The 72,089-nt window shown below is 40.4% G+C and overlaps 2 protein-coding genes, 1 long non-coding RNA gene and 4 other non-coding genes across 7 annotated transcripts; 2 read left to right on the top strand and 5 right to left on the bottom strand.

The window, feature by feature from the left end:
* Positions 1–9,198: 9,198 nt before the first annotated feature.
* On the top strand, positions 9,199–10,924 carry LOC104442943. Its single transcript, XM_039311050.1, has 2 exons — positions 9,199–9,682; positions 9,895–10,924. Exons 1-2 carry the CDS (start codon positions 9,244–9,246, stop codon positions 10,413–10,415), a joined length of 960 nt encoding a protein of 319 aa, XP_039166984.1. The 5' UTR covers positions 9,199–9,243; the 3' UTR covers positions 10,416–10,924.
* Positions 10,925–12,767: 1,843 nt separating this feature from the next.
* LOC120293053 lies at positions 12,768–12,858 on the bottom strand. Its single transcript, XR_005550712.1, has one exon. It is a non-coding gene; the product is annotated as a small nucleolar RNA snoR109 (small nucleolar RNA).
* A 9,969-nt stretch (positions 12,859–22,827) lies between these two features.
* Positions 22,828–22,924, bottom strand: LOC120293054. Its single transcript, XR_005550713.1, has one exon. It is a non-coding gene; the product is annotated as a small nucleolar RNA snoR109 (small nucleolar RNA).
* A 27,563-nt stretch (positions 22,925–50,487) lies between these two features.
* Positions 50,488–50,584, bottom strand: LOC120293055. The gene has a single exon (XR_005550714.1). It is a non-coding gene; the product is annotated as a small nucleolar RNA snoR109 (small nucleolar RNA).
* Positions 50,585–56,492: 5,908 nt separating this feature from the next.
* Positions 56,493–56,584, bottom strand: LOC120293052. The gene has a single exon (XR_005550711.1). It is a non-coding gene; the product is annotated as a small nucleolar RNA snoR109 (small nucleolar RNA).
* Positions 56,585–58,873: 2,289 nt separating this feature from the next.
* On the bottom strand, positions 58,874–61,817 carry LOC104429609 (mitochondrial pyruvate carrier 4). Its single transcript, XM_010042462.3, has 5 exons — positions 61,507–61,817; positions 60,524–60,622; positions 60,335–60,387; positions 59,970–60,043; positions 58,874–59,301 (listed from the first exon to the last, which is right to left on the bottom strand). The coding sequence occupies exons 1-5, from the start codon at positions 61,559–61,561 to the stop codon at positions 59,256–59,258; spliced, it is 327 nt and encodes a 108-aa protein (XP_010040764.1). The 5' UTR covers positions 61,562–61,817; the 3' UTR covers positions 58,874–59,255.
* A 1,731-nt stretch (positions 61,818–63,548) lies between these two features.
* On the top strand, positions 63,549–64,136 carry LOC120292423. The gene is made up of 2 exons (XR_005550217.1): positions 63,549–63,685; positions 63,773–64,136. It is a non-coding gene; the product is annotated as an uncharacterized LOC120292423 (long non-coding RNA).
* The last annotated feature ends 7,953 nt before the right edge of the window (positions 64,137–72,089 follow it).

Here is a 72,089-nt window from a genome sequence, read left to right as displayed (position 1 = left end):
GAGCACTAGACCGGCCCCTTGATTGACTTAAACTTGGGTGATGGGATCGAGGGCTTCACCTCGTGGGCCCAAGCCTAAGCACCCAAGACATAGGCCTTGCCTCTATAGACCCAAGCTATGGCATTGGGGAATTGAGCATGGGCATGGAGTTCTTGGGCTTGGTTTTGCCATGGTGCACGTATTGAGTTCCATGGCTATCCATGCACAGGCCACTAGCTTCCGAATTTCTATTTATGAAAATCAAATGAAATTTTTCCTAACCAAACAACTAGAATTTTTTTCAATTCATTTTCAGATATTAACCAAACATAAAAAAAATATTATCATTTTCGCCCAAAAAAAATGACTTTTCGAAAAATATTAATCATAAATATAACATTTTCCCCTAAACAAATGAAGCCTTATTAAATTGATTTCACTGGGAAACTCACAAAGAAGGTTTTTGTTCAGCCAAACAAGATGGCATAACCAAGTAGATCATGCGAAGGCGGAGATTGTTAGGGCTAGAGCCATCACCTAGAGGGAGGTGAATAGGTGAATATGTGGATTTTTTTTTTATATATTTAAATATCGAAACTAATATTGCAGCATGACAACGTTTGTTGACAAAGCGTGCAATGTTTAGATCTTACGAGTGTTCAGTATTCTATCTCAAGAAATAAAAAGGAGTTTAAGGGATAGAAAAAAACACACAACATTTATAGTGGTTCGACTTATGATAAGCTTACATCCTCTCTCTCGTGCTAACAATCTATCAACTAGATTCCACTAAATGAATAAATCAAAGTTTACAAGAACCGGGTATTCACTACTCAAATACATATGAACAATTCTTCTAAACTCACACTTTCAACTTCTAAAAGATTATAGAAATTATGCTCATGAAGACAATCGTGTAAGAATGAAGCTCTCTTTTAACTTTGGAATTTTGGACTTCAAAAACTCTTAAATCCCTTCGACATCATGATGTCCTTTAATACTCCTCAATGTCCAAGCTAACCATTAGACAGAAATTCTGAAAATCATTCATCCAATCAACCCATTGGACCTTAATGTTGTTGGAAGATATTATTGCTTCAAGATTGCCAAGAATAAAGTCTCCGTTTTGATTCTACCGCCCATACAACAGACCAGTTTTCCATAAGTTGAGTCCTTCGTTTGGAAAGAATATTCCATCCCCAATTGATTGATTATTCCAAGACTTTGAGAGATTGTATTCGACATGCTTTCCTTTTGGACAATCAATATATATTGCAAGGAATCCATGCTAGTCTACTAGCCATTGCACGAGAGTTCAATGTCTAACCAATATCCTTATTCCATTAATTATGATTATTAAGGATATGATCTTCACCATGACTTTAAATCTGCTGAATAACATCTTATCATACATCCCAGAATTTCCACTTGGAAAAACTTATAATCAGAAACAAAAGTCACCTAAAAAAGGTTTTGTCAATTTTCAAAATCATCTAGGAATGTTTTCACAATGGAGATGACCTTTGGAAAGAGCAAAATATGAATCATATGGGAGGCAAGTGGAGCTTCGCATGCTGCTTTCACTTCAGCGAGCTTATGTTATATAGTTATGCATCAACAAAAGCTTTCGACTCTTGACATGTAAACTCCATGGCATCGTACATCAGCTCATCAATCAGGACTACGGCAGATTATCTCGTAAGACGCCATTTACTTGACAATAATCTGTGTAAAAACGAGAAAAGTAAAGAGACAAACCGCAAGCGGATGCGTACAGAGAGCAATCAAAGATCTGCACTGCCGCAGTTAATTCTCAATGGATGTTACAAATAGAAATGGATCATTAATTATTTGGGAAGGGAAAAAGGAGGGATCCACCGGTCTGCCAAAATGCTAAATTTTATGAATGCATAGTGCGATGAGAACGAGAGACATACGGTAGACCTCAAAACCACACAAACAAAAACAAGTTCATCAAAGTGGAGATGATCTTGCAAAAAACAAGGCAAGAAAGCAGTATTCTCCCAATCACCAGCCCTCTCAACAAATTTTTTGTCATCATTCTTTAGCGGTCGCTGGTTCAGCATCCGAGAAGTAGTCATGCCTGAAAACACAGTAAATAAGAAGCTCACGAGAAGTTCATAATCTCATTTGGCGGGCCTGAACCACAAAGCAGCTGGACTGAATGCCGAGCACTCATGCAATTCCATGATCATTATTTTAAGGGATAAGTACAATAGAAGTCCTAAAACTTATAACGAAAATGCAATTGAGTCATAAAACTTGTAAAAAGTACAATTAAGTTATAAAACTCATCAAATTGCTTTAATCGAGTCTAAAATTAACACCATCTAAGTTTTTAACATAAAATGCTGACGTGGCATTTAAAATTAAATTTTATTTTCCATGTGACTTTTTTAAAATTATTTTTTTAGTCAAATTAGATTTAAAAATTAGAAAAATAAAAGCTAAAAATTATTTTGAAAAAATAAAAATAAAAAAACAAAAAAAATGGCAAGCTTCCTTCGCTACGCCCATCACCGAAGGGGCTAGCGAGGGTCGTTGGCCCTGGGCAGGGGTGGTTGTCCCTCACCCAAGGCCTGTGATGACTCGCCCGGGGTGGGCGATGGTCACCGGTACCTCGCAAGGGCCGACGTGCCCAGATCTGGGCACCCTCATCCGAGCTTGGCCCACCCCGGCCTAGGGCCGGCCACCGTCGTCGGCCCCTTCAACGATGGGTGGCGGCGAAGGAAGCCTACTGTTTTTTTTTTTTTTTTGAATTGTTTTGTTTTTTAAATAAATTTTAGCTTTTCTTTTTCTAATTTTTGAATCTAATTTGAATAAAAATAATTTTAAAAAGCCACATGGAAAATAAAAATTAATTTTAAATGCCACGTTTGCACCACGTCAGCATTTTCTGTTAAAAATGTTGACGGTGTTAATTTTAGGACTCGATTAAACCAATTTGACAAGTTTTAGGACTTGATTGCACTTTTTATAGGTTTTAGGACTCAATTGCATTTTCGTTATAAGTTTTATGATTTCTATTACACTTATCCCTTACTTTAAATATGATTAACATAGGAACTAGACCACTAAGCTATTAAAGGTTTACTGATATGGCTCGGTTGTTTTTGCATCTTTTAATGACTGGCTATCTAAATTGAAGAACTCCTAAGTGATTCGAGTGAAGTATAGATAACAGAATATTACCTAGCTAGATACATATTGTAGAAAATTTATTCACATATACAACTAATCAATCAAGAAAAACGGATCCATATATGATTGTAAAACACCGAGATCAATAAATACAGCGGAATTAAAGCGTATCTGTTTGAGCCATCATTTCAGTTGAAGAAAACTAGATCACTCTGATAATATTGAAATATCTATTAACCCGATTATTTAAAATAGAAAATCAATTAATTAATGTAAGCCCATATTATAGGAAATTTCCAACATTCTCCCACTTGGGCTACATTAATTAACTTATTTTATTTTGAAAAAGATTTTATATTGAAAATGACACTATCGGGTTAATAACTAAAAACTTTGTTTTATGTGGCCACAACTTTTAAAAAATAATATTACAATAATTGCATCTCAATACCAATCCAATCCTATATAACCTCAGTATAAGACTATGGAGATCAATGTGTTAAGGAAATACCACAACACATGACCTTCCATAATTACATATAATAAGTATTATATTTTCATAGATCATGGGCCTAGTAGTGTAGTAAGAAATAGTGCCAACATGTGATCAAAATATACACTATTTCTTATCGGTCCTCAATGCAATTTCTCAATAACATGAAACTGCATTAGTGCAATTTCTAAACAACATGAAATTGTCTCAATGCGATTTCTAAACAACATGAAATTGCACAATTATGTCACAATCCAACATGAGATCTCATAATCAGTGACATCCAGTCATCTTTAAACTAAAAATTTGTTTAAAGATACTATTTTATACTTCCATTTCTCAGTCAACAGGAGAAATGATAACAATAGAATCAATAACAACAATCATTAAAAATAAATGCTTTAATAAACATTATAAAAGCATTATCAATCTGCATATAACTATAATATCTAGAAATACAAATTATATAACTCCCACTAACAAAAGAAATCAAAAGAATCCAAGACACTCATATTATTTACATGTTCTTTAAACAAAATGGGCTGTAAACCCTTTTGTTAGAGGATCAATCAACATGGACTCAGTTCTAATATTCATAATCACAATGTCTCCCTTTTTGACCAAGTCCTTAACAGTATAATATTTGATCCAATTAACATTTTAACCGTGGTATTGTTGTTTATAACAAAAGTAACTGTTTGTCACATATAATGCAATAAGATCAATTTTGGACAATAAGTATTTCAACAAAAATAATTAGTACATTATAAACTCCCCTTTGGGCAGAGTGTATAATGCACAATTATTTTTCACAGCATGAAGTTTATAAAGCACCAATAAGGAGAATTACATATAATTGTCAATGATCCATCCCCTTTGAGCAGACAAATCATTTAAATTATACATCTCCATGATATCAATATAAAGAGATGATAAAAGAGAATTACATATAATCTTCAAGGTTCAATCCCCTTTGGGCAGACAAATCCTTTAAATTATATATATCTCCATTATCTCAACATAGAGGGGAATTACACATAACTCTAAAAAATTTATCCCCTTTAGGCAGATAAACCTTTTGAGTCATACATCCCCATCATTCATCTCTAATATATCAATATAGAGGGGAATTACATATAACTTTCAAAAATTTATCCCCTTTAGGCAGATAAATCTTTTTGAGTCATACATCCCCATCTTTTAATTTTGAAATTTATCTTCATGCAATTTTCAAATTAATATACACAATAAACCCCTTTCGGTAGGTAATTGTATATGCTAATTTTTATCAATAGGAAACTCCAAAAAATATATATGTCCAAAATTTATCTAACAATATGAAGCACTTTATAATATGTGCTTCCCAAGATCATATTGCATTTATCAAACAACAATTTTTTTTTGCCATGATTTTTTTAATTATTATTTTAATATTTCGAACTCATGGCAAAACAGGAATGGATACGAATGGTTACTAGAATTAAAGGGAGCCAAAAATTTCGTAGCTATCAATAACCATTACATCAAAAAGTCATGAGGACAATCTTTATCTCACACTTCCTCACCGTCAACCCTTGGTTGGCATGTTTAAATTTGGCATCTTTTAAATTTGGGAAATTACGTAGTCATGCAATAACTCAATCTCCACCTATTTGACACAATCATATCATTTGAATTTAGAAATATCCTTCATGCATGTTAGCATAAAACCCACAAGAGATCAAGCAAAATCTCTATAAAAAGAACTTCTAAACCTCAATCATGTTAAGCCAGTCCACTCCGATGACTCGTGGTAAAACCACACAAGAAGACATGAAGGGTCTGTTTGGTTTGCCAGAATTTTCAGTAATATTGATTAATTCGTATTTTGACGCTACAGTCTTCCGTTAGTCACCGGTCCAAATCTGAAAAAGACTGTAACCTTGAACAAAGCCAACATTCAAATTTTCTATGGTCCTTTTGCTCTTCTACTTCATAAAATTCTCTAAAAGTGTTACGAGATTCACCAACCCTATTAATCAAACCGCATCTCCTTTTTTTTTTCTTTAGTGCAAATCACTTCTCTGCTTAATTGTACCCATCAAGTTAAAAGGGAGACAACTTCAAAATTCCTGAAATTATTATTAGAAGGATAGCATCTATTTGAAAACCCAAAAATTTCATAGCCTGGACTGACAATTCACAGCTTGTCCTGTGGGATTATGGGCTGGCGGACAAGCAAAAAAAGAGGTATAACCAGTATGTTGCAAATCCAGCGACATGACAAAAAACAAGCTCATCTCTCAAAGATGCTAAAGAGTTTCCAAAGATCAAATTTCAATACCATGTTATCAATTTTCAAAGCACTCCAAATTCAAAAATCCCGAAGATCAAATCTTTTAGGAAGGAAATTCTCGAAAAACCGAAGCGTACATACAATCAGCAACATCAAGATCACAAGGTCATGACACGACGAGGATCAAGCATTTTGAATTTGCATGATCCCGACCAGGAACAACCTCAAACCATGCGAATTACAACAAAAGAAGAAAAGAAAAGAAAAGAAAAGAAAACAGGATTCTTTTTCCCTCACACAAACTTCATGAGTCCGCAATTCATCCTACGGACCATCTTCCATGTATGCATCGAAACGAGACGGATGATCGAGCAACAACCATGGAAAGAACTACATGCAATGCGTTTGGACTAATCTACTAAGATGAATCTCATTGAAAAACCCAGAGATCAAATCAACAAAATCAGCCGAAACCCTAATCCGAACTCATGAAAGTACAAAGCACTCCAGTGAGGGCAAGATTCGAACGCACGTCAAGTCAGAAAGGCAGCTCCATCCAAAATACATCATCTCCATAAGTTGTCTTGACCATGTAATCAATGTAACTAAAATCGTAATCTTAAGATGCACATACAAAGGGACAAAACTCGCCAGGGACAGGTTCTTGTGAATAAGAGTTCTTGTATTTACCATCACATTACCCATATTACTAACTCATGTATTCATGAATCATCGACTATAAAAAATCGGAAACTTTTCCACAAACAAAAAACTCACTTGCTGGAAAAGAAAAAAAAAAACTTTTAAAAGAGCCGTTTTGATCAGGTATTGACTAATTGACTACAAGCAACAAATCACCTATGTTGGTCTCTGCACAAAATACAAGGACCCTCTTCAAAGAACTCTCATTCTGCAGGAACGATCATCCATAACAAGGAGACCAAAGCAATGCGGCATTGCGGCCAATCAACAGGTCAATCGAGTGCACTAAGAGCATAACCACCATCACTAATAGATTGTTTAACTTCATACCCGAAAAGCAAACCCCAAATGCTCATCCAAAGGGGAATAAACAATCAGCTACAATAATCTCCAAACCAACTGTTGCTACCGATAAATTGAAGAGAAAAACGAAGGTAAAACTAGAATGTAACTTGAAATTTTAGAACCTTTTATGTATAAACCCTAAAATTTCAAATTTAAAATTCTCACTCAATTCTCAATGAAATTATACAAATTATATATGGTTGGAAAGATCTCGACATGTAGAACAAAAGCCCTATGGTTTCAGATCAATCAAGCAAAAAATCCACACGAAAGATAATGCCCATATTTGGCTCAAAGAGGAAAATTTCGAATTTATCCATAAAAGATAAAATTTGGGTTCTACAATCATATATGACTTGCTCTGATACCACATGTAGAAAATTTATTCACATATACAACTAATCAATCAAGAAAATATATGATTGTAAAACACCGAGATCAATAAATACAGTGGAATTAAAGCGTATTTGTTTGAGCCATCGTTTCACTTGAAGAAAACTAGATCACTTTGATAAGCAGGATCTATCGGAATACCAGATCTTTCTCTCTATGACCTATTTCGATATAACAGCTTTCAATGGGATTAAAGCAACTGATAGGTATAACTTACCATTTTATAAGCTAGAGAGAAGACCTAGCAAACTCTAATCAATAGCGTGTCAACTGGACTCTTCCCATTATGGGCTTCAGTCAAACACAATTGCCTACACTTTGCTGCTCAACTAGGCCCGTTATCAATAGATGACAATACCCAATTCAATCAAATCACTTTAGGGTTCAATAAATATTAGAATATCCATTAACTCGATTATTTAAAATAGGAAATCAATTAATTAATGTATAGGAAATTTCCAACACATATGGGAGAGCTGAGAAGTAGAAGTAGAGCTGTGACGAGATGATGACAAACATCAACACAATTTTTTCCTCTAGCTGGCATATATAACATGAGTGTGAAAAGGACGGCTGTGCAGGATTCCAGATCAGTAAACATACGAGGTCTTCACACCACGTATCTAGTGATAGACGTGGAAAGGATCCCATTCAATGTATAGAAACCAAAGATTAGAAAGTTAATGGGTTCTTTTTGCTAATTAAAAAGCTAATGATTTGTTAATCTATTCCCATCTTCCAAATTGATAGGTGAAAAACGTTACCAGAAAATTTGGCATAGTCAAGGGTTCTACTCCTAAAAATGATAAGATAATCACAAAAGCTGACTTATATCTGAACTTTCCGACTTACTTCTATACTATAAAAAGTATAAACTCACCGAATTTTGCATCCTAATTGATAGAGGCCTGTCCCAGCCATAGCAACATTTACACTGAAGAGATTCCAATTTTGAAACGCCCTACTCAAGCTAACGAAGAGAGCTTCAATCATCTTAACCTTGATATTGCTATTTAGGTTTAGAGACTTATCTATGTATTACTTCCTATCCTAATACACAGCTTCATTTTGCCACTTGATGAAAAGAAGAAGATCCATCCAAAATCTCAGTCGCCAGTATTCTACAGCATACAGTCAGCATATCCAGCAAAAGCAACTCATTTTTTTTGTGGATGCTTCCAGGAGTAATCACTGTGCTGTAGCGTGACCAGATAATACCAGTGGCGGCCACCGCTGCACAAAATGCGGCATTTACATGAGACAAAAGCTACAATTATCAATGTGCGTCATAATGATAGCAGCAATTGGAAAACAACTTATTATCATTTCTCCTAGCGCTAGTCAAATCAGCTACTTTATCATTTCTCCTCAGTGAAAGCACGCGTAAAAACAAGCGCAAATGAACAGAGTCATCACAGACGAATGGGAGCTAAAGCAGAAACACGACAAAAGAATCATGGGCCTCTATAGAATCGCACACGGAAGGTTAAACACAACGGTTTTGTCGTTGAAGCTTGAAGCTTAGAAGCAGACATGGGTGGATTCAGCCTCCTTCCGCTTCTTCTCCCTGAGAGTCTCGTTCCGGTTCCAGAGGGGGACGAGCATCACCCGAATATTCGTTGATCGGAATCGTTGACCAGTGAGAGCACGCCACGAGTACGAGCTCGAGCTCATTGATTTACTGAAGGACATTTCTACCGAATATTCGTTGATAGAACGAATGTACGTGGACATGAACATGAGCACATGCGTCTGAATCTCACCTCAATCACGGCTACATACATCTCTTCATTTCTCATTCATAGAACCCTCGTTAATTTGTCTTTTCTTCTCCATTTAACCTAAAAGTGAAGCGACATCGGCAGCGAGGCCAATCTCATCTTCATTTCAAGATATGGCCAAGGTATTGCCCATCAAGTTCAAGAGGGTAGCCATGGCGTTCGACGAAGCGGCTCGGCTCTGCGAGAGCAGCGGGAGCGAGCATTCGGTGTCGTCGGAGAGCTTTCCCGATCTCTCTGATCTCGTGACGTCGTTCATGGAGAAGGAAGGAAGGGTTGAAGCCGAAGAGGACAATGATGATGAGAAGCTGAGCAAGGAGGAGTGTGAGGGCAACGACTTCGATGATTGCTGGTCCGATTCTGATGAGTCATCGACGAGGGAGACGTTGGAGGATATTTTCGTGAGGGATTACAATGGTGACGAAGTGAAGGTGAAGATTGGAGCTGAAGTTGAGCTCGCTTGCGAGTTCATCGGGAGGGGTCGAGTGAATATGTCGTCGCATGATTTTAAGCGACGATTGATGGCTCGTCTTCGCGACAGAGGCTTTGACGCCGGTTAGTATATTTCTTAAACAAATTAATTATGTTTTCTTGTACTTGATTTGATCAGCTCCATTGCTTTATCAATCAGAACTAGTTGAGTAATAATGTTGGAGTGGCTATACTCCATGGATCTAATGACCTTATTTTGAACTTCATTCAAAAATATATCCACCATAGGACATTGTTTAATGTTGGTGTCTAATTCCTAAATCGATGTACACCAGGTCTCTGCAAATCTAGATGGGAGAAGACCAGCCGATTACTGGCCGGAGATTACCAATACATCGACGTTAATGTGAATGATACTCGCTACATCGCTGAGGTCTCCTTAGCAGGACAATTTGAAATTGCTCGCCCGACAGATCGCATCACTTCATTGCTCAAAATATTTCCGGCTATATTTGTCGGTCGGCCCGAGGAGTTGAAGCAAGTGGTGAGGATAATGAGCACAGCGATAAGGCAGTCCTTAAAGAAGAGGGACTTGCTTGTGCCTCCATGGAGGAAGAATAGCTACATGCAAAACAAATGGTTCAGCTCCTACAAGCGAACCACTAACAGGGTTTCAGAAGCCAGCAGCATGGCCAAACCTCAGGACAGACAGATTACAAAACATCTCATCGGATTCAAGGTCTCTAGAGTAAAGGATTGTTTCTGCCGTGAGGATTTCGCGAGGAAGGCTAGGTCGAGAATGACTGGGAATTTAACCGCGGTCTTCGACGGCCACGATACCAGCTTGCATCTCTAGTTTGAGTCGCAGGATAAGTCAAGGCTTGCTTCGTCAGATGTTCGAAGTTTCTCTCCATTTATATAATTGTTTATAGGGTGAGATTTTTCGTCACTCCTTACTTCTCAAGATCTCCTCCGGATTAGAAGTGGAGCTTGATCGGGTTGCAGGAGGGTGGACCTTTGTTGTTTCAAGAACTTCAATTGGAATCCTAAGAAAAAGGAGTCGACACCCTATGTCTGTAATTTGAACCTTCGTGCCGATGGGTCGACCTGTTCTATTTCAAGAAGCCAATCTCGGACCCTTGAAGCATAGTGAGTCGACCTCGACAACGACGAGATCAACCTCTTCTGCTAAGGGCTCCATTTGGAGTTCTTGACGCAAAAACGAGTCGATCTTCTCAGAAACGCATCAGTCCCCACTTGAACGAGGGAGAGAGAGGAAGGAGAAGAGAGAGACATGTTTTTGTAAATGTATATATTCATCAGGATAGTCTGTGGCCATGCATAATGCAATGTACTGCTAAAAGAGAAGGGAAGGATATGTAAATTACATCAAATGCAGGATCTTGTTTGGGAATTTTAATCGGATTATTTTCCTTTTTCTGGTCATAATGTTAGTCCAATGACAAGTGGAGTATAGCTTCCGGTACTCCTTTTATACCTTGAATTTCATTTTCACTTTTTTCACCTTTTCCTTTTTACAAAAGAGTGAATCAGCTTCCCAAATTCCTAATCTTGGCAATTTCACTAACCCAGTATTTAAAAACACTTTTTAAAGATAAAATCTTTAAACTTTCATATGATTTCAGCAATTTAGTTCCCAAAAATAGCAGTAATAGGAGGCATTCGTCAACTCAATAACACTACCCTTGCATGAATTCACTGATTTGTATAGCTGAGATTCTTGTTTTCATCCACCTCTTCAGAAAAGAAAGTTTGGTGCAGAATTGAAACCACACAAAAATTAGTGCTTTTAAAGATAATTGGTCAAGCTCGACAACTTCGAAAAGAACGGAAAAAATAATAATAATTAGATTTCGAGTGATTATAGCCACCGATAGACACAAAACTGCTGGGAAATTTGAAGCAGCTCTGCTTGGAAGGTCACCTGCACAAGAATGCTAAATCGATGTAAGAAAAGGGCCTCTAAAAAAGGCTAAATCCTATACCCTTTTCCTCTTCTCTCCCTTCTCTAATCACACAGACAAAGATAGGCCAATCAAAGCCTCCCCTATCGTGAATTTTGGCCAGCCCCAGGTGTGGATGGGCTGAGCCGAATTTTGCATGTTGCAGGTTTAATTAATGATAGGCTTGATCAATTCAGGATTTATTCTAATTACACTCAAGGCCTTTAATTATTATGGGCCAATCCCAACTCAATTAACATTCAATTTCTCTGGTTTTTAGGGCTTAAGAATTTCGGCCTCCCTCCTTAGTGTAGGCCGAATATTGATTGATATGTCGGCCTGATCCACGTGGTCAATTCAAGTTTGTTTACTATCGCTGATCCAACGCAATGAATTAATTACACTATATGATGAATGCTACTAAGAACTATATTATGTTAATTTTGTTTAGGGGCTAAATATGGATCCCTAATTTTCTATGCAATTTATCACTAAATGAGTAGTCAAAATTTAGGTGTCAACACCTAGTTTTGACAATCACTTCTTAAAAGGAAAAAGGAAAAATAGATCTCTTGGACTTGGTCATTAAACTTTCATATGATCTCAGCAATTTAGTCCCTAACATAGCAAAAATAGGAGGCATTTGTCTACTAAATTAAATTATTCCTAGCATGCATTCACTAATTTAGATACAGAATTTTTTTTTTTTTTTTTTGTGGACAAGAGGAACCAGCTTACAGCCGGTAGCCACGTCGTAAACCCCCTAGTGACGCTAGTGCAGGACTCACCACCACCGCGTCACTCTTAATACACCTAGCATCTCTTGTCAGCCCCCCCGTGTTACAAGGGCTTCGAACCTCTCCCCTCCTACACAAAGGGTCACTGAAGCCTACCCAGCAGAGCCACTACGGCCGGTGGTTACAAATTCTTATTTTTGTCCGTCGCTTCATTGAAAAAAGTTCGGTCCAAAATTAAAACCGCTAAAAAATTAGTGTTTTTTAAGGGAATTGGGTCGACCTTGCAAAATAGAAAGAATGGAATAGATGGATTTCGAATGATTATAGCCACCGATCGGAAGGTGACCCGAACATAAATGCAAATTTGATGTAAGAGAAGGGCCTCTAAAAAAGGCTAAATCCTATGCCCTTTTCCTCTTCTCTCCCTTCTCTAAATACACAAACAAAAAGGAATTTTTTACAGAGAAAAAATTGAATATTGACGATAAAATTTCATGAAATTGAAAGAAATGTGAGAAGTTCGATAAGCAGAATTGTTGACAGAGATTGATGACAACTAGCAAGTTAACTTCTGAGGCGTTGGATTTGGCTTCAACCACTTTGGCAGATTCAAGATCGAGGGCACTAGTCGAATCGATCGCACGCTCTTATCTCGGTACAATGTGGCCTCGGATCTCAAATGGATCAGAGCAATCCACATTTGAAAGGAGTTTTTTTTTTTTTTTGGACGAAATAACTGATATATTAGATGAAAGGAGAAATACAACCAGCTAGAAGAGCATCACCGAGTACAATATTCGGGAATGGAGGGGAGGGAAAACGATCCAATTACTGGATAAGCCTTGGGCCCTATGGGCTTTGGCGGCCCAATCCGCAGCTAGGTTAGCCTCTCGACTAGCATGATTGAGCGATACATTAGGGCACTGGGAGAGGAGATCGTGGAGAGTGGCGAAAAGGTGTCGTTCTTCCCAGGGCTGCGGCCGCTTCTGTTGAAGGACCTCCAGCAGTATGAGGCAATCGGATTCAACCGCTACACGATGGAGGTGCAGTCCCTACTTGATGAGATGCTGAAGAGCCCTAATCATGGCGAAGATCTCTGCTTGGAACGCCGACTTCGCGGGTACAGTATTGGTAAACATATCGGTGAGTTCACCTTTACTATTTCGGTAAATACAAGCAATAGCTCCGTGACGATTGCCTGATACGAAAGCCCCATCTATGTTGCATTTGATTATGCCTGTATATGGTGGTTTCCATCGGTGATCCATGCTAACTTGTGATTTTGGAACCCTAGTTTTTGGGGATTGAAGACTGTTGAAGATTCTACACTGGGTTATTGCAATATCCACCGCCTGGATGGGATTCGGAACTTTCTGCCGGAAGATGGCATTGTTGCGATGGCACCAGATCTCCCACAACAGGTTAGCAATGACTTCAAAGGTCGGGGGGGAGTGAGGATGAGTGGCGCGAGTAGCCAACCGACATCCAATCTTTTACCGAGGTAAGAGAGACAGGTATTCTGATCTGGGCGTTTGACCATATGCTGCGAGTCCAGTTACAATAGAAAAATATATGTTCAACGGTTTCTGGGGTTTTGTGTGCACAAAGAGTGCACTAGGGATTGGGAGATAGATGTCTGATGTATAGGTTTTCTTTTGTTGCTATGGCATTTTTGCAGGCCAACCACGAAAGACTCGGATTTTAGGAGCCGTGTGTTCATATGCCGATTCTTTTCCACAATTGATGAGGAGGCCGATAAGAAGATGAGGCCATTACGGGTAAGTTTCGGTGTGTTGAAAGTAAGTAGTGATAGCAGCTCTTAACTGTAAAAGCTCCTGATGATGTGGCTGTCCATACTAATTGATCTCGAGTTGAGTGATGAATTGATAGGAGTGTTTTGGATAGCTTCACTAACCTAGTCATTGAAATAGTTTGAAATAATCTCCGGTTTCCAAGTTGCCGACGAAGAGTCTAAAATATCAGCTACTTTGATAGGTTCCCCTGCAGCTGCACAGCCTCCTAATTTACCAATAGATAGCCAATAGTCTCGTTTCGATGTTGATGTTGGATCCATCTTTCACCAGCCATCGAGTTTTAGGAAGGATAGCATCCCTACCCTTTAATATGCTTTTCCACCCCCAAGAAGGTCTAGAGCCTGAAGTGGCATTTTGAAAAGAAGAATGTTTAAAATATAGACCTTTAAACAACTGAGTCCAAAGTGCATGTGGTTGCTGAAGAAAACGCCACGCTTGTTTTCCGATCATCACAATATTAAAAGTAGTTAGATCTCTGAATCCCATTCCCCCATCCGTTTTCGATTGCTTTACCACTGACCATTTCATCCAGTGTATGCCCGACTCATGTTGCTGTTTACTCCACCAGAAACGTGATATCTTGCTTTCCATTAATCTGCAGAGAGACAAGGGAGCAGAAAAGGGACATCGCATATTGAGGTAAGGCCTGTATGACTGCCTTAAGTAAAATCTCCTTACCCCCTTTAGATAAAAACTTTTCCTTCCAACCAGTTAATTTTGCATTCGTTTTTGCCAAAATCCAGAGAACATCTCACGTTTTGAACGCCCCCAATCGAAGGGATGCCTGTGTACTTGCCGAATCTTCGCACCACAGTATTCGAAGTTCTCCTTGTAAAGTCTCCTGTAATGTTAAAGGACAATTCGGCTGAAAAAGATGGCGACTTATTCCCGTTAAGAAGTTGACCAAAGTGGCATGGCAAGATCGATGCAATAGATGAGTGAGATTTTGGCATTCGAGAGAGTGAAGCTTTGAGAAAGAACACCGCATCATCAGCAAAAAGTAAATGGGAAAGCTTAGGGCAGGTTCTGTTAAATTGGATCCCCTGTAAATGACCCATATTGATTGCTTGCTTGATAACTGTTGATAAAGCATTAGCCATTAATATAAAAATTTAGGGGGAGAGGGGGTCTCCTTGGCGGATTCCTCTAGTAGGTGTAAAATACGGTAGTTGTTCTCCATTGAAGCGAATACTATAGGAAACCGTTGTGATGCATGCCATAACCATCTTTACCCATTGATTTGTGAAGCCCAACTGTGTTAAATATGCTGCGAGGAAGTCCCACTCCACACGATCATAGGCTTTCTGCATGTCTGTCTTGAGAATAAGATTGAATTGTTTTGTTTTAGATCTAACTTTAAACGGTGGAGTACTTCCCGAACCATCATAATGTTATCTTGAATCATCGGCCACTAACAAAAGCCGCTTGTTCTGGATTAATCGACCGGGAGCCAACATTTCAATCTGTTTGCCATGACTTTTGCAATAATCTTGTATGCAAAGTTACAGAGACTAATAGGACAATACTGGTCAATGCTTTCAGGGCGATGAACTTTGGGGACCAAGGTTAGTATCGTTCGGTTTAAGTGAGGAGGCATATGACCAGATTGGAAAAAGTCTTGCATAGTCTTGACTATTTGTCTTTTGATGATGTTCCAGTGATGCCGGTAAAAGAGACCATTGAGGCCGTCTGGACCAGGGGCCTTTGAAGGACCCAATTGAAAGGTAGCATTGGAGACCTCCTCTTCTGTTACTGTACTCATAAGATGAGTATTCATTTGTGAAGTAACTATTGTTGGACATTTGTAGAGGAATGGAAGAAAATCCCTGGGACCCACAGAGTGGTAAAGTTGAATAAAAAAACCCAAAGGTCATTGTTTTAAGCCGATCGGGCTCTCTATGCCGCTTCCGGTCTTCATCCTTAAGTAAGCAAATTCTATTTCTCTGTCTCCTTTGCACAGTGCAAGCGTGAAAAAATTTTGAGTTCTTGTCTCCCCATGCTAACCAGTTAAGTCTTGAACGCAGCGCCCAGAATTGTTCTTCCTGATTCCAGAGTTGGTGAATTTCAGTACGGATTGTAGTGGCTAACTCTTTATCTCCACTTCGATAGGACTTTTGATTTGTAATGGTCTTAAGCTGTTGCTTTAGTTGCTGAATCTATTGCCTGGCATTACTGAAGCGAGAGCGACTCCAGCTAGTTAACTTGTGAGATACTGCTTGCAATTTAGAAGGTAAGGAAGAGTGGTTTCTCTCCCATACTGCCTGAACTATTTCAGTACATTCTGTATGTTGACTCCAGTAAGCTTCATAGTGAAATCTCTTTTGTGGCTTAACAGGCAGATAATGGGTATGCAACACAAGCGGGGAGTGATCCGAGCCAATCGATGGTAAAGCAAACACCGTGGTTGATGGATATAGAAAAGTCCAGTCCGAAGAACAGAAGGCGTGGTCGAGCTTCTCCTTCACTAACTCATCCCCATCCCGATTGTTAGACCAGATGAACTCACAACCTTTACTATCCAGCTCTATTAAAACACAATCATCAAGTAACCGCCGAAATGATGACATTCTCGTGATAATTAGCTGGTGTTCGTCCCATCTTCTCCTGGGGTATTGGAAGTCGTTGAAATCCCCGATACATAACTAGGGTAAGTTAGTGGATTCATGAATTATTCGGATTGTATTCCAGAAATCCTGCCTAGGAAGAAAGGAAGCAGGAGCATGAAGACAGGTAACTTGCATGGAGATTGATGTCTGAGTATCCAAAACTAACATATGTACATAATACGACCCGAAGAAAGAACCGTAATGTCAAACAAAGTCATTCCAAAATACCGCAAGACCTCCGTATAAGCCTTCAGATTCCTCAAAAAGGAGTGGGAGAAAGTAAAGCGACGCCGTAAGTGCCGCAATACCGAAGCTTTATTTTTCGTTTCCATTAAGAACATAAGGTCGGGCCTTTCGAGGCTATCAAAGCTCAGTAAGGCTTGAATTGTCGGGAGTGCCCAACCCCGACAATTCCAACTTAACATTTTCATTTTGACTGTGGGGGCTGTTTAGGGCCAGCCGCCAAAGCCCGAGAAGAGTGGTCATCAACCTCAATAACAAGGGTGTCTAGTAAAGTGGATTCATCCAACTCAGGTATAGGATTTGATCGGATCTCATAAGGGAGTATCGCTTAGGTTTCTTACTAGATCCGATTCCTAGCCGTGGTCTAGGAGATGTATGTTTTTTCGATGTATAAAGCCGAGGGATGAAGTTTGAGTACCCTTCAACTTTGCATCTGCAGGGGACCAAGTCAAGTGGTTCTGGGTTCATCACAGCGGTTGCGGGTGGGATAACAAATGGGAAGGGGTGGGGATCGCAGAGCGGAATCTGTTGGAGGTAAAGCTAAAAGAGGGGGGGTGGATAGTGGGAGGAGTTTCGTGTATGGTTTCTTCCATTGGTTCTCCATGTGATAGAGGATTGTAAAAGGCTTCCCAATAGGGGCCAGTGCTGTTTAAGCTCGCTCGTAACCAAGGGCCATACACCATGGATTCACGGCCCTCAAATTGAGATTCCTCATAAGGGAAGTCCTTACATGATGTTGCATAATGTCCTAATTTCCCACATGAGTAACAATAATGGGATAGTCGCTCATATCGAAAATCAAGCCAAAGGGGTTTTCCATCAATACTAATAAGCTTCCCTGATTTTAATGGTTGTTGCAGGTCAATCTCGACACGAATTCTCCCAGATGTATCATGTTTGACTTCCTTCACACTACCCAGTTGCTGTACTGCGCGGCTTAAAAGTTGTGGGGTGTTCCATTCCAAAGGTAAACCTATGACATGAACCCAGAATGAACAAGTGGAAAAATCATAACAATGTACCGGGGTATTTGGTTTCCAGGGTCGTAAATTAACTAGATGACCAGAGAACAGCCAGGGGGTTCCATCTAATGCTCTTCGTTTTTCTGTTTCAGTGCGAAATTTGATTATGTAGATGCCACCATCGCTTGAAGATATATCCACATGATCAACACGCCAAGCCTTCGTCATAGCAACTTGAAAAGCAGGTAAATTGATAGTGGGGTTAGTAAAAATATTACCAACCAGGATGAGGCGACACTCTTTAATGTTGTTGGTGGCTTGTATGTCTTCCCAGGCTTCCATTTCTTGTTCCGCACAAAGTCTTCCGAGTCGGTGACACAAAGAAGCGATACGGGATGAATCATCTTTATCATCCGTAGTCATGGCGTTGTTGGTAAGAGAGATGGAGATTAATGGAGAGAGAGAGAGAGAGAGAGAGGGGCAAACCCAACCTAGCAATGTGTCACATAGAAAGACTGGCCATGACAAGTTCGTGATTTTCGGAAATTAGAAAAGTTAAGACTAAATTGACATCATATAATAAATGTAAAATACGAGTCAGTTTCCCCTTTTTTTTCATTGCTGTTGATTTTCCTTCTCTTTCTTTGCCATGTCAATAGTCGTTACTATTTTTTTCAAGTCATTTTCCCCTTTTTTCATTGCTGTTGATTTTCGTGCTCTTTTTTTGCCATGTCAATAGTTGTTACTATTTTTTTCAAGTCATTTTCCCCTTTTTTCATTGCTGTTGATTTTCGTGCTCTTTTTTTGCCATGTCAATAGTTGTTACTATTTTTTTCAAAATGTTGGAGGGTAGTTTCTCAAAATAGAGGAGGGCAAGAGCGAGTTCGCTAAAATTCAAGTAAAATTCGAAATATATGTTTGTCCTGCTTAGAAATTAGATTAATGTAAGGTTGTGAAATATATAGAGATTTGACTTAAATTTACATTTGGAAAGCCATTTAGTACTATCCATCTTATGCATATCAAATAAGTGTCTACACAAATTTTATTTGTTTAATGTATCCATAACGTGAATTCTTAAAGTCAAACTGTATCTCAATTATATTTAAGGACTTGTCCTTTGGTTAAACATTCTGAAGACCATATAAATATCATCTAAAATATGAGATATAGTTCATCGGGTCAATTTTGACAGAAAATCGCTAATTTGAACGCCGGCCGTCCTATTAGGCACAGTCAACGCTGACAAGGATAAAAATCACAAACAATAAGCACTACCAAAGTTCGGATCTTATGTAATATTCTGCGTTCGTTTGTCTTTCCGCTTTTGAGATCCAGCTGTTTTTTTTTTCCACTAAATCGCATGCATGGACACAACTGGCGCGAGCGGGACGCGTCATGGCGGTTTAGACAGCAGGAGGAGGAACCTTTTCCTCGCTTTTGGGCTAAGAACTGGAAAGCTTTTGTGTCTCCAACCCACGAATGCACGTTCATTCCTCAGATGGTCCAAAATTTCTCTCCATTTATAAGATTTTTTATAGGGAGATTTCCATGGACAATCTCTCTACGTAGCAAGATCCGTCGACAACTACTTACTTTTCAAGATCTCCTCCGAACTCTCGGTCAGAAGTGGAGCTTGATCGTGTTGCAGGAGGGTGGAACTTTGTTGTTTCAAGAACTTCAATTGGAATCCTAAGCAAAAGGAGCCGACGCCCTATGTCTATAATTTGAACCTTTGAGCCGACGGGTCGACCCGTTCTATTTCAACAAGCAAATCTCGGACGCTTGAAACATAGAGGGTCGACCTCTACACCGACGGGATCGACTTCTTTTGCTAAGGGCTCCATTTGGACTTCTTAACATGAAAATGAGTCGATCTTCTCGGAAAAGAGATCCGTCCTCCACCTCAAACCAGGGAGAGGAAGTAGATGAAATAGGAGGAGCGAGTCGATGTACTTGTACATATACGTGTTGCTATACATAAGGTGGACTTCTGTTCAACTGAAGGCCAAGGGATGCTGAATCTTTTGCTGCAAGAAAAGGATAGAAATTGTAAATCAGATAAAGTGCAAGGTCCGATTAGAAATTTTAATCAGATTACTTTCGAGCACGACTTCTGGCACTTCTTCTGTGCCCCGAATTGCATTTTAACTTTTCTTTATCCCTTTTCCTTAACTTACTAAAGAATGAATGAACCCCCCTGAATTTTCAATAACCCAAAATTTAGATACACTTTAAAAAATTACAAGGAAAATAAAAAAGCAACACTTTTGGACTTGTTCTTTAGTTTCCCAAATAGCAGAAACAGGAGGTACCATCAACTAAACTAAACTATTTCTCATACGGATTCGCTAATTTAAATAGTTGAGATTCTTGTTTTTGTTTGTGCTGCCTAGCATTTCTAATCGGGAAAATTGTCTAGAAAGTCCAAAATTTATATTTTTTTACTGATACAGTCTTAGACATTTTGATTTTATCAATTGAGTCCTAAACATATTTATATTTTGTCAATTGAGTCCATTTAACCAATTTTTGTTGGAAATTGACAACATTGACGCCAGCCGGCTATCCTATGGGACACATTCAACATTGACATTGATATTTTAATAATATTTTAGTAATTTTATTGAATTTTTTTATTGTCTTTGGTTTTTTTTTCTTTACTTCTTTTTTTGTGGATTGAGGACTGGCAAGGGCTCACAATCCCCACCAAGACTCGGCTAGGTTATTAACCAAGCCCTTTTTCTATGCTTGAAAGCTATCTATGTACCTCTAAAGTATTATTCTAATATGTGAATGATACATTTCTTTCGACCAAGAAGATCCGAATGTGTATTTGACGGGATTAGATTTGGCTACAAAATAAAGGTGGAGTATTCATTTAGAAAAGATTTAGGAGTTAACTACCACCCATTGCGGTAGCGTCGTTGGCTTGAGCTTTGTGCCTCTTACGAAAGATGCCAAGTTCGACTCCCAGTGGCATTGCTTGGTGACTTAACTGCTGACGTGAGTGTAGTGGACTTAATTTTTTTTTTTTTATTAGTCCTACTCTATTCCTACACTACACTCACTCTTAAACTTTTGCCCTGCCTCTTGCAGGACGTGGGAGTCGAAACCTACTTCTAAAACTTACGAGTCTCCATCCCATCCCCTCCTGAGAAAGTGGGGATTTGAACCCTTCGCCTCCCCATTCCATGTTAGAAGAGTGGCCACTGGGGCGAATCCCAGTGGTTAATTGACATGATGCAAAAAGTATCTATCTAGCCATCTAGCTCCATTCTTATACAAGCAATCATGGATTTGGCGATTCCGTCAAAACACCCTAGTTCGATCGACTTGAAAGGGTAAAAATACCGTGATCTAGAAAAGCCAACCCTCCTCAGTCCAGCTTGCTCGAGCAAGATAATTTTTTGCACTACATATTTGATCATTTTCACTCACGAGCAAGTTAAGCGTCGAAGTCATTATTTAGATCAATCCATCATCGACCGTAAGAATCATGATAAACAGATATTGTGGGCCCCAAAAAAGGAACGTCGTTATTAGAAAACTACAAAGGAAAATTTGATTTCATCAATGCTTTCTTTAGATAGAAAATTATAGACATTGATCAAATCTAAAGAGTGCCTTTTGACTTGGTTGTTATACAACGAAGGAAGCTTCCCAGCCTGCCACCTCAAAATCCAACTATTTCTAGGAGGTAACTCGGGGAGCCAACGCGTCATTGGGCGCAGCTGACGAAATTGTTCTGGGTGGTTTGACGAAAATGTCCCTTTTTTTTTGGTGGTTATTAACTTATTCCTTCTCCTTATATAAACCATCTCCGCACGTTGCTAAATCCCCAAGTCCAACCATCTAACCGGAACAAAAAAGCTCTTTAATTCTGTACTTTGCGGTGATTCCACTTTGGCTACATTCGCTGCCATCGCAATGTCGAAATTAGTTCCTTTCCTTTGGATCATCGCCTTGTTGGTGTTCTCGTCCACGACGCATGATGCGGTCGTCGGCGCTAGAATGATCCGCTACGACAGCATGAGGAGGGGCGGCGCGTACTGCAGGGAGCCGCACTGTTTTCCTCTTCCGTCCAACCCCTACGATCGTGGTTGCAAGAAGTTCATGGGGTGCCGCGGAGGGCCATGAATTAAGCTCTTGGAAAAACCTTGCACGGGGTTTCGAGGACATGTGATCGATCCAGAGAGTTAACCATAATAGCGTATAAGAGTTGGTACGCGAAATAAGTAATTTGTTTATTTATCTTCATCATGTCAATGGATGGCCTTGTCTATGTTTCTTGTCCAATAGTAAATAAGAGTTGGCACGTGAAATTAGTAATTTGTATATTTATTTTTATCATATCGATTGATGGCCTTGTCTATGTTTCTCGATTTCAATTCAATCACTTTCTCTTTTTTTCTTTTTTGCAATAAAAAAAAAAAAAGATAGAGTTTGACTTTATTTCGGTCCAATATGCAAAATCCACAAGAAGGCGGGGTTCAATTGGCCTTTAGCTAAATTGGCGAGGGCGAGTCTCACCGGCCAGGCATAGGGATTCCTTGCCTGATGCTCGGCTTTTGCCGGCAGAGGAGTAAGGGGGAGGGTGGAAAGGAAAAAGAAAAAAATGAAAAAAAAGGTAGGAATCGTAAATTAGATCAAGTGCGGGGTCCGATTGGAAATTTTATCAGATATGACAAAAGTCGAGCACGGCTTCTGGTACTTCTCTTTCATACCCTGAATTTCTTTTTTTTTTTTTTTTTCTTCTTTCCATTAATTCACAAAAAGAAGGCATGAGCTTCCCAAGTCACATCGAAATTCCACGGAAGAGAAGGGCCTCCAAATTAGACCCCCAAAAATAAAAATTAGACCCAAAAAAAAAAAAAAAGGGGATCCTTTTTTTACAGGAAGAAATCGATCATTGATGATACAATTTCCACAAAATGGAAAGGAACATGAGAAGTTCGGTGAGCAGAAGTGTCGTCGGCGATTTGAACGGCGGCCGGCCAGTTAGGCAACTTCTGAGGCGTTGGATCTAGCTGCAGCCGCCTCGGCAGATGCGAGATCGAGGGCACCGGGTCGAATCGATCGCGCGCACGCCCTTATCTCGGATCTCAGATGGATCGGAGCGAGCAATCGGTATCCGAAAGGAGCAAAAACCTGAGAAGATAGGCAAAGAGTATAGAACAGAGAGAGAGAGAGAAAGAGAGAGAACATGAGAGATCGCACATCCGTGAACTCTAGCAATGGTTTTGAATTTTAAATGGTCGAGGAAGAAGAGATCGCAGCCGTTCATCTCACGCCGTTCGTTCCCGTCCTTGTCCCACGTCGGTCCGTCCCTGGCCCCATCTCGTAAATTATTATCAACTTTATGTTATTCTACTCCAAAAAAGTCAAAGACAGCACATGACCCGTTGAATGCTCCCAAAATAAGTTGAAGAACGAAGTAAAATCAACTAACTGTACACACAAAAGATAATAATAAATTAATCGCCGTGATTTCCATCTCCTGCCAATTTTTTGTCCAAACCCACCAAACCCGATTCGCACTTCGGACTCCAGCTTATCGAACAGAGTTGAGATTATAGATGATCGATTTTAGGAGGCTCCTAACGACAAATTTTAAAACTTATCATGTCAAAGTCAGATCCTAATTTTTGGAGTGAAAAGCAAACCAGTTATTCCTGTGTACGTTCCAAACCAATTTTGGAATTGACCTCGGAATCGACTCGCTGTTTTTCCCCTTTGCCATTTCATCTTTATCATTACATTGCTTTATATTATGCACTTTTTTTGGTGAAAGTTCTCAATCACTTCATTATTTTTAACGAGAGTTCTCCATCAAGAGATTTGTAAGGTTGGTTTTTAATGAGGTGCCGAAAATCGGGAACCGAACCATCAAGGCTTGTACCTATATCTTTTATGAAAGGAATTGAACTAGCTAAACCGACTTGATAGGTTATTTCGTCAAATGCCATTTACTTAATCAAAAATCTATGTCAAAGCCCCGAATAATAAAGAGAAAACAAATTCGAATGCATACACAGAACGGATGTCGCAAATGGAAATGGATCATTATCTATGTATTCGGTTAATTATTAGACAAAAGAGTTGCCTCAAAATAGAGGGAACGAGCTAGATTTAATGAATGCTGCTAAGTGCAGCGAGAATGAGGACATTCGGCGCTTTTGTTAAGGCAGACAGCTAGACAGAGTTGCATTCCTCCACACGGCAAGGCCTCTAGCTTTTGCCCGGACATGAGTGGTGGGTGAAGGTGGAGATCATAAAATGGCAAAGAATAATGATTAATGCTTAACTAAATAGGAATATAGAAAGCGCAAATTAAAAACGACGTGGTCAACTTTACCCATTAGAGACCTAAGCAAGCGAACGATAAAGACATGCTTATTTCTGCATGACAGCTAAGCTTAGGAAAACCTTGCTTTTGGGTATGGAATGGCCATATAAGGATAGAGCCAAGATTTATGCTCGCAGCATATTGGCTTTCAATTCAAAACAGGACATTTTTCACGGAAACTGCTCGGGCACCAATCGACCGTTCAATAGAAAATTCTTTCGATAGATGTAGGGTAATCCATCTCGGTTGGAGTTTCCCATTATGTTTGAGAAAACCATGGTTTGAATTTACTCAATGCACATGGAGAGGATGATCCCACGTGCGTACGACAGTATTTAAGCTGAAAATTTCGAACCTACATTAGAAGAAATTATTCCAAATGCATAGGTACACAAATTCGTGACTTTCAATCCTAACAGAAACTATCTTCTTTTTTAAGTGGGCAACACAAATGGCAATGATGTATTGCTTCACTTTTAGCATATAATGCAAAAGCACTCCATCAATGAGATTGGAGCTTTTTTCAAGGAATGTTTCTGTCTTGATTCTCCATTTATTTTACAAAAAATTTTACATTTTGAAAAATATTTTTCTCATCTTCTAGCATTTCGATTGCCTTAAAATATAGTCTACGAAGAATATTTTCATAGTCAGCAGAAAACCTATATTTAAATTCAGAAAAATAGGATTTCTTCTTTTTGAAATGAAAAATTATTATCTAAAATATAATTAGAGATTGGCACTCAAAACAGGAACCTCGACACTCATGGCCCAAGTTCTTGGTGGCTAGGCTTCAGTCCTAGAGACCAGCCTAGTTCCTTGGCAATCAAGCTTGGGTCCTTAAATGCCGTGCCCAAGATCTCTGTGCCCAACTCCTGCACCCAAATCATCAATGCTAGAGCCCAGGTCCATCAAGGTCGAGCCCTCGTCCCTAGAGGCTAGGCCAGGGACTCCGATGCCATTCCTAAAGCTCCAATCGCCATGCCCAAATAATCGGCTCCATCCTCCAATCACTGATGCTCGGGCCAAGTCTCTCAAGGCCATGCTGGAATCCCCAACACCTGTGCTTGGGTACCCAACTCCTGCACCCAAAAGTCACTAGCACCCCGGCCCAAAATTCACAAACGAAGGAAAGAGATATCGGTGGCGTTGCATTGCATAAGAAAGGAAAAAGGAAAAAATAAAGATAGAATGCGAAGAAGTTGTGGGAAGGAAACGATATTTATTTATTGTATCTAATGAGCCTCTTTCGCAATCTGATTGGTGCGTGGAGTCCACTGCCCACCAAAGTGAATCCACCTACCTCGGATTAAATGACGAGGCGTGGACTCATCCATCACTAGCGAGCAATCTGATTGGTCGTCCGTTGGACGACAGGTTGGTTGCTAAAGCAAGGCGGAATCTTGGTCCGTCCTTTTTCAGTTGACCCAATATATCCCAAATCACAAGTAAGGACTCCAAACATACGGTATTCTCAGGAAAGGACTCCAAACATTCGGTATTCTCAGGAAAGGACTCCAAACATTCGGTATTCCCAGGTAAGGACTCCAAAGCTTTCCATAAATACCCGCGCCCGCTTCCAAGCTCCAACCATCTGAAAACAAAATCTCTTTGACGGTTCGTTTGTGCTTTTTCGAACTTCGATTTTTTTTTTTTTGTGTTGTTTTTACTAATCCCCAAGAAATGTCGAATAAGGCATGGGCGGCTCTTTGGATCGTCTCCCTGTCGTGTGCTCGTTCACGACAAACGATACGGTCGTCGAGGCAAGGATGATCGGCTACCACAGCATAAGAAGGGGCAGGGCCTACTTATAAGGCACTCCGAGGACATGAAATTGAATTGAATTCTTGAAAAATCTCGAACGGCGCTCCGAGGACATGCTCTTTACCAACCATAAAAGTCAATACAAGTCGATACGTGAGATTATTCATCGTTTATTCTTTTGGCAAATTAATTTATGTCATTGTGATTGGTGGCCTTGTCTACTTTTCTTCTAGTGGATCCTTCTCTTGTTTATCCGAGGTTTCTATATCTCTTGTTTATCCGAGGTTTCTCTCTTTTGGGAGTATGACGGTACGTGATTTTTTGTTAAATTCGCCTTTTAGTCCTAATCATTTCGCACAACTCATGTCTTCAAAACCGACAAGGGTGGCCCTTGCGAGCCGAGGTGCTGACATCCCTTGCTTTAGGGCAGTGACCTCCATCAACCATCAAAAGGCCTAGCTAAATTCGACTTAGGAAAAAAGTGGAAAATGAGATTGATCAAGATCATATGTTGCCCTTAGTGATGAGCACAATCTGGATTGGGCCAATCTAGTGCCTAATCTAGAGACTAACCCATATAGTGTTGGTTCCCAAGGACCGAGGACAAACCCTATTAAACCTAAGACTGAGAACCATACCGATTTTATGGGTCCGATTCAGTTCTAAGGTCAATCTAGGACTTACCAATTATTTTTCTGTTTCATTTTTTTTTTCACTAAAAGGACAAACATATTATTTCAAATGACATATCCATCAACAATGCGACATTAAGTTTGGTATACCAATACATATCAAACATAAAAATAAATAAATAAATAAAGTAACAATAGAAATTTAGAATTGCTAAAAGCAACAAATCATAAAAATGAACATGTGAGGCGAGTGAACATAGGTGAGCAACAACATAAGTGACAAGGTGAGCAAAGAGAGGCGAGAAGCGAGGCGAGCAAGCAAGCAAGGCCAAAGCAGTTAAGGGGGTTTCTTTTTTCATGTTAAATTAGGATTGTGTTTCTTTCTACTTTCTAACTTACACAACAAATTAAATTGTGAAAAGAACATAGGAGTGTTGTCGCTGGATTGATTAAGGAGAAACCAACTATAAACTCTTAGGATCGAGAACAAACCCGCATAGTTAGGGTCCAAGAATCCTAGAATCAAGAACCACTCAGACCTCCCTAGGAATTGGAACCTAACCAAGGTCGGCCATAATTGACCTTAAACCAATGGTCACCCCTAATTGCTTATATTGCCACAAGAAAAGGGTAGGATTTGTAAATTAGATCAAGTTTGGCTATTTTAATCAGATTATTTCCCTTTTCCCGGTCGTAGTCTTAGTCCAATGACATGTCGAGCATGGCTTCTGGCACTTCCTCTATACCCTGAAGAATTCTATTCTCTCTATTTTCGCCTTTTTCCTTAATTTACAAAAGAACGAATGAGCTGCCCAATTCCTAATCTTGGCAATTTTACTTCAGTATTGAAAATCACATTTTAAAGATGAAATCTTTGAACTTTCATATGATTTCAGCAATTTAGTTCCCAAAATAGCAGTAAGAGGAGGCATTCGTTAACTAAAATTAACACTACTCCTCCCATGAATTCACTGATTTAGATAGCTGAGATTCTTGCTCTTGTCCATCCATCAAAATTAGTGCTTTTCAAGAGAATAGGGTGGAGCACGACAACATTGAAAAGAACGAAAAAGGAAAAATTTCAGATTTGGGGTGATGATTATAGCCACCGATAGACACAAAACTGCTGCGGAATTTGAAGCAGCTCTGCTTGGAAGGTGATCCGCACAAGAATGCAAACTCGATGAAAGAGAAGGGACTCTAAAAAAGGCTAAGGGTGCGTTTGGGAAAGCTTTTAGGAAAAGTCTTTAGGAAAATGCAAAAAACCTTGAGTGAAAGGTGTTTTTCAAAATGCAAACTGTGTTTGGTAAATTGTAGTTTGAAAGCTTTTTGTGAAGTACCTTTGAGTAAAATGCTGTTTGGGAGAATTACATTTACAAATGGTTTTTGTGATGAAAAAATAAAAAAAATAAAAAAATTGACCGGCAAGCGGCCGCCGGTGATCGAAATTTGTTGCCGACAGTCGACATCCAACTTAGGCAGCCCCGGAGACGACTAGGGAGGGCCGCCCGGGGTCGAGCGACTCCCCAATACCACCGGCAAAGGCCACCGGAGGTCACACAACGCCGCCGCGACCTCCGACGACAACGCCAACCCTCGAAGACCATCGGCAAAGGCCACCTGAGGTCACACGACGCCGTCGCGACCTATGGTGACCTTGGATCTAGGGCGCCAAGGTCGCGCGACGCCACCTCGACCTCCGGCGACCCCGCCGCAACCTAGATCTAGGGCATCGAGGTCGTGGGAGGACCTCGCCAACGACTGCTCGCGGGCGGTGGTACCAAGGTGCGGTGGCGTCGAGCTCTGGTGAAAGGGGAAAACCAGCGTCACAGCAGAGCGTGGGGTCGGCGACCGAGCGGAGGACGGTGGGCAAAGGCGAGCTGCTGAGGCGGAGGTCCTGCAAATGGCGAGTGGAAGCATCGACCGGCGCGATGGAGTCAGGTGCTGGGTCGTGGGCTGCTGGGCGGCAACAGCGTTGGGCAGAGGCGAGCTCAGATTTGCATATGTCGGGGCACTCAAGTAGCGAGATTGGGACATCAGCAGTTGAGCGGTGAGGGCCTCAAGTGCTGGGTCGTGAGCTGCTGAGTGACGATGGCGTCAGGCGGAGGTGAGCAGCAGTCAGCGGTGACGCGGTCGTCAAGCGAGATCGGCGCGGCGAGCTTCGCGATCTGCAGCAGGGGCTTCGGTTCGAAAGGGGCAACGGTCCGCTCGAGTTCATATTTGGTGGAGGCACATCAACAGTGGCAGGCGGGCCGGCGGAACGGCAGTGGAGCATAGAGGGCTCGCGGGTCACCGCCGCGGGTGGTGCTGGCGTAGTCGAGGGCTGCCGGCACAGTGGCCGGTGCGGGCAAGGTTGTATCCGCGAAGAAGATGAACAGTACCCACTCGCAGAAGAAGAAGACGACGATGAGAGGGCAAAACCGGAAAAATGAAAAAATCAACAAGGATAATTTGGGAAGAATTTTTTTTTTCTCCCCTCAGCTTAGCATTTTCGGCATGCTAAAAGCCCAAGGCAGCCCCCAACCTACCTTTGGCTTTCAGCCTTCACAAGGCAGACTTTCAGCCAAGTGTCTTTACAAAACATTTTTCCAAACACCCATTTTTAGCCCAAAGGACTTTGGAGGCCTAAAGTGGCTTGGAAATGCTAAATCCAAACGCACCCTAAATCCTATGCCCTTTTCCTCTTCTCCCCCTTCTCTAATTACATAGACAAAGATAGGCCAATTAAAGCCTCCACTCTTGTGAATTTCAGCCAGCCCAAGGTGTGGATGGGCTGGGTCGAATTTTGCATGTTACAGGTAGAAGTGGCAAAATGGGCCTTAAACCCATATATGACCCATTTAAATCATAAATGGGTTATATATGGGTCACTTATTTTTTGAAGAAACTAGTTAAATGAGTTTAACAATTAAAGGCTTAAGATATGTGGGTCTTAAGTGAATCTTAAATGGGTTGGATTTAGAACCCATTTTCAACCCAAACCACACAATCTCTCTCTTCCCTCTTTAACTTTGCAAAAAAAAAAAATATATATATATATATATATTTATAAAAATCGAAATTATAATTATTTTTTAATTTAACTTTCTTTTCTTTTTTTTTTTTCTTTTTTTTTTTTTTTCTTTCTTCTTCCTTCTTCGGTGGCCGGCACAACGATGGCCTCGACCACCCGGCGAGCCTCGAGCTCAAGCTCGTTGAATCTGGGCGAGGCCCAAGCTTTGCCGATCGGGCGAGACTCGAGCCTCGCCGATTTGGTGAGCCTCAAGCTTGCCGACATCGAGCAAGCTCGAGCTTGTCGGATCTAGCGAGGCTCGAGCTTGTCGGATCTAGCAAGGCTCGAGCCTCGCCGATCTAGCAAGCCTTGAGCTCGTTGGTGTCGGCGAGCCGGGCAAGCTCGAGGATCGCCCGTGGCCGATCATTGTGGTCGGCACTGGCCAAAGAAGAGGAAGAAGAAAATGAAAAAAAGAAAATGAAAAATTATATTCTTAAAAAATAAAAATAATATTTTCTAAAAATAATTATTTTAAAAATTATAAAAATTGTCCATAAATTTGTGTTGTATAAAACCATGTTAGCAATACCATTTTTAATATAAAGATATATATATATATATATATATATATATTTAAGCTTTTTTAGGTTTCGTTAAATGGATCGGGTATGGATTAAGTATAGGTCGGGTCGGGTATGAGTAAAAAAAATTGCACTATAATAAATGGGTCATAAATGGGTTAAATGAGTCAATTTGAGTCGGATCATTTATGACCCGACCCGACCCAGGTCTAGTTACAGGTTTAATTAATGATAGGCTTGATCTATTAAGGTTTATTTTAATTACACTCAGGGCCTTTAAACATTATGGACTAAACCCAACTCAATTAAACTTAATTTCTCTAGTTTTTAGGGCTTAAGAATTCCGGCCCCCCTCCTTAGCGCAGGCCGAATATTGATTGATGTGTTGGCCTGTTCCACGTGGTCAATTTAGGTCTATTTACTATCACCGGTCCAACGCAATGAATTAATTACTCTATATGATGAATGCTAATAAAAACTATATGCTATGTAATTTAATTATGTTATTTTTTTATGGGCTAAATATTAACCCTTAATATTATATGCAATTGTCACCAAATTAATAGTCAAAATTTAGGTGTCAACACCTAGTTTTGAAAATCACTTTGTAATAAGAAAAAGAAAAAAAATGGCATTCTTGGACTTGGTCATTAAACTTTCATATGATCTCAGCAATTTAATTCCCAAAATAGCCGAAATAGGAGGCATTTGTTGACTAAATTAAATTATTTTTCGCATGAATTCACTGATTTAGATACAGATTCTTGTTTTTGTGTATCGATTCAAAAAGGAAAGTTCGGTCCAAAATTAAAACCGCTAAAAAATTAGTGCCTTTTAAGGGAATTGGGTACACCTCGCAAAATAGAAAATAATGAAAACACATGGATTTCGAATGATTGTAGCCACCGGTTGGAAGGTGACCCAAACAAAAATGCAAAATCGATGTAAGAGAAGGGCCTCTAAAAAAGGCTAAATCCTATGCCCTTTCCCTCTTCTCTCCCTTCTCTAAATTCACAAACAAAAGCTTTAGGGCCACGTGAGTCCTACTTCAGTAGACTTTCAAATATCATGATTGAAAGAACTTCATATTCACATATGGAAAATTGAGCTTCTTTATGCATCAATTATAATTTAGCTGGTTGAATAATAGCTGAAGACTTCCTTATGCATGGCTCGAGAGAGTGAAGATCCACTCTCACGTGGGTCTATTTCCTTATTATGGCAACTCAAATATAAAACCCAAAGCAAACTAAGTTTATAAAATAAGAGTGCAATGTGAAATATCTCAACCCTTCCTCTCACGGCGAGGGCCGACTCGAGTGGGTTGATGACGAAGGCTTTAATCAAAGTCCAAAATGTGCGAGAGGCAATGCATTGTTGAGTCCAAGACATAGTGGGTGAAAGGAGGGCGCAAGGACCTAAACTTCGAGATTTTCGGTTCTGATACCAAATAAAAACGTAACCGCAAGAATAACTTTACACAAGTTTCTCACGTTATAGATGATGGTCCATATTGAATACCGTTATCATTTATATGGTCTTAGAATGTTTATACAAAGGACAAGTCCTTAAATGAATATTACCCACCATTGTCATGGCCAACCGTAATCCCATGATTAGTTAATATAAGTTTTCCCTTTTTCAATGGGCGGCAGTGGAACTGAAATTGAAACCCTAAACCAATAATGCCAACTCAAAATAACGACACTAATGAGTATAAAATTAGCTTCTCGGAGAGCTAGAATCCTCACTAAAATCACCGATGGCGATGTCAAATAAGGCGTTGGCTCTTTCGCATTATTGCTGCAGCAATATGCTCATTCGGAACGAATGATGTGGTCGTTGGCACCCAGATGATCACCTACCACAGCATACAGAAAGTGGGCAAGACGCATTGCAAGGGCACACACTATTACTAAAAAAGTTGTGAACTTATTGCATTTATGTCAACTCAATTCAAAACCTTTTAATTTGGTTAATTTAGTTCAAAACCTTTTTAAAATTTACGAATATAGTCAATCTAGCCAAGTTTAACTGAAAATCACTGACTTGAACACCGGCTGTCTTATGTGATACGGTCAATGCTGACGTGGACAATAATCACAAACAATAAGCACTACCAAAGTTCGGATCTTATGTAATATTCCGCGTCGGTTTGTGTTTATGCTTTTGAGATCCAGCTGTTTTTTTTCCACTAAATCGCATGCATGGACTTAACAGGCGCAAGCAGGACGCGTCATGGCGGTTTGGTTAGGAACTGAAATTGAAACCCTAAACCAACGATGCCAACTTAATATAACAGCCCCCAAAACGACACTATGAGTATGAAATTAGCTTTGCGGAAAGCTAGAATCCTCACAAAAAACAACGATGATGATGTCAAATAAGAAGTTGGCTCTTTTGCATTATTTCTGTAGCAGTATGCTCCTTCGCGACCAACGATGACCACATCGACGCTAGGATGATCACCTAACGTGGCATGAGGAAAGGAGGCAGTGCGTATAGCAAGGGTGCACCCAGTTTGCCTCTTCTGTCCGACCATTACGAACATGGTAGTGGGAAGTTTAATGAGAAAATTTAAAAAAAAAATCTTAAATCTGTTGCATTTATGTTAATTCAATTTTAAACTTTTCAATTAGGTTAATCTAGTCCTAAACCTTTTAAAAATTTGCCAATGCAATCCATCCCGCTAATTTTAGTTGGAAATTGCCGACTTAAACATCAGTCATCTTGCGTATTACGCGATTGGTGCCAACGCAAAAAATAATCATAAGCAACAAGCACTGCCAAGGTCCGGATCTTATTTAACATGGAGCCGGACAAATAATTCGCTCTCAAAATGGAGTTACCACACGGACTACGAACAGGTTACCAAGGGATCCAAGTTAAGCTCTTAAAAAAAAATCAGAACTTGAGGGAATACGAGAAATCAAACACAAATCCCAGAAAAACCCAACAACGAACAGCACAAATCGGGGTCATGTGGGAACGCATTCAAAGTCGCCGCTTTGGCCCTTTTTGCTTTGCGTTTCTGCTATCGGGAGGGAGGGAGAGAGAGAGAGGGAGAGAGAGAGAGAGAGAGAGAGAGAGAGAGAGAGAGAGAGAGAGAGAGAGAGAGAGGAGGGAGGCGATCGACAAAGCTTCAATGGCATTTGTCAGCCGTGACGCTTCAATGGCATTTGCCAGCTGTGATGCGTCATGGCGGTTTGCATAGCAAGAGAAGGAATCTTGTCCTCGCCCTTGGGCGAAGAAGTGGAAAGCTCTGCTGTCTCCAAATGCGCGTTCATTCTTCAATGGGCGAGGATAAAGCTTCAATGGCATTTGCCCTTGGACCAAGAAGGGAGAGAGAGAGAGAGAGAGAGAGAGAGAGAGAGAGAGAGAGGGAGGGAGGAGGAGGAGGAGGAGAGGGAGGCGATCGACAAAGCTTCAATGGCATTTGCCAGCTGTGATGCGTCATGGCAGTTTGCATAGCAAGAGAAGGTATCTTGTTCTCGCCCTTGGGCCAAGAAGTGGAAAGCTCTTCTGTCTCCAACCCCCGAATGCGCGTTCACTCTTCAGATGAACGAAGTTCCTCTCCATTTACATACCGATTGTATATAGGAGGATTTCCGTGGACGATCTCTCTATACTTTGTCGAGATCTCCTCCGATCTCTCAATCAGAAGTGGAGCTTGCTCGTGTTGCTGGAGGGGGGGACCTTTGTTGTTTCAAGAACTTCGATTCGAATCCTAAGCAAAACAGAGTCGACACACCTTGTCTATAATTTGAACCTTCGAGGGTCGACCTCCTCACCGACGGGTTCGACTTCTTTTGCTAAGGCCTCCATCTGGAGTTCTTGACACGAAAACGAGTCCGTCTTCTCGGAAAAGAGATCAGTCTCTCCCCACCTCGAACATGGGAGAGGAAGTGGACGAAGTAGGAAGAGTGAGTCGATGTACTCGGAGATCTATGTGTTGCTATACGTAATGCGGACTTCTGTACGACTTTGGCCAAGGGATGCTGAATCTTTTGCTACACGAAAAGGGTAGAAATTGTAACTTAGATCCAGTGCAGCGTCCGACTGGAAAATTTAATCAGATTATTTTCAAGCAGGACTTTTGGCACTTCTTGTATACCCCAAATTGCATTTTAACTTCTTTCATCCCTTTTTCTTAATTTACTAAAGACTGAATGAACTTCTTAGAATTTTCAATAACCCAAAACTACGATACACTTTCAAAAAATTACAAGAAAAATAAAAAAGCAACACTTCTGGACTTGTTCTTTAAACTCTCGTGTGATTTTGGTAATTTAGTTCCCCAAATAGTCGAAACAGGAGGTACCATCAACTAAACTAGACTATTTCTCAAATGGATTCGCTAATTTAAATAGTTGAGATTCTTGTTTTTGTTCGTGTTGCCTAGCATTTCTAAACGGGAAAATTGTCTAAAAAGCCATAAACATATCGTTCATTTGCCAATTCAGTCTTAAATATTTCGATTTTTTCAATTGAGTCTTAAACATATTCAAATTGTTCAATTGAGTCTATCAAGCCAAAGCCAATTTTGGTTAGAAGTTGATGACATTGACATCGGCCAGCTGCCCTATATGGCACAATCAGTGCTAACATTGATATTTTAATAATAATTTATTAATTATTTTCTATTTTCTTTGGTTGTTTCTTTTTCTTCTTTTTCTTTACTTTTTTTTTTCTTGGATTGAGGACCTGACCCTCACCAACACCGGGCTAGCATGTCGTGACCACTGTGGTCGGGCGAGGGCCACCAAAGTTGACCAAGCCTTTTGTTATGTTTGAGAGCTATCTATGTATCTCTAAAATATTATTCTGCTATGTGAATTGTATCTTTCTAAGAAGAAGAAGAAGAAGCAGAAGAAGAAGAAGAAGAAGAAGAAGAAGAAGATCCCAATATGTATTTGACAGGATTAGATTTGGTTACAAAAAAAAAAGGTGGACAATTCATTCAAAACAGATTTAGGAGTTAAGGTCTGAATTGACATGATTGCAATAATTTTATAATTTTTTTTGGTAAATCTCCCCGATCCCACTATTTTTTTCTCCCCATTTTGCACCCTCAAGGATTGCTTCCTGTCATTTTGGACCCTAAATTTCATAGAATCAGTCCCATTATGCTCCGAACCGCCGAAAACTATATTTGCTTTTTCGTTTGTTCTTCATCTTTTTGACGCAAACAAGATCTATCTAGCTCCACTCTTACACGAGCCACTATGGATTTGGCGAACTCAATATAACAGCCCCAAAACTCAGTATAAAATTAGCTTCTCGGAAAGCTAGAATCCTCACAAAAATCAACGATGGCGATGTCGAGTACGGTGTTGGCTCTTTTGCACTATTGCTGTAGTAATATGCTACTTTGCGACCACCGATGTGGTCATCGACACGAGGACGATCACCTACTGCGGCCTAAGGAAAGGGGGCAGGGCATATTGCAAGACGCACGCTGTTTCCCTCTTCCGTCCAATCATCACGAACATGATTGCGCAAAGTTTGACAAACTACCAAAAAAGTCATGAACTTGTTACATTTGTGTCAATTCAATTTTAAACTTTTTAATTTAGCAAATTTGGTCATAAATGTTTTGAAATATAGGACATCTAATCAATTTTGTCCGGAAATTGTTAACCTGAATACCATGTAATCCTATATGGCACAGTCGGCACCGGCGTGAACAATAATCACAAACAAATAAGCACTGCCAAAATTCGGATCTTATGTAACATGGAGCTGGGCAAATAAATCGCTCTCAAAATGTAGTCACAACACGGACTACGAAGAGGCTATGAAGGGAACCGAGTTAAACTCTCCGAAAAAAATTCGAAACTTCAGGAGATACGAGAATTCAAACCCAAATCCAAGAAAGACCCAACAACCAACAGCACGAATTGGAGCAGCAAACCTTGGTGGGTTATGTGAGAACGCATTAAAGTTCGCCGAGTTGGCCCATTTTTGGCCCTATTCTGCGTTCGTTCCCGTTCCAGCTGTCGAGGGAAAGGAAACTATTGATGTTAATCGTATCGTTATCCAAAGCGTCTTTCGACTTGGTTCTTATACTATGAAGGAAGTTTACATTTCGCCATCCGAAATCCAGCTGCTCTTTTCCACTAAATCGCATGCTTGGACTTAAAAAGGCGCGAGCAGGACGTGTCATGGCGGTTTGGTTAGGAAGAGGACGAATCTTTTCCTCACTTTTGGGCCAAGAACTGGAAAGCTTTTCTGTCTCCAACCCACGAATGCACGTTCATTCCTCAGATGATCGAAGTTTCTGTCCATTTTATAAGATTGTTTATAGGGAGATTTCCATGGACAATCTCTCTCTCTAGGTAGCAAGATCCGTCGACAACTACTTACTTTTCAAGATCTCCTCCGAACTCTCGGTCAGAAGTGGAGCTTGATCGTGTTGCAGGAGGGTAGAACTTTGTTGTTTCAAGAACTTCAATTGGAATCCTAAGCAAAAGGAGCCGACGCCCTATGTCTATAATTTGAACCTCTGAGCCGACGGGTCGACCCGTTCTATTTCAAGAAGCAAATCTCGGACGCTTGAAACATAGAGGGTCGACCTCTACACCGACGGGATCGACTTCTTTTGCTAAGGGCTCCATTTGGACTTCTTAACATGAAAATGAGTCGATCTTCTCGGAAAAGAGATTCGTCCTCCACCTCAAACAAGGGAGAGGAAGTAGACGAAATAGGAGGAGCAAGTCGATGTACCTGTACATATACGTGTTGCTATACATAATGTGGACTTCTGTTCAACTGAAGGCCAAGGGATGCTGAATCTTTTGCTGCAAGAAAAGGATAGAAATTGTAAATCAGATAAAGTGCAGGGTCCGATTAGAAATTTTAATCAGATTACTTTCGAGTACGACTTCTGGCACTTCTTCTGTGCCCCGAATTGCATTTTAACTTTTCTTTATCCCTTTTCCTTAACTTACTAAAGAATGAATGAACCCCCCTGAATTTTCAATAACCCAAAATTTAGATACACTTTCAAAAATTACAAGGAAAATAAAAAAGCAACACTTTTGGACTTGTTCTTTAGTTTCCCAAATAGCAGAAACAGGAGGTACCATCAACTAAACTAAACTATTTCTCATACGGATTCGCTAATTTAAATAGTTGAGATTCTTGTTTTTGTTTGTGCTGCCTAGCATTTCTAAACGGGAAAATTGTCTAGAAAGTCCAAAATTTATATTTTTTTACCGATTCAGTCTTAGACATTTTGATTTTATCAATTGAGTCCTAAACATATTTATATTTTGTCAATTGAGTCCATTTAACCAATTTTTGCTGGAAATTGACAACATTGACGCCAGCCGGCTATCCTATGTGACACATTCAACACCGACATTGATATTTTAATAATATTTTAGTAATTTTATTGAATTTTTTTATTGTCTTTGGTTTTTTTTTTTTTACTTCTTTTTTTGTGGATTGAGGACCGGCAAGGGCTCACAATCCCCACCAAGACTCGGCTAGGTTATTAACCAAGCCCTTTGCTATGCTTGAAAGCTATCTATGTACCTCTAAAGTATTATTCTAATATGTGAATGATACATTTCTTTCGACCAAGAAGATCCGAATGTGTATTTGACGGGATTAGATTTGGCTACAAAATAAAGGTGGAGTATTCATTTAGAAAAGATTTAGGAGTTAACTACCATCCATTGCGGTAGCGTCGTTGGCTTGAGCTTTGTGCCTCTTACGAAAGGTGCCAAGTTCGACTCCCAGTGGCATTGCTTGGTGACTTAACTGCTGGCATGAGTGTGGTGGCCAGCTTGCGTCAGCCTCAGATTCTTCTCGCCAGCTGTCGGCTTTCAGGGTTTCCTGGGTCATCAAAAAAAAAAATTAGGAGTTAAGGACTTAATTTTTTTTTTGTCAGTCCTACTCTATTCCTACACTACACTCACTCTAAAACTTTTGTCTTGCCTCTTGCAGAACGTGGGAGTTGAAACCCACTTCTGAAACTTACGAGTCTCCATCCCATCCCCCCCTGAGAAAGTGGGGATTTGAACCCCTCACCTCCCCCTTCCATGTTGGAAGAGTGGCCACTGGGGTGAATCCCAGTGGTTAATTGACATGATGCAAAAAGTATCTATCTAGCCATCTAGCTCCGTTCTTATACAAGCGATCATGGATTTGGTGATTCCATCAAAACACGCTAGTTCGATCGACTCGAAAGGGTAAAAATACCGTGATCTAGAAAAGCCAACCCTTCTCAGTCCAGCTTGCTCGAGCAAGATAATTTTTTGCACTACATATTTGATCATTTTCACTCACGAGCAAGTTAAGCGTCGAAGTCATTATTTAGATCAATCCATCATCGACCGTAAAAATCATGATAAACAGATATTGTGGGCCCCAAAAAAGGAACATCGTTATTAGAAAACTACAAAGGAAAATTTGATTTCATCAATGTTTTCTTTAGATAGAAAATTATAGACATTGATCAAATCTAAAGAGTGCCTTTTGACTTGGTTGTTATACAACGAAGGAAGCTTCCCAGCCTGCCACCTCAAAATCCAACTATTTCTAGGAGGTAACTCGGGGAGCCAACGCGTCATTGAGCGCAGCGGACGAAAATGTTCTGGGTGGTTTGACGAAAATGTCCCTCTTTTTTTGTGGTTATTAACTTATTCCTTCTCCCTATATATACGACCTTCGCACGTTGCTAAATCCCCAAGTCCAACCATCTCACTAGAACAAAAAAGCTCTTTGATTCTGTACTTTGCGCTGATTCCAGTTTGGCTACATTCGCTGCCATCACAATGTGGAAATTACTTCCTTTCCTTTGGATCATCGCCTTGTTGGTGTTCTCGTCCACGACGCATGATGCGGTCGTCGACGCTAGAATGATCCGCTACGACAGCATGAGGAGGGGCCGCGCGTACTGCAGGGAGCCTCACTGTTTTCCTCTTCCGTCCAACCCCTACGACCGTGGTTGCAAGAAGTTCATGGGGTGCCGCGGAGGGCCATGAATTAAGTTCTTGGAAAAACCTTGAACGGGGTTTTGAGGACATGTGATCGATCCAGAGAGTTAACCATTATAGCGTATAAGAGTTGGTACGTGAAATTAGTAATTTGTTTGTTTATCTTCATCATATCGATGGATGGCCTTGTCTATGTTTCTTTGTCCAATAGTAAATAAGAGTTGGCATGTGAAATTAGTAATTTGCCATCTCGATCCATGGCCTTGTCTTGTTTCTTGCATGTAAGATTAGTAATTTGTTTATTTATTTTTATCATATCGATTGGTGGTCTTGTCCATGTTTCTCAATCGCAATTCAATTGCTTTTTCTTTTTTTCTTTTTTGCAATAAATAAATAAATAAAGATAGAATTTGACTTAATTTTGGTCTAATATGCAAAATCCACAAGAAGGTGGGGTTCGATTGGCCTTTAGCTAAATCGGCGAGGGCGAGTCTCAAGGATCCCTAGCCTGAGGCTCGGCTTTTGCCGAAGAGGAGGAAGGGGAGGGTGGAAAGTAAAAAAAGAAAAAAGAAAATGAAAACGAAAATGAGAAAGAAAAAAGGTAGGAATTGTAAATTGGATCAAATGCAGGGTCCGATTGGAAATTTTATTCAGATATGACGAAAGTCGAGCACGGCTTCTGGTACTTCTCTTTTATTATACCCTGAATTTCTTTTTTTTTCTTTTTTCTTCTTTTCTTTAATTCACAAAAAGAAGGCATGAGCTTCCCAAGTCACATCGAAATTCCATGGAATAGAAGGGCCTCTAAATTAGACCCCCCAAAAAATAAAAATTAGACCCCAAAAAAAAAGAAAAAAAAGAGGGGTAAACCCTATGGCCCTTTTCCTCTGCTCCCCTTCTCTAATCACACAAACCCAAAAAAAAAAAAAAAAAATCCTTTTTTACCGGAAGAAATCGATCATTGATAATACAATTTCCACAAAATGGAAAGGAACATGAGAAGTTTGGTGAGGAGAAGTGTCATCGGCGATTTGAACGGCGACCAGCCAGTTAGGCAACTTCTGAGGCGTTGGATCTGGCTACAGTCACCTCGGCAGATTCGAGATTGAGGGCTGGATCGACCGGACGCCCTTGTCTCGGATCTCAGATGGATCGGCGAGAGCAATCAGTATCCGAAAGGAGCAAAAACCTGAGAAGATAGGCATAAGGATAGAACAGAGAGAGAGAGAGAGAGAGCGGACACACCCACCCTCTGGCCAGGGTTTATATGTTAAGTGGTCGAGGAACAAGAGATCGCAGCCGTTCATCTCAAAGCCGTTCGTTCCCGTCCTTGTCCCTGGCCCCATCTCGTAAATTATTATCAACTTTATGTTATTCTACTCCAAAAAAGTCAAAGACAGCACATGACCCGTTGAATGCTCCCAAAATAAGTTGAAGAACGAAGTAAAATCAACTAACTGTACACACACAAAAGATAATAATAAATTAATCGCCGTGATTTCCATTTCCTGCCAATTTTTTGTCCAAACCCACCAATCCCGATTCACACTTCGGACTCCAGCTTATCGAACAGAGTTGAGATTACAGATGATCGATTTTAGGAGGCTCCTAACAACAAATTTTAAAACTTATCGTGTCAAAGTCAGATCCTACGAAGGCCTGGCGTGTTGATCATGTGGATATATCTTCAAGCGATGGTGGCATCTACATAATCAAATTTCGCACTGAAACAGAAAAACGAAGAGCATTAGATGGAACCCCCCGGTTCTCTCTCGGTCATCTAGTTAATTTACGACCCTGGAAACCAAATACCCCGGTACATTGTTATGATTTTTCCACCTGTTCATTCTGGGTTCATGTCATAGGTTTACCTTTGGAATGGAACACCCCACAACTTTTAAGCCGCGCAGTACAGCAACTAGGTAGTGTGAAGGAAGTCAAACATGATACATCCGGGAGAATTCGTGTCGAGATTGACCTCGCAACAACCATTAAAATCGGGAAGCTTATTAGTATTGATGGAAAACCCCTTTGGCTTGATTTTCGATATGAGCGACTATCCCATTATTGTTACTCATGTGGGAAATTAGGACATTATGCAACATCATGTAAGGACTTCCCTTATGAGGAATCTCAATTTGAGGGCCGTGAATCCATGGTGTATGGCCCTTGGTTACGAGCAGAGCTTAAACAGCACAGCCCCTATTGGGAAGCCTTTTACAATCCTCTATCACATGGAGAACCAATGGAAGAAACCATACCTGAAACTCCTCCCACTATCCACCCCCTTTTAGCTTTACCTCCAACCGATTCCGCTCCCGCGATCCCCACCCCTTCCTCTCGTTATCCCACCCGCAACCGCCGTGATGAACCCCGAACCACCGACTTGGTCCCCGCAGATGCAAAGTTGAAGGGTACTCAAACTTCATCCTCTCGGCTTTATACATCAGAAAAAACATACATCTCCTAGACCACAGCTAGGAATCGGATCTAGTAAGAAACCTAAGCGATACTCCCCTTATGAGATCCGATCAAATCCTATACCTGAGTTGGATGAATCCACTTTACTAGACACCCTTGTTATTGAGGTTGATGACCACTCTTCTTGGGCTTTGGCGGGCCGGCCCTAAACAGCCCCCACAAATAAAATGAAAATGTTAAGTTGGAATTGTCGGGGTTGGGCACTCCCACGACAATTCAAGCCTTACAGAGCTTTGATAGCCTCCGAAAGGCCCGACCTTATGTTCTTAATGGAAACGAAAAATAAAGCTTCAAAGATTGCAGCACTTACGGCGTCGCTTTACTTTCTCCCACTCCTTTTTGAGGAATCCCAAGGCTTATCTGGAGGTCTTGCAGTATTTTGGAATGACACATTTTGACATTACGGTTCTTTCTTCGGGTCGATATTATGTACATATGTTAGTTTTGGATACTCAGACATCAATCTCCATGCAAGTTACCTGTCTTCATGCTCCTGCTTCCTTTCTTCCTAGGCAGGATTTCTAGAATACGATCCGAATAATTCATGAATCCACTAACTTACCCTAGTTATGTATCGGGGATTTCAACGACTTCCAATACCCCTGGGAGAAGATGGGACGAACACCAGCTAATTATCACAGAATGTCATCATTTCGGCAGTTACTTGATGATTGTGTTTTAATAGAGCTGGATAGTAAAGGTTGTGAGTTCACCTGGTCTAACAATCGGGATGGGGATGAGTTAGTGAAGGAGAAGCTCGACCACGCCTTCTGTTCTTCGGACTCGACTTTTCTATATCCATCAACCACGGTGTTTGCTTTACCATCGATTGGCTCGGATCACTCCCGCTTGTGTTGCATACCCATTATCCGCCCGTTAAGCCACAAAGAGATTTCACTATGAAGCTTACTTTGAGTCAACATACGTAATGTACTTGAAATAGTTCAGGCAAGTATGGGAGAGAAAACACTCTTCCATACCTTCTAAATTGCAAGCAGTATCTCACAAGTTAACTAGCTGGAGTCGCTCTCGCTTCAGTAATGCCAGGCAGCAGATTCAACAACTAAAGCAACAGCTTCAGACCATTACAAATCAAAAGTCCTATCGAAGTGGAGATAAAGAGTTAGCCACTACAATCCGTACTGAAATTCACCAACTCTGGAATCGGGAAGAACAATTACCTGGCGCCGCGTTCAAGACTTAACTGGTTAGCATGGGGAGACAAGAACTCAAAATTTTTTCACGCTTGCACTGTGCAAAGGAGACAGAGAAATAGAATTTGCTTACTTAAGGATGAAGACCAGAACTGGCATAGAGAGCCCGATCAGCTTAAAACAATGACACTGGGTTTTTTTATTCAACTTTACCACTCTGTGGGTCCCAGGGATTTTCTTCCATTCCTCTGCAAATGTCCAACAATAGTTACTTCACAAATGAATACTCATCTTATGAGTACAGTAACAGAAGAGGAGGTCTCCAATGCTACCTTTCAATTGGGTCCTTCAAAGGCCCCTGGTCCAGACGGCCTCAATGGTCTCTTTTACCGGCATCACTGGAACATCATCAAAAGACAAATAGTCAAGACTGTGCAAGACTTTTTCCAATCTGGTCATATGCCTCCTCACTTAAACCGAACGATACTAACCTTGGTCCCCAAAGTTCATCGCCCTGAAAGCATTGACCAGTATCGTCCTATTAGTCTCTGTAACTTTGCATACAAGATTATTGCAAAAGTCATGGCAAATGATTGAAATGTTGGCTCCCGATCGATTAATCCAGAACAAGCAGCTTTTGTTAGTGGCCGATGATTCAAGATAACATTATGATGGTTCGGAAGTACTCCACCGCTTTAAAGTTAGATCTAAAACAAAACAATTCAATCTTATTCTCAAGACGGACATGCAGAAAGCCTATGATCGTGTGGAGTGGGACTTCCTCGCAAAGATATTTAACACGTTGGGCTTCACAAATCAATGGGTAAAGATGGTTATGGCATGCATCACAACGGTTTCCTATAGTATTTGCTTCAATGGAGAACAACTACCATATTTTACACCTACTAGAGGAATCCGCCAAGGAGATCCCCTCTCCCCCTACATTTTTATATTAATGGCTAATGCTTTATCAACAGTTATCAAGCAAGCAATCAATATGGGTCATTTACAGGGGATCCAATTTAACGTAACCTGCCCTAAGCTTTCCCATTTACTTTTTGCTGATGATGCAAAGTGTTCTTTCTCAAAGCTTCACTCTCGAATGCCAAAATCTCACTCATCTATTGCATCGATCGCCATGCCACCGGTCAACTTCTTAACGAATAAGTCCGCCATCTTTTTCAGCCGAATTGTCCTTTAACATTACAGAGACTTTACAAGGAGAACTTCGAATACCCGTGGTGCGAAGATTCGGCAAGTACCCAGGCATCCCTTCGATTGGGGGCGTTCAAAACGTGAGATGTTCTCCTGGATTTTGGCAAAAACGAATGCAAAATTAACTGGTTGGAAGGAAAAGTTTTTATCTAAAGGGGGTAAGGAGATTTTACTTAAGGCCGTCATACAGGCCTTACCTCAATATGCGATGTCCCTTTTTCTGCTCCCCTTGTCTCTCTGCAGATTAATGGAAAGCAAGATATCACGTTTCTGGTGGAGTAAACAGCAACATGAGTCGGGCATACACTGGATGAAATGGTCAGTGGTAAAGCAATCGAAAACGGATGGGGGAATGGGATTCAGAGATCTAACTACTTTTAATATTGCGATGATCGGAAAACAAGCGTGGCGTTTTCTTCAGCAACCACATGCACTTTGGACTCAGTTGTTTAAAGGTCTATATTTTAAACATTCTTCTTTTCAAAATGCCACTTCAGGCTCTAGACCTTCTTGGGGGTGGAAAAGCATATTAAAGGGTAGGGATGCTATCCTTCCTAAAACTCGATGGTGGTGAAAGATGGATCCAACATCAACATCGGAATAGACTATTGGCTATCTATTGGTAAATTAGGAGGCTGGCAAATGTGTAGGGGAACCTATCAAAGTAGCTGATATTTTAGACTCTTCGTCGGCAACTTGGAAACCGGAGATTATTTCAAACTATTTCAATGACTAGGTTAGTGAAGCTATCCAAAACACTCCTATCAATTCATCACTCAACTCATATCAATTAGTATGGACAGCCACATCATCAGGAGCTTTTACAGTTAAGAGCTGCTATCACTACTTACTTTCAACACACCGAAACTTACCTGTAATGGCCTCATCTTCTTATCAGCCTCCTCATCAACTGTGGAAAAGAATTTGGCATATGAACACAGCTCCTAAAATCCGAGTCTTTCTGTGGTTGGCCTGCAAAAATGCCATAGCAACAAAAGAAAACCTATACATCAGACATCTATCTCCCAATCCCTACTGCACTCTTTGTGCACACAAAACCCCAGAAACCATTGAACATATATTTTTCTATTGTAACTGGACCCGCAGCATATGGTCAAACGCCCAGATCAGAATCCCTATCTCTCTTACCTCAGTAAAAAGATTGGATGCCTGGTTAGCTACTCGCGCCACTCATCCTCACTCCTCCCCGACCTTTGAAGTCATTGCTAATCTGTTGTGGGAGATCTAGTGCCATCGCAACAATGCCATCTTCTGGCAGAAAGTTCAATCCCATCCGGGCGGTGGATACTACAATAACCCGAGTGTAGAATCTTCAACATCTTCAATCCCCAAAAACTAGGGTTCCAAAATCACAAGTTAGCATGGATCACCGATGGAAACCACCAGATATAGGCATAATCAAATGCAACATAGATGGGGCTTTCGTATCAGGCAATCGTCACGAAGCTATTGCTTGTATTTACCGAAATAGTAAATGTGAACACACTGATATGTTTACCAATACTGTACCCGCGAAGTCGGCGTTCCAAGCAGAGATCTTCGCCATGATTAGGGCTCTTCAGCATCTCATCAAGCAGGGACTGCACCTCCATCGTGTAGCGGTTGAATCCGATTGCCTCATACCGCCGGGAGGTCCTTCAACGAAGCGGCCGCAGCCCTGGGAAGAACGACACCTTTTCGCCACTCTCCACGATCTCCTCTCCCGTGCCCTAATGTATCGCTCAATCATGCTAGTCGAGAGGCTAACCTAGTCGGATTGGGCCGCCAAAGCCCATAGGGCCCAAGGCTTATCCAAGAATTGGATCGTTTTCCCTCCCCCTCCATTCCTGAATATTGTACTCGGTGATGCTCTTCTAGCTGGTTGTATTTCTCCTTTCATCTAATATATCAGTTATTTTGTCCAAAAAAAAAAAAAAAGTCAGATCCTAATTTTTGGAATGAAAAGCAAACCAATTAATCCTGTGTACGTTCCAAACCAATTTTGGAATTGACCTCGGAATCGACTCTCTTTTTTTCCCCTTTGCCATTTCATCTTTATCATTAGATTGCTTTATATTATGCATTTTTTTTTTTTGGTGAAAGTTCTCAATCACTTCATTATTTTTAACGAGAGTTCTCCATCAAGAGATTTGTAAGGTTGGTTTTTAATGAGTTGCCGAAAATTGGGAACCGAACCATCAAGGCTTGTACCTATATCTTTTATGAAAGGAATCGAACTAGCTAAACCGACTTGATAGGTTATTTTTTCAAATGCCATTTACTTAATCAAAAATCTATGTCAAAGCCCCGAATAATAAAGAGAAAACAAATTCGAATGCATACACAGAACGGATGTCGCAAATGGAAATGGATCATTTCTCTATGTATTCGGTTAATTATTAGACAAAAGAGTTGCCTCAAAATAGAGGGAACGAGCTAGATTTAATGAATGCTGCTAAGTGCAGCGAGAATGAGGGACATTCGGCGCTTTTGTTAAGGCAGACAGCTAGACAGAGTTGCATTCCTCCACACGGCAAGGCCTCTCGCTTTTGCCCGGACATGAGTGGTGGGTGAAGGTGGAGATCATAAAATGGCAAAGAATAATGATTAATGCTTAACTAAATAGGAATATAGAAAGCGCAAATTAAAAACGACGTGGTCAACTTTACCCATTAGAGACCTAAGCAAGCGAACGATAAAGACATGCTTATTTCTGCATGACAGCTAAGCTTAGAAAAACCTTGCTTTTGGGTATGGAATGGCCATATAAGGATAGAGCCAAGATTTATGCTCGCAGCATATTGGCTTTCAATTTAAAACAGGACCTTTTTTCACGGAAATTGCTCGGGCACCAATCGACCGTTCAATAGAAAATTCTTTCGATAGATGTAGGGTAATCCATCTCGGTTGGAGTTTCCCGTTATGTTTGAGAAAACCATGGTTTGAATTTACTCAATGCACATGGAGAGGATGATCCCACGTGCGTACGACAGTATTTAAGCTGAAAATTTCGAACCTACATTAGAAGAAATTATTCCAAATGCGTAGGTACACAAATTCGTGACTTTCAATCCTAACAGAAACTATCTTCTTTTTTAAGTAGGCAACACAAATGGCAATGATGTATTGCTTCACTTTTAGCATATAATGCAAAAGCACTCCATCAATGAGATTGGAGCTTTTTTTCAAGGAATGTTTCTGTCTTGATTCTCCATTTATTTTGCAAAAATTTTACATTTTGAAAAATATTTTCTCATCTTCTAGCATTTTGATCGCCTTAAAATATAGTCTACGAAGAATATTTTCATAGTCAGCAGAAAACCTATATTTAAATTCAGAAAAATAGGATTTCTTCTTTTTGAAATGAAAAATTATTATCTAAAATATAATTAGAGATTGGCACTCAAAACAGGAACCTCGACACTCATTGCCCAAGTTCTTGGTGGCTAGGCTTCGATCCTAGAGACCAGCCTAGTTCCTTGGCAATCAAGCTTGGGTCCTTAAATGCCGTGCCCAAGATCTCTGGGTGCGTTTGGGAACCACTTTTGGGAAAGCCTTTAGGAAAATGCAAATACCTTTGAGTTAAATGTGTTTTTCAAAATGCAACGTGTTTGGTAAATTGTACTTTGAAAGCTCTTTGTAAAGTATTTTGAGCAAAATAGCGTTTGGGGAATTACATTTACAAAGGATCTTTGTGATAAAAAAAAATGATCAAAAGAAAAATTAAAAAAAATTGACAAAAGGGCAATGGCCGCCGGTGACCTCCGGCGACCTCCGGCGACCTCCGGCGACGCCGGATCTGGGGCAGTGAGGTCGCGCGACGCTGTCGCGACCTCCGGAGACCTCCGGCAACGAGATCGAGGGAGGACCTCGCCGCCCCGGATCTGGGTTGCGGCGGGGTCGCACGACCTCGCCGCCCCCGGATCTGGGGCGGCGAGGTCACGGGAGGTCGCGCGACGCCGCCGCGACCCAGATCCGAGGGCCGCAAGGTCGCGCAACCCGGATCGGGGCGGCAAGGTCCTCCGCCATCCCCCGCCGCCCCGGATCCGGGTCGCGGTGACCCACTCCTCGCCGTGGGTCGCGGCGGTCGCGCACCCCCCGGCGTCGGTCGTCTCGGGCAACGGTCGCCGCGACCGCTCGCGGAAGAAGAAGACCGCCCGCCGCCCCAGATCTGGGTTGCGGCGACCCAACACTCGGTCGTGCCACCTCCGGTGTCGGTTGCGCCACCTCCGGCACCTCCGGCGTCGGTCGCGCCACCCCCCGACGATCGCCGGCGCCCCTCTAGCACTCGCCGGCCGCTCGCGCGCCCGTAACCGAACCCCTGGAGAAGATGAACAGGTTGCGACACAAGGGGAAGAACCGGAAAAACAAAAAATTCGAGAGGACAATTTCGGAAAAAAAAAAAAATATGAACAGTGCCCGTGTGGGCATGTCGAAAAAGCCGAAAGCTTCACAATGCCGGCATTTAGGGAATGGAGGCTCAAATTTTTTTGCCAAACGGGCTAGCATTTGCCCAAGTATCTTTAGACTTCAAAGGGGCTTTGGGAAGTGGTTCCCAAACGCACCCTCTGTGCCCAACTCCTGCACCCAAATCATCAATGCTAGAGCCCAGGTCCATCAAGGTCGAGCCCTCGTCCCCAGAGGCTAGGCCAGGGACTCCGATGCCATTCCTAAAGCTCCAATCGCCATGCCCAAATAATCGGCTCCATCCTCCAATCACTGATGCTCGGGCCGAGTCTCTCAAGGCCATGCCGGAATCCCCAACAGCTGTGCTTGGGTACCCAACTCCTGCACCCAAAAGTCACTAGCACCCCGGCCCAAAATTCACAAACGAAGGAAAGAGATATCGGTGGCGTTGCATGCATAAGAAAGGAAAAAGGAAAAAATAAAGATAGAATGCGAAGAAGTTGTGGGAAGGAAACGATATTTATTTATTGTATCTAATGAGCCTCTTTCGCAATCTGATTGGTGCGTGGAGTCCACTGCCCACCAAAGTGAATCCACCTACCTCGGATTAAATGGCGACGCGTGGACTCATCCATCACTAGCGAGCAATCTGATTGGTCGTCCGTTGGACGACATGTTGGTTGCTAAAGCAAGGCGGAATCTTGGTCCATCCTTTTTCAGTTGACCCAATATATCCCAAATCACAAGGACTCCAAACATTCGGTATTCCCAGGTAAGGACTCCAAAGCTTTCCATAAATACCCGCGCCCGCTTCCAAGCTCCAACCATCTGAAAACAAAATCTCTTTGACGGTTCGTTTGCCATCTCCGCACGTTGCTAAATCCCCAAGTCCAACCATCTAACCGGAACAAAAAAGCTCTTTAATTCTGTACTTTGCGGTGATTCCACTTTGGCTACATTCGCTGCCATCGCAATGTCGAAATTAGTTCCTTTCCTTTGGATCATCGCCTTGTTGGTGTTCTCGTCCACGACGCATGATGCGGTTGCCGACGCTAGAATGATCCGCTACGACAGCATGAGGAGGGGCCGTGCGTACTGCAGGGAGCCGCACTGCTTTCCTCTTCCGTCCAACCCCTACGACCGTGGTTGCAAGAAGTTCATGGAAAAACCTTGAACGGGGTTTCAAGGACATGTGATTGATCTAGAGCGGCAATACCTATCATAATAGCATACGTGAAATTAATAATTTGTTTATTTATTTTTTGTCATATCCATGGATGGCCATGTCTGTGTTTAATAGTACATCTCAATCAAAGGTTTTGTCTTGTTTCTTGTATGTGAGATTAGTAAGTTGTTTATTTATTTTTGTCATATTGATTGATGGCCTTGTCTATGTTTCTTGAAGCAGATCTTTCTGTCTATCACGATTCAATTGCTTTTTCTTTTCCTTTTTTGCGATAAATAAATAAATAAGGATAGAGTTTTACTTGATTTCGGTCCAACATGCAAAATCCACAAGAAGGGCGGGGTCCAATTAGCTATTAGCTAAATTGGCGAGGGCGGGTCCCACCGGCCCAGGCGCAGGAATCCCTTGCCCAAGGCTCGGCTTGCACCGGCGGATGAGGGAGGGGGGCGGAACAAAAAAGGAAAAGAAGGAAAAAGGAAATGAAAAAGAAAAAAGGTAGGAATTGCAAATTAGATCAAGTGCGGGGTCCGATTGGAAATTTTATTTAGATGTGACGAAAGTCGAGCATGGCTTCTGGTACTTCTCCTTTAATACCCTGAATTTCATTTTTCTTTTTTTTCTTCTTCCCATTAATTCACGAAAAGAAGGAATGAGCTTCCCAAGTTACATGGAAATTCCATGGAAGAGAAGGGACTCTAAATAAGAGCCCCCAAAACATAAAAATTAGACCCAAAAAAAAAAAAAAGAAAAAGAAGAGGGGTAAACCCTCTGGCCCTTTCCTTTCCTCTTCTCCCCTTCTCTAATCACACAAACCCAAAAAAAAAAAAGGAAAAAGGGAATCCTTTTTTCCAGGAAGAAATCGATCATTGATGATACAAGTTCCACAAAATGGAAAGGAACATGAGAAGTTTGGTGAGCAGAAGTGTCGTCGGCGATTTGAACGGCGGCCGGCCAGTTAGGCAACTTCTGAGGCGTTGGATCTGGCTGCAGCCGCCTCGGCAGATTCGAGATCGAGGGCACCGGGTCGAATCGATCGCGCGCACGCCCTTATCTCGGATCTCAGATGGATCGGAGCGAGCAATCGGTATCCGAAAGGTGCAAAAACCTGAGAAGATAGGCAAAAAGGATAGAACAGAGAGAGAGAGAGAGAGAGAGAGAGAGAGAACATGAGAGATCGCACATCTATGAACTCTAGCAATGGTTTTGAATTTTAAATGGTCGAGGAAGAAGAGATCGCAGCCGTTCATCTCACGCCGTTCGTTCCCGTCCTTGTCCCACGCGGGACGCGTCAGGTCCGGCCCTGCCTCTATCTCGTAAATTATTATTAACTTATGTGATTCCGCTCTAAAAAAGTCAAGACAGCAAATGGCCTGCTGAGTCCTTCCAAAATAAATTGAAGAACGAATTAAAATCAACTAATTGTACCCAAACAACACAAATTAATCGCTGTGATTTCCATTTTCTGCCAATTTATTGTCCAAACCCGCCTAGCCGATTTGCACTTCGGACTCGCGCTCATCGAACGGGATCGAGACTATACGCGATCATCTCTAGGATGATTAAGGTTCCCAGTCATGAATTTCAAAACTTATCATATCAGAGTCAGATTCAAATTTTTGGAATCGAAAAGCGAACCGATTAATCTCATATAAGTTCCGAATCAATTCCAGAATTGTCATCGGTCACTTCATCATTTCTAACAACAGTTTTCCGTCTATCATGCACAAAAAACGTGCTTATTTCTATATCGCAGTTAAAGCTTAGACCACCCTTGCTTTGGGAACAGATTGACCATATAAGGATCAAAACGCAAATTTATGCTCGCAGAATGTTGGATTTCAATTCAAACGGGACCTTTTTCATAGAGATTGGTCGTGTAAACCAACACAACAGTCCGATAGAAAATTCTCTCGATAGATGTGGGGTTATCTATCTCGGAGGCGGTTAACGAAGCTTCAACGGCATTTCCTTTCAACCATCGTGAAAGAGGAGAGACAGGAGGGAGATAGAGAAGCAAGAGTGGCATATTATTAAAAAATTGAAAAGGAAAATTCGATTTCATTAAGGTTTTTCTTTAATACAAAACTATTGCTATCTGTCGTATCTAAAGCGCCTTTCTTGCCAACCCAAATCCAGCTGTTCTTTTTTTTTCCCCCCATTTTGCACGATTAGTTTCTATCGCTTTGGACCCTAAATTTCTTAGAATCGTTCCTATTATCCTCCAAACCGTCAAAAAAAGTAACTCGTTTTTCATTTGTTCTTCATTTTTTTTATGCGGACAAGATCATGGATTTGGCCATTCAGTCAAAATATCCTAGTCCGATCAACTAGAAGGGTAGAAAAGCCAGCCCTTCTTAGTTCAGCTTGCTCCAGCATGATACATTATGCATAGCGTATTTGAACCTGTTCACTCATGAGCTAGTCAAGCATCGAAATCATTGTTTAGACCAATCCATCATGGACCATAAAAATCATAGTAATTAGATATTGTGGGCTCCAAATAGGACCATCATTACTAAAGATCGCGAGATTCACCTGGTCCATTGGAGATCATTTGCAGTAATAATTCTCATTGCGTCATACGAGAATGTCCTCAAAAACTGGAAAACAGTGGCGACAAATATGGATTAATTGACACGAGCTGGAGTTCTTAGATTAAGGGGTGACGCAATCTTCTTTTTGAGTAGGCAACAGAAATGGCAGTGATGCATTGCCTCACTTTTGGCATATAATGTGAAAGCACTCCATCAATGTGATCGTAACTTTCTTGAAGGAATGTTTTTGTCTCGATTCTCCATTTATTTTGCGAAAAATTTCATGTTGAAAAACATTTTTCTCATATTTTAGTGTTTATATGTTTAAGAAAATAGTCAAAGGAAGATTCTTTTCCTAGTCGATGGAAAACCTACACTCAAATTCAGAAAAGCAATTTCATCGTTTTGAAATGACAAATTATTTTCCAAAATAAAACTATATATTGACAATTGGAACAAGAATCCTACCACTCGCGGCTTGAGTTCTCGACAGCTGAGCCCAAGTCCCAAAGACTAGCCAAATTCCTTGGCAGCTAAGCTTGGGTCTATAAATGCCGTACCCAAGACCTCAGTGTCTATGCCCGGGTGACTGGCTCTTGCATCCAAATCACTAGTACCGAAGCCCGGGTCCACTAAGATCGAGCCCCTATCCCAGAGGCTAGGCTCAGGACTTCGGTCCCATGCTTGGATCTCTAACTGCCATGCCCAAATACTCGGCTCCCACGCCCCAACCATTAGCACTCGGGGCCGGGTATCTCAAGGCCGTGCCCGAATCTTTGACAACCATGCTCGGGTGCCCAGCTTGTACACCCAAGTCACTAGCGCCCCTATGCCCAGATTCCCAAACAAAGGAAGGAAATATCGGTGGCGTCGCATGCATAAGAAAGGAAAAAGAAAACAGTACAAGATAGAATACGAAGAAGTTTTGGGAAGAAAAGGATTTCGATTTGGTTCTTATTTCTTATCGATCGGCATCCGCAATCAGATTCGTGCGCGTAGTCGGCGGCGATCCGGAGCGAGTTCCCCTTCCCAGATTAAATCACATGCTTGGGCATACACGCACGAACGCGTCCATCGGATGACAGGGTGGCTGGTGAACTGGGGAACCTTCGCCCTCCTTTTTTATCAGTTAACGACCCCAAAGGGTTCTGAAAAGGACCTGGAAGAAAGCTTTCATAAATACCACCGCGCGTTTCCAAGCTCCAACCATTCTGGAATTATCCTCGGAACCGTCTCGCTTTTTTTATTTCCCCTTCCCTGTTTCATCTTTATTATTTTAAATTGCTCTATACCATGCACTTTTCTTCTCGCAAAAGTTGTCAATCACTTCATTATTTTTAACAAGAGTTCTCCATCAACAGATTTGTAGGGCTTGGTTTTCAATCAAGTGCCGAGAATGGGGACCCAAACCATCAAGGCTCGTACCTATATCTTTCAGGAACGGGAGCCGAATCAGCAGAACCGACTTGGCGGATTATTTCACCAAATGCCATTTACTTAATCAATAATCTGTGTCAAAGCTGCAAATAATAAAGAGAACAAATCCGAATGCATGCACAGAACGGATGTTGCAAACGGAAATGGATCAATTCTCTATGTATTCGATTAATTATTAGACAAAAGAGTTCCCTCAACATAGAGGGAACGTGCTAGATTTTTATGAATGCTGCTAAGTGCAGCGAGAATAAGAGACATGCGGCAGAACTCGAAACCACACAAGCAAAAGCAAGGCAATGAAGGTCTTGAAGAGCGTTCCCATATGTTCATTGAGGGCCACAGAAAAGCTCTCATCCGCCTTCGAAGTATTGCCTTTGTGAGATAGCTTTGGTCGGCGCTTTTGTTAAGGTAGACAGCTAGATTGCATTCCTCCACGCCGCAAGGCTTCCCCGGACATGACTGGTGGTGAATAGGAGGATCACAAAATGACAAAGGAAAATAATTAATGCTTAACTAAATAGGAAGAGACAAAGCATAAAATTAAAAACGACATGGTCAACTTTACCCCTTAGAGACCTAAGCAAGCGTACGCTAAAGACATGCTTATTTCTGTATGACAGCTAAAGCTTAGAAAAACCTAGCTTTTGTGAATGGAATGACCATATAAGAATAGAACCAAGATTTATGCTCGCAGCATATTGGCTTTCAATTCAAAACAGGACCCTTTTCACAGAAATTGATCGTGCGCCAATAGCCCGTTCGATAGAAAATTCTTTTGATAGATGTAGGGTTATCCATCTCGGTTGGAGTTTCCCGTTATGTTTGAGAAAAACATGGTTTGAATTTATTTGATGCATGTGGAGAGAATGATAACACGTGCGTACACGAGTATTTAAGCTGAAAAATTCAAACCCACATTAGAAATTATTCCAAATGCATAGGTACACAAATTCCTGACTTTGAGTCCTAACAGCCACTATCTTCTTTTTGAGTAGGCAACACAAATGACAATGATGTGTTGCTTCGCTTTTAGCATCTAATGCAAAAGCACTCCATCAATGAGATTGGAGCTTTTTTTCAAGGAATGTTTCTGTCTCGATTCTCCATTTATTTCGCAAAAAATTTTACATCGAAATTTTTTTCTCATCTTCTAACATTTTGATTGCTTTAAAAAATAATCGACAGAGAATCTTTTCATTGTTAACTGAAAACTTAAACTTAAATTTGGAAAAATAGGATTTCCATTTTTTTGAAATGAAAAATTATTATGCAAAATATAATTAGAAATCGGCGCTCAAACAGGAACCCCGACACTCGTGGCCCAAGTTCTTGGTGGCTAGGCCTCAGTCCCAGAGACTGGCCTAATTCCTTGGCAAATCAAGCTTGGATCCATAAATGTCGTGCTGAAGATCTCTATGCTTGGCTCCTTCACCCAAATCCATCAAGGTCGAGCCCTCGTCCCCAAAGTCCAGGCCCGGGACTCCAATGCCATTCCTAGAGCTCCAACTGCCATGCCCAAATAATCGACTCCCATGCCCCAGTCATTGACACTTGGGCCCCAGTCTCTCAAGGCCATGTCAGAATCCCCAGTAGCCATGCTCAGGTACCCAACTCCCACGCCCAAAAGTCACTAGGGCCTGGGCCCAAAATTCATAAACCAAGGAAAGAGATATCGGTGGCGTCGCATGCATGAGAAAGGAAAAAGGAAATAATAAAGATAGAATGCAAAGAAGTTGTGGGAAGGAAACTATATTTATTTATTGTATCTAAAGAGCATCTTTCGCAATTATTGGTACGTGGAGTCCACTGCCCACCAAATGAATCCACCTTCCTCGGATTAAATTACGAGGCATGGACTCAACCATCACGAGTAAACCTGTTAAATGACTCCATCACAAGTAAACCTAAACCTGTTAAATGGTGGGTCAGGTTGGATTTGAATCATATCATAAATGGTCTGACTTGAATTAATTCATTTAATTCATTTATAACCAATTTATTGTAATGTCAAATCAATCCATTTAATTCGTTTATGTCTCATTTATCATAATGCAAAATTTTTACCCATACCCAACCCAAATAATCTCACGTATTGACTTGTAAGTTTTATGGTTGGTATAGAGTATGTCCTACTTGTATTGACTTTTAAAGCATGTCCTCGGAGTGCCGTTCCAGATTTTTCAAACTCAATTCAATTTCATGTCCTCAAGAGTGCCTTATAGGTAGGCCCTGCCCCTTCTCATGCTATGGTAGCCGATCATCCTAGCCTCGACGACCGTATGGTTTTGGTTTGTCGTGAACAAACACACAACAGGGAGACGATCCAAAGAGCCCCATGCCTTACTCGACATTTCTGGGGATCAGTAAAAATAACACCCAAAAAAGAAAAAATCGAAGTTCGAAAAAAAGCAAATTCAAATAGTTGGAACTTGGAAGCGGGCGCGGGTATTTATGGAAAGCTTTGGAGTAAATACCGAATGTCTGGAGTCCTTTCCTGCTTACTTGAGATTTGGGATAGGGTCAACTGAAAAGGGGAGGACCGAGATTTTTGCCTTGCATTAGCAACCAAACTGTCGTCCAATAGATGTGAATCAAATTGCTCGCGAGTAGAGATGGTAAAATGGGTCTTAGACTCATATATATGAGTCATTTAAATTATAAATGGCTCATAGATCACTTATTTTGAAACTAGATTTAAAATTATAGTCACCGATAGACACAAAACTGCTGGGGAATTTGAAGCAGCTCTGCTTGGAAGGTGACCCGCACAAGAATGCAAACTCGGTGTAAGAGAAGGGCCTCTAAAAAAGGCTAAATCCTATGCCCTTTTCCTCTTCTCCCCCTTCTCTAATCACGCAGACCAAAAAAGGGAACATTTTTACGGAAAAAAAAAATCGAATATTGACAGTAAAATATCAGGAAATGGAAAGGAATGTGAGAAGTTCGGTAAGCAGATTTGTCGACGGGAAATTGACAACAACCGGCCAGTTAACTTCTACGGAGTTGGATGTGGCTACAGCCGCTTTGGCAGATTCAAGATCGAGGGCACCGTGCAGAATCGACCGCACGCCCTCCTCTCGGTACAATGTAGCCTCGAATCTCAGATGGGTCAGAGCAAATTCATATAAGAAAAGGACCAGAACTGGAGAAGAAAGCAAAATGATAGAACAGAGAGGAACAGAGAAGAGCGAGGAGGAAGAGGATATGGAGAGTTGTAAACCCTAGCAGTGGCTCTTATAGCCGAGGAAGAGAGATCGCAGCCGTTCGTTTCATGCCGCTCCCGATGGACCATCCGAGTTTGCTCGGGCCTTGCGTCTGAAAATTCATGCCAAAAAAGTATCTAAAATAGATTTCTCTGTTTCTTATTTCTCTGTTTCTTTGTTCCCGGAACAGGTTTGGAACAAAAATCCGTTTAACGCATTTGATTTATTTTCAAAACAGATTTATATTCCATAAATAAATTTAAAGAACAAAAATTTTTAGCTTCTCAATTTCTGACCAGAAATCAATTTCTGTTTTAGAAATTTTGTCATGCACACCCTAAATGTTAATTTGCAATATCGCTGTTCAACTTTTTATTTATGCAATATCATCCTTAGGCTTTTCGTTTATTTGATGCAATCTCTGAATTATTAATAAATATTCGATGTAATCATTAAATTATGTAAAAATATATATAAATTCAGGGATGATATTGTATAATAAACTAAATCCATAAATCTTATTAAATAAATTAAAAAGCGTGAAAATGATATTGTATATTGGATCACAGTTCAAAAGCCAACTATCCCATTTTCCCTAATTATTAACTAATGTTGCTTTTTTTATTGGATAAGTATGATGAATTAGTTGAAGGAAGGAAGGCTAATAACCTACTATATGCTCAAACATAAAGGAAAGGATGAATCCAATCTAATCTATGATTTTCCATTTTTTGCAAATTTATTGTCTGAAATCCGCCAAAGAGCTTGCACTTCTTGAGATACAAAATAATCTCTGAATGCATTTGTTTTGTGGAAAATCTTTTATGAGAAAATATTTTACTCATTTTTTTTTTTTTTTTTTTTACGTTTGAATCGCTTAAGAAAGAGAGTCAATAAAAAATGTTTTCTTAATTAACGAAAAAAAAAGGTTTTCCTTGCTAAAGCTTAAATTTAGGAAAATTGATTTCTTTTTAAAAAATCAGAAATCATTAGGTATTGAGGCTTAGATGAGAAACTCTATCCTTGGGCACAAGGACCCTAGTGCTCATTCTCGAGCCCCTAGCAACAAGGTTGGGTCCTCGATGCCTTGGCCTTAATCCATCAAAACCGTGCCTGGGTCCATCAAGGTTGGGCCCAAGATCTTGATGCCCATGCTCAAGTCCATCAAGGTCGGGCCCTAGACCATGATACCCATGTTCACGTCCCTGACTTCTAAGCCCAAGTCCATTGAGGCCAAACTCAGGATTCTTGTGCCTTGATCCCCTACGCTCACGCCTTGGTCCATCAATGCAAGGCCTAGACCTAGGCATCGAATAGACTTGGGTGTTGGTGTCAAGGTCCCAAGCCCAACCTCGATGGACCAAATTTAGAGGTAGGGGGCCAAGCCCAACCTTGATGGACATGGATGTGAGCACCACTACCGAAGCACCAAGGTCCCAATCTCAAGTGTTGAGGTTCAAGGCTCAGCCCCAATGGACCTAGGCTCAAGCACCAAGGATCTGGCCTAGCCTATGCGAACCTAGGCCCAGGCACCAAGGAGCCAAGCACGGATATCAAGTTCTTGAGCTCGGTTTCACTAGACCCAAAACCAGTATGTGCTCATGCCTAGGAGTGGAGGATCTGAGGTTGATGCCCTAATGTCCATGTTGGATTCCTTAGTTACCCATGTACAAGTAGTAAGCGCCCAAATATCTATTTAATTGATTTTCCTTACCAAACAATAAAAAATATTTTTCCATTTATTTTCAAATTTCAACCAAACACCGAGAAATAGACACTTTCTTGGAATGACTCCTTGAAAAGCAATCTTTAGAGATATAACATTTTCCTCCAAACAAATGAAGCCTTATATTAATTTCACTAGGAACTTCACAAAGAAGGCATTCGTTCAGCCAAACAAGATGGCATAACCAAGATCATACGAAGACAGAGATGACCTCTTGAAAAGATCAAAATATGAATCATATGGGAGGCGAGTCGAGCTTCGCGTGCTGCTTTCACTTCAAGGGACTTATGTTATATGGTTATGCATCAGCAAAAGTTTTCAACTCTTGACATGTAAACTCCATGGCAATGTACATAAGCTCATCAATCAGAACTATGGCAGATTATTTCATAAGATGCCATTTACTTGATCAATAATCTGTGTCAAAGCAGGAAAAGTAAAGAGACAAACCGAATGCAGATGCGTACAGAGAGCAATCAAAGATCTGTACTGCTGCAGATTGTTCTCAATGGATGTTACAGATAGAAATGGATCGTTAATAATTTGGGAAGGGAAAAAGGTCATTGATCAAAGAGGGATCCACTGGTCTGCCAAAATGCTAAATTTTATGAATGCATAGTGCAAAGAGAACAAGAGACATATGGCAGAGACCTCATAACCACACAAACAAAAATAAAGGCATCAAAGTGGAGATGATCTTGCAAAAGCAACGCAAGAAAGAAGCTTTTGCCCGACCGCCAGCCCCTTCAACAAATTTTTCATCATCATTCTTTAGCGAGGGCTGGTTCAGCATCTGAGAAGTAGTCATGCCTGGAAACACAGGAAATAAGAATCTCAGGGGAAGTTCTTTATCTCATTTGGTGGGCCTGAACCACAAAGCAGCCAGACTGAATGCCCAGCACTCATGCAATTCCATAATCATTACTGTAAATATGATTAACATAGGAACTAGACCACTAAGCTATTTAGGGTTTACTCATATGGCTCGGTTGTCTTTACATCCTCCATGACTGGCTATCTAAATTGAAGAACTCTTAAGTAATTCACCTGAAGTAGCTAGGTACATATGGGAGAGCTGAGAAGTAGAAGAAGAGCTGTGACAAGATGATGACAAACATCAACACAATTCTTTCCTCTAATTGGCATATATAACAGGAGTGTGAAAAGGATGGCTGTGTAGGATTCCAGATCAGTAAACATATGAGGTCTTCACACCATATATCTGGTGATAGACAGGGAAAGGATCCTATTCAATGTATAGAAACCAACAATCAGAAAGTTAATGATCTCTTTTTGCTAATTGAAAAGCTAATGATTTGTTAGTCTATTCCTTCTTCCAAATTGATAGACAAAAAACATAACCAGGAAATTTGGCATAGTCAAGGTATCTACTTCTAAAAAAGATAAAATAATCACAAAAGCTTCCTTATATCTGAACCTTCCGACTAACTTCTATACTATAGAAAGTATAAACTCACCGAATTTTGCGCCCTAATTGATAGAGGCCTGTCCCAGCCATAGCAACATTTACACTGAAGAGATTCCAATTTTTCTGTAATTCAGTAGGACAAACCCTGGTCAGTACCATGGAGGATTTTCTCCAAGGAAAATGAGAACAACATTAAGAGCTGACAGAAGGAAGGCAAGCGACAATAATCTCTGCAACCAGTGATGGCTTCTCATTCTGTTAACAGTGTTTGAGAGCTTGAATTTGAAACACCCTACTCAAGCTAATGAAGAGAGCTTCAATTATCTTAACCTTAGTATTGCCATTTAGGTTTAGAGACTTATCTGAGTGACCAGTATTCTACAGCAAACAATCAGCATATCTGTAGATGCTTACAGGAGTAATCACTGTGCTGTAGCGTGACCAGACAATACCAGTGGCGGCAACCGCTGCACAAAATGCGGCATTTACATGAGACAAAAGCTGCAATTATCAATGTGCGTCATAATGATACCAGCAATTGGAAAGCCACTCACAAGGGTAAAATGCATAGATTGTATACATATAAAAGTTTCAAGGACATACCAATTTGCTGAGGATAAGAGAGCTTTTCTGGCGGTTTAGAGAAGTCGGCAATGTTGGCTATGCTGATGCCCCATTTAAATGTCGGTGCCCAGAAGTGAACTGCAATGACAGGGCAATGAACATAATAAGTCCTTTGCATTAGAGATGCAACACAACACAACCAAATATCAACCAGAACAGCACAAACAAGTACCAGTAACCGGCAAAGCACCAACTCAACTCTGACAATTCTAATCATATCCGAATGTATAAAACCCATATTCAATTCCTTCAGAAAGGCTGAAAATACCTCAACAGATGTTATTCAACATTTCCAAATAGAGTCAAATTCTACCTCCAGCACCACAAAACCAAAACTTTCTCAGAACTGCACCTACCGATTTGAAGAATTTTGCATCAATCCACTCTAGCGCTAGTCAATCAATTCATTATCATCTCTCCTAAGCCAAAGCACTCGTAAAACAAGCGCAAGTGAACAGAATCATCGCAGACGAAAGCACAGCACGAACAAGTACCATTAACCGGCAAAGCACCAAAACTCAACGCGACCGTCTCCAACAATTCTAATCAAATCCAAATGTCCAAAACCCATATTCAATTCCCTCAGTAAGGCTGAAAATACCTCAATCAGACGCTACTCAACGTTTCCAGATAGAGCCGAATACTACCATCAGCGCTACGAAAACCAAAACATTTCACGGAACTACGCCTACCCACTTGCCCAATTTCGCATCTACCCACTCCAGCGCTAGTCAAATCAATCCTTCATCATCTCTCCTCAGAGAAAGCACGTGCAAAACAAGCGCAAGCGAACAGAACCATCGCGGACGGACGCGAGCCAAAGCAGGAACGCGACAAAAAGAATCATGGGTCTCGATAGAATCGCCGACCCAAGATTCAAACACAAGCCACAAACTCCACGAACGGTCAAACAGCGAGGCGATCGATGGGTTCCGAGCGATGACGGGAACGAGTCGACTCACTGGTTTTGGGACCGGCCGGGTGGTTCCAGAGAGCTTGAAGCCTCGAAGAAGACATGGGTTGGATTCAGAGCCTCTCCCTTCCTCTTCGTCTCCCCGAGAGCCTCGTTCCGGTTGCAGAGAGAAGGGGGTGGTAGATCGATGGCGATGGTGGGTAGGTCGCACGGGGGAGGGGACGAGTTTCACCCGAATTCTCGTTGATCAGAATCGTTGACCAGTGAGAGCGCGCCACGCGGGGGGAGAACGAGCTCGAGCTCACTGATCTTACTGTAGGACGTCTGCAGCGCATAATTACCAAATTCTCTCTCTCTCTCTCTCCCTCTCTCTCTACATTTTTTGTTTGCCCAAAACATTTTCTACTAATGCTCTGTCAATGTTGCCGGGCTTGAAATATCCGCACGTGGGACCCGGGGAAAAAAAAACATGTGTTTTGATGAATAATTGCATTTACTTATGTTTTCCTTAATGAGTGTGATATCATGTAATTGATTTATAGAAAAGAGAGAAGTAGCATCTGGTCATTTGTACAAAAGAAAATTTAGTTATAAACTTTTTAATTGTATCAATTTAATAATAAATATTTTTACATTAGTACAAATTCAATTCATTCAATTAATTTAGATTGGAAATGAGCGACGTGGAATGTCTAATCACGTAAATAAAATAATTTTTATATTTTATATTTTAAAATAATTTTTTGAATTTTTTTTTTCTTTCACTTTCCATTTGCTAGTGCCCATGGCTAATGAGGGTTGGGCAAGAGTTGCCCTTGTTAGCCATGAGCAAAGGTCAGCCTTGTGGGGTTGTGCCTAGGCAAGGGTGAGCATTAGTGAAGTGCGACCTCGCTTAGGTCATGGCCTATGGCTAATGCCAAATTGGCCACCAGCATCGACAAAAAAAAAAAAAAAAAAGGAATAGAAAAAAGAAAAAAATCAAAATTTTATTTAAAAATAAAATTATAAACAAAAAATTGTCCACATCGGTGTAGCCATGCCGTGTAAAACGATTAGTGTTCATGTCACTGATTTTAGACCTAAATTGGGTGGACAAATTAAATTATTATCAATGTGAAAATCTTTATAACTAAATTGACTCACTTAAAAAGTTTATAACCAAATTAATATTGATACAATAGGTTTATGATTTTTTTTCTTTTTTGGTACATTTCCCTTTGTACGATGTGATCAAGTAAATTGGAGGTAATTGTCATTGATTAATGAAGTGGAACAAATGTAAGCAATTAACCAGACAATAGGAGTGAATTATGATAATCTACTTTTTACGAAATAAATAGTCGATTAGAAAATTAGCCATGCGACCTAGTTTAGAGTCACTCCTAAAGAAGGATAAACACAAATTCAACCGACAAAACCTATAATACGTCGCAGTAAGCAGATCGAGCAAAGTCACGATGTCAATTGCAATAAGGCAAACGCAAAATGATTCACAAAGAACAAAATCGATTATTTCACATTTAAACTCGCATAGGCCGTTCCAATCAGGATGACTAGTTTCCACGTTCCTAGAAACGCCCGGTTTTTACTTTAGTTGAGAAATCATTTCCACTTCTTCTGATGACATCTATTGGCCTTCTAGTAACCACGATTGTAAGGGTTGCAAGCAGTTGAAGATCACCATTGCTGATTTGTATATTGATTCCCGATAGGAATTAGTGATCTCTAAGGTGGTGATTATATACTTTTTTTTTTCTTTTGTCAAAAACGGAAATATTTCATTAACTAAGCAAAGATGAGAGGCCCGGTAAATTGGCATCATTATATAAAAGGTCCAACAAAATTTGAGGAGAGGATAAGACCCAATTTAGAAATAAGTAATTTTTCTTGTGGACTTTGGCTATCCAGTCTGCAACAAGGTTGGCCTCTCTAAAGTAACGTATTATCTGAACATTTGAGAATGCCCTCATTATTTCCTTACACTTACTAACAAGAGGTTGAGTCTCTCAACTCAACTATTCTAAACTGTTAATGGCTTTGACTACTTGCAAGTTATCTGACTCAATAATAAGCACTTCCTGTCTTTTAGAAAAGAAGTAGTTGAGGGCTTCCCATAAGGGTTTCAGCCATCAAGGAAGAGGAAGCTCTGACCGATTCAGCTGCTCCTCCCATCATTCTCCCAACCGAATCTCGGCATATGCAAGCTATGGAGTTCTCCAGCAAACCAGGTATGTATGATCCATCTATGTTGATCTTATAAGCTCATTCCGGCAGTGGAAACCAGATTTGAGGTGTTTCGGCTTCTCTATTTCCAGATCTGCCGTTTTCACGGTTCCCTGAGCCGGCAACTCGTCGATGGTCCGATGCTCTGTGCCCAGGTCGTAGCTCTCCGCTCAACTCGCTATTCCCGGGTAGGTCTGCTTTGCTTCCAGATTCGGCGTCTGCTTAGTGGTTTTTGGGTTGTTAATTAAGAGTTGGCATTGATGGTCCAGGGACAATGTTCTTTTTCCTTTTTCTTTTTTCTCTCTTTTTTAAAAATGGATTTTCTGTTGAAATATCGGTAAAGCTTAGAAGTAGAGAAACCAGGCCAGAACAGATGCTTTAAAATAGGTTTGCTCTTGAATTTCTGGTCGAACTTAAAGGTAGTAGTTCCCTAATTAAATTACTATTGTTGATTGATTCTAGATACTTAAATGCTCCAGCAAAAATTCCACGCATTAGTCTATGTAAATTTGGGTCATTTTGGATAAATTTAACCGTATCAAAGCTTTACCGCCGGCGGCGACGCAAGGCGGCGGTGGCGGTGGGCGGTGGCTCTGGGCGGTTGACGGTGGTCGCAACAAGAAAAGAAAATTAAAAAGAAAATCAGCTTACTTCTTCTAGAAATTGTTTCCGGGAACAAGAAGCAATTTTTTTTGCTTCTCAAAACTGTTCCCGGAACAATACGGGAACAAAAATTACAGAAATTGTTTCTGGGAATAAATGTTTTACCAAATAGGTTTTTACTTTATTTTTTGTTCCGGGGAACAAAAGAACAAAAATTGGGAGAAACATGAGTGTTACCATGTGTTACCTTAATGTCAGTGGTAACGATTTTTGCAAACACAATGAATTTTTTCAATGTCACGAAAATGGACGTTCGAGTATAGATTCTGAATAGTTCACATGATAAATATTTTTAAGGATTTATTTATAGTTTATGACTTATAGAGGAAATTGATTTAATGTTTTAGCTTTTGACTCTAGGGAGCAAAAGATCATCGGTTTGTGTCTAAAAAGGGAAGGATAAGCTCTCATGAACTCTCTTGTTCAAAAAAAAAAAAAAAAAAAAAAAAAAAAAAGCTCTCATGAACTCTGGTAAGTGAAGAAAGTTCAGGAAGTCAAAAAGCGCAAGTGCTTTATTGACAACAGGTTCTTCCTTTTCCTAAAGCGCTGGACCCCGAAGCCCTTATTAGTCAGGTAAAATGCAGAAAAATCCCTACTGCTATTTTTCATTCGTTGGACGGATAAAGTTTAATCTGATTTCATTTTGTACAAAATTCAATTGATTTTAGGAATAACCGTTGTGCAATTGCCAACGTGAAAGCAAAGAGTAGTCGTCTAAACTAAAATCATTGAACACAGATTCAAGCACGAAAGCCAAAAGAAGAATTCTGAATTTTTTTTTGCGACTATTACTTATGAATGATTTTTGACATAATAGTTTTCCTTCATTAGGGAGGAACCTAATGATGTCAAAAACGCAGTAATTTTTACCGACTCATTTTAATTATATGTCTGGAAATTGGACCATTTGCTGGAAATTTATGAATTTAATCATTAAAACTAAGTTTATAATCATATTTGATATTTGGCAAGTTGATGAAAGTCACAGTTAAGAAAGAGAAAGATCTGCCACAAAAGGCACAATAAGGCCACACCCCAGCTCAATCAATTCATCATAAATTGCGATGACATTAATCAATTTGGCCTAGGAACAAAAGATCAATAATCTCTCATATCCATAGCAGGGTGATTACATGGTCTTGAAATCACCCTTCTATCTTCTTTTTTTCCCCAAGAAGCTAATTCACCGCCCACCACGGCAATCGTTGGATTTCTCGCAACCGTGTTGGTAACCGTTGGACGGAGCAAGCACACAGTTTGCGCCCTTGCAATGTGCTCAGTCCCCTTTGTCCATGGCGCCGTAGGAGATCCGCGTCGCGTTGACGAGCACATCATCCGCCACGAACGAGCATATCTCTATAGGAATGATGCAGAGGGCCAACGCCTTATTTGACATAGCCATTGCTGATTTTGGCGAGGAGTCTAGCTCTCCGAGAAGCTCATTTTATACTCGTTAGCATCATTTTGGGGCCGGTTATCTTGAGTTGGCCTTGCTAGGGTTTCAATTTTAGTTCCAGTGTGCTGGCCACCCTTTGAAAAAGTAAAGACTGACTTCCATGACAATTCAGGTGTATTTTCCTCTCTTTTTTGGGTTGTGAAAATTAGATTCATTAATTATAAGGGAACTGAGCTCATGTTCAGAGACAACATATTAGAACATATTATGCTCCGCAAGGCCGAACGTGGCGAAAAAACCAAATTAGGCTGACAGCTGGAGCAACGCTGAGTTCTAACGGCCCAGTCCGCGGCCCGGTTTGCTTCTCTTGCGCAATAAACGACATCCAAATACACATGTGCCTCCCAGTTAGCAAGTCCCAAATCTTCTCCAAATACACATGTGTCTCCCAATCAAACTGATCTATGAACAAGTTGGATATTACACTTACCAATCCAAACAATTATACACAAGTACAAGTGGCAGTGTTCTTCATATGGAGGCATGTTTTAGGGGTTGAAGGACGGCAATGGCCTCTCCACAGATCGTCGACGATTTTTATTTTTATTTTATAAAAAAATTAAATATTTTTTTGAATTTTTTTCCTCTCTTTTCTTTTTACTAGTGCTAGTGGCCAGCAAGAGCTGGCCTCAGCTAGATTAGCGTTGCCCTTGCTAACCACAAGCAAGAGTGGGCCTTGCGAGGCTATGCTTGGGTGAGGGCAAGCACTAGCAAGGCCAACCGTTGCTTAGGCTACAACAGCCTTGCTTGGCGACCCTCACCCGGTCATGACCTATGGCCAATGTCCAATCCGCCTTCCACATTGGCAAAAAGAAAGGGAAAGGAAAAAAATTCACAAATTTATTTAAAAAAATAAAATATTTCAAAATATTATTAAAAATTATAAACAAAATTATTAATATCGGCGTTGGCTATATCACGTAAGACGATGAGTGTCCACATCAGCAATTTCGAGCCTAAATTGGCCAGATGAATTAAATTGGTACAAATGTAAAAATATTTATAACTAAATTGATACAATTAAAAAGTTTAAGACTGAATTAATATTAATACAATAGGTTTAGAATTATTTTTTGTATGTTTCCCTTTGTATGGTCTTATCAAGTAAGTTGGATATTGATCAACAAAACTGAACAAATGTAAGCAATAAACCTGACAATGGGAGCGAATTACGATCATCTATTTTTTTTTTCAAGTAAATAGTCAATTAGAAAATTAGTCATGCGACCTATTCTAAAGTCATTCCTAAAAAGGATGAACACAAATTCAACCGACAAAATATAAAATACGTCGCGGTAAGTAGATCGAGCAAATTCACGATGTCCATGATTTTTAGAGAACTAAATCGATTGTTTCACATTTAATCTTGGATCGACCGTCACAATCAAGAGGGTTTAGTTTTTCGCGTTCCTAGAAACACCTAATTTTTACTTTACTCGAGAAATCATTTTCACTTCTTCCGATGACATTCACTGGCCTTCTCTCAACCACGATTTTAAGGGTTGGACAGAGCGTCCTTGTCAACGATCTCGAGATCGCCATTGCTGACTTTGTGTTGATTCCTAATAGGAATTAGTGATCTCTAAGGGGGCGATTAGATACTAATTAGTGGGTTTTAGGTTGTTAATTAAGAGTTGGCATTGACAGGGACAATGTTCGTTTTTTCTAATCTCTTTTAAAAAAAATAGATTTTCTGTTGAAATACTGGTAAAGCTAAAAAGTAGAGAAACCAGGCCAGAACAGATGCTTTAAAATAGGTTTGCTCTTGAATTTCTGGTCGAACATAAAAGTTAAAAGTAGTAGTTTCCTAATCGCAATCACTATTGTTAATTGATTCCAGATGCTTAAATGTTCCACCTAAATTTTCACACATTATCTACATAAATTTGGGTCCTTTTGGATAAATTTAACCGTCCTCGAATGTTAAACCACGGAATCTTAGGGTGCGCATGACAAAATTTCTAAAACAGAAATTGATTTCTAGCCATAAATTGATTTCTAGCCGAAAATTGATTTCTTAATTTCTATTTCAGAAGCGAGAAGTTAAAAATTTTAGTTTCGATTTCTTCTTCAGATCTATTTATGGAATAGAAATCTGTTTTGAAATAGAAAAATCAAATCGTTACCAAATGGATTTACTTCAACCATTAGGGAGCAGAGAAACAGAAGAAGTAGAGAAGTAGAAATTTTATCATGCGGGCCCTTAATGTCAGCGGTAATGATTTTTTTGCAAACGCAAGGAATTTTTCCATGTCAACAAAATGGACTTTCGAATATAGATTCTGGATAGTCCACATGATAAATACTTTTTAGGATTTATTTATAGTTTATGACTTGTAAAGGAAATTGATTTAAATTTTAGAAAAATGCAGAAAAATCCTTACTACTATTTTTCATACGTTGGACGGACAAAGTTTAATCTGATTCATTTTGTACAAAATTCAATCGAATTTAGGAATAAATGTTTGTGCAATTGCCAACGTGAAAGCAAAGAGTAGTTGTCTAAACTAAAATCATTCAGCACAGATTCGAGCACGAAAGCCAAAAGATGAATTCTGAAAATTCCTTTTGCGACTATTGTTTATGAATGATTTTTGACATAATAGTTTTTCTTCATTGGGGAGGAACCTAATGATGTAAAAATGTGGTAATTTTTACCAACGCATTTTAATCATATGTCTGGAAATCGGACCATTTGCTGGAAATTTATGAATCTAGTCATTAAAACTAAGTTTATAATCATATCCAATATTTGGCGAGTTGATAAAAGTCACAATGAAGAAAGAGAAAATCTATCACGAAAAGCACAATAAGACCACACTAAACAAATGAATCAATCCGTCATAAATTGCGATGACATTAATCAATTTGGTCAAAGAATAAAAGATCAATAATTTCCCACATCCATAGTAGGGTGTTTCATTAGACCAAAAAGTTAAAAAACAGTAGGGCGTTTTAGATTACATGGTCTTGAAATCACCGTCTTGTGTTTTTTTTCCCAGAAGCTAAGTCACCGCCTACCACCACGGCATTCGTTGGACTTCTCGCAACCATGGTTGTAACTGTTGGACGGAGGAGGCAGTCTGGGACAGTTTGGGCCCTTGCAAGGAACACCGTTTCTACGCATGGCGCCGTAGGAGATCGGCACCGCGTTGACGAGCACATCATCCGCCGCGAACGAGCATGTCACTATAGCGATAATGCATACAGCCAACGCCTTATTTGACATCGCCATTGCTGACTTTGGTGAGAATTCTAGCTCTCCGAGAAGCTCATTTTATACTTGTTAGCATGGTTAGCATGGTTTTGGAGCCGGTTATTTTGAGTTGGCATTGCTGGTTGTAGGGTTTCAGTTTTTACTTCCACCGTGCTGGCCACCCTTTGAAAAAGTACAAACTGAATTCCATGACAATTGGGGTGTATTTTCCATTTAAGCACTTGTCTTTTGTGCAAATCCTTTCTAGAAATTATGTTTTTTTTTTCTTTTTTTTTTATTTGGTATCAAAGTCAAGAATCTTGGATTCACTTCCTTGCACCATGCTTTTGGCCATCACGCCGTGGATTCAACAATGCATTGCCTATCCCACATTTTGAATCCGCCATTAAAGCCTTCGTCATCAAACCGCACGAAGGGTAGAGATATACGATATATTTCGTGCTGTAATTTCCTAAATTTTAATTGGGTTTAGGGTTTACATTTGAGTTCCCATTATAAGGAAATGTATCCACGTGAGAATAGATCTCTAGCTATTATTCAATTAGATACATTGTAATTGATGCACAAGGAAGCTTAATTTGAGTAAAGAGTTAACATAATTCTCACAGAAAAAGCAATATAAGTGATACCCATAAATTTATAATTACAAATAGTGCAATAAATAATCTTTTTTTCCAAATAGTGTACAATATAATTAATATACAGTTCAACTTTGAACTGGCAGTATAGTTAGATTAGACGACTTAAATTTGTCTAGACACTTATTTAAAATTCATAAAATGGATGGCATTACATGGATATTCAAGTGTAAACTTATACACAGTCGTTTTAATCGAATTTCTACACATTTCACAACCATACATAAATCTAATTTCTGTGCAGGGTAATTAATTATTTGGTCAAATAAATTTTGGTGAACCTATGCTTGGCCTCTTCCATTCTGAAAAATCACCATTTAACAATTGATTTAAAAAATATATAATAATGACATGTATTGACTTGGCCAAAAAAAACACACGAAAATCACAAAAGCAAGGGAAAAAACAAAGTAGTAAACGAGAGCTCACAGAAAAAGAAAATTATAGAAAAAAGTGCCTCAACTGACTTCTACTTTCATTTTTACTTACTCACTCTAAATTTTGTGATGCGGGCACTGACTTTTTCAAATCGAAACGCTCGAAACTTTGAAAAAAAAACAAATGAATATTGACCCGCTAATTGACATAAGTATTTCATTATTTTTAAAAGATTATAATTACAGTATAGATTTTGGCTGGGAAATAATGATAATTAAAAAAAAAAAAAAAAGAGCATTTTTTCTCCTTTTGTTGAAGTAAAAAACCAACATACTCAATTATTTCAGCAGCACGAAAGCGAACAAGCGAAGATGGTGCAGATAGAAGTTCGCCGGAGAAGCGATTGTTATTGAGGCTCGAGATCTGCGGTTCTTGAACTTGGCCATTTGGATGGGACTACGTCGACGCTGGCTCGGTGTCGGCCGAAGCCGTCTCCTTGAGCTTGGAGTTCCGTTCAATTGACGGAGAGAAGGACCCCTTGAGGACAGGCCGCACAATCCTGGGGAGATTGGAGCTGCCCTCGCTCGAGAGCCTCTGCTGGCAAACGATGCAGCAGCAGAAATCGTGAGGACGCGTGGTTGCCGAAGAAGAGTGATTTTGCACTCGGAACTTGCAGGACCGGCGGTTGCTGGAGACTGATCTGAACGGTCGAGACTCAATGCGGCGTGGGTGGAGAGGAGGAGGCAGCGGCAGAGGACGGCGAGGAGGTCGTCGATGCCTAGCAAGGCGCTTGCGCATATTGTTGTCCGCGACCTTACGTTGGCTGCAGTGCATGGCCAGATCTGCCAGCATTGCGCTTGCGCTGCGAACACTCAACTTCGATGGTATATATCGATGTCCATATTATATCAGGGCATTTACCAAACGTTTTGTAAGATATTAAAAATCCCATCTTTACCAAACATTTGGTAAATTGGATGACAATTATTTTTGTGGTCCTCTCTGTTGGAAAAAGTTTAGAATACATAAAAAATAATAATAACTGTTAATACATTGCGAATGATTAGAAAATAGAAAAACAAATGTCTGAGGCATGCAAGCACTGTCCTTAAGGATAATTCCGCCCCTCAAAGTACGAAACTCAGTGCGTAAGGCTTCAGCAGCTATCCTCCCAAAATACAACAGACATTCCTCTATACTCCGCACTGAATATTAGAAGGAAACCGAACAACTTTTGTGTATAACCCAGCTGAAAGAAAAAGGAAAGATATATTAGAACCTATTGTGTCTTATGAAATCTTATTTTTATATTCAGACAAAATAGAGCCGTTAAAAGAGCCATTGTAAAATAATGGAGGATTTATTTGAGAAATAAATTAAACGTTACAAAACGATTAAAAAGCCGTTATATGACTGTTAAGAAGCCGTTATGTGATCGTTAAAATAATGATGGTTTTCAATGCGATCATAACTTTTATCGAAGCTATTATTGTAAATATTTCAAAACTACTGAAATATCCAACAATCCCGCACATATTTCAGAAAGTTTTGACAAGAAAATAGAATAATGCTGGGTTATTGAAGAGTAATGCATCGGAATTGGTGCTTGTTAGGCTATGAACCAACCCTAGAAAGAATGAAATATAATTCACGAAATCATTGGTGAAGTTTGAAACTTCTATGAACCAAAAATTTCTTTTGTGAATTATAATTTTCACCAATCACATTACACTCCCACAAACTTTGTTGTTCAACGCGGTTTTGCGCTAATAGCCCATGCGCATGCTTGGTTTATTCATAAGTGCTTTAGAGATTTTCGCCAAAAAATCTCATAGGAGCGGCCCCACTCCACACTTATATAGGTGATTCCATCAAGTATATTTTGCAGTTTAATACACCACCAATAATGGCTATGGAATTTCATTAAGAGCTTAGCTCAACCTCTTTTTCCTTGCAATTTTGCACTATTTTCACCTTAGAAGGGACAATAAATTTTAATAGTGTACTAAATCAACAAATGACTTGTTATTACCCATATGAACCTAATTCATGGGATC

The sequence above is a fragment of the Eucalyptus grandis genome, chromosome 4 (assembly GCF_016545825.1).
Source record: "Eucalyptus grandis isolate ANBG69807.140 chromosome 4, ASM1654582v1, whole genome shotgun sequence".
In the NCBI taxonomy this organism is placed as follows: domain Eukaryota; kingdom Viridiplantae; phylum Streptophyta; class Magnoliopsida; order Myrtales; family Myrtaceae; genus Eucalyptus; species Eucalyptus grandis.
The sequence above is the reverse complement of the archived record's forward strand: the minus strand, read 5'-3'. Positions and strand labels throughout refer to the sequence as shown.

What these genes read in the sequence shown, in the direction of transcription:
- LOC104442943 (XM_039311050.1), top strand. Translation starts at nt 9,244, where the DNA reads ATGGCCAAGGTATTGCCCATCAAGTTCAAGAGGGTAGCCATGGCGTTC. An exon ending in CGACAGAGGCTTTGACGCCG is followed by an intron (nt 9,683 to 9,894) that starts GTTAGTATATTT and finishes GATGTACACCAG; the next exon opens with GTCTCTGCAAATCTAGATGG.
- LOC104429609 (XM_010042462.3), bottom strand. Translation starts at nt 61,561, where the DNA reads ATGTCTTCTTCGAGGCTTCAAGCTCTCTGGAACCACCCGGCCGGTCCC. An exon ending in CTCTTATCCTCAGCAAATTG is followed by an intron (nt 60,388 to 60,523) that starts GTATGTCCTTGA and finishes CATTTTGTGCAG; the next exon opens with CGGTTGCCGCCACTGGTATT. An exon ending in CAATTAGGGCGCAAAATTCG is followed by an intron (nt 59,302 to 59,969) that starts GTGAGTTTATAC and finishes CTGTGTTTCCAG; the next exon opens with GCATGACTACTTCTCAGATG.